We start from the raw sequence: 72,089 nt of genomic DNA, 5'->3' as shown, positions 1-72,089 counted from the left end.
TATTATACCAGTCATTGATAAGTTATATAAGTATGATACCAGTCACTTATTAGGTATATAACTATGATACCAGAAATTAGTTAGTTATGTTATGATACCAGACATTAGTAAGGTATGTTATGATACCAGACATTAGTTTGGTATGTTATGATACCAGACATTAGTTAGGTATGTTATGATACCAGACACTAATAAGGTATATTATGATACCAGACATTAGTTAGGTATGTTATGATACCAAACACTAAGTACATGTATAATAATATTAATTGACACAATGACTTAGATGACAATAAATAAGGATGTAGCTATAATACAATTTAGTACATGCATGGAATTGTTATACTTCACACTATCGAGTTTTTATTTTTGAAATTTGATCATTTAGTTCCTAGACACATTTCTATACCTCCTCAGTTCCAAGTGCTGGGACTAACTGGAGTAGGTGGGGGATGTTTTGAATTAGTATTTTGTCACTAGATTGGGATAACTTGGCGAATATTCTTCCATCAGCTGTCCAGAAGGAATCGATTTCTTTTTTCCATTTCGCTTTACCCAGTAGCTGTACAATCGACTGACGTTTTTTGGTTAGATCCTCTGTTAAGTAAACTTTATCTCTATCGTTTTTCAGTCTGCGCTTATTTTTGAAGACTTCATTTTTCACATTCCAGCTTCTGAAGCGACATATGATCTGGTACTTTCCATTTCTATTTTCCCTTCCAATAATATGGGAGCGATATATATCATCTCTTCCAATGTTAACACCAAGTTTTGACGTACATATTTCAATAATTTTGGGATCTGAGAATTTCTTTTCTTCGGCGGTAAGTGCGACATTATGGAACCGTAAACTGTTTCGGCGGCCATATTGTTCGAGTTCCTCGATCTTGTCATCCAAGAGGGTTGTGGCCTTGGTTAAATCATTGCTGAGTTTCTTTACGTCATTCTCAAGGACTACACATTTTTTTGTGAGTGATTCATTGCATGATGTAAGTTTTAAGATGACCTTGTCTTGGGATTCTAACTTATCTTTCAAGGGCTTGACCCAGGTATTATTAAAAAATATACAACAAATTTTTTCTTGCATGTAGGTACAACTTGGGCCCAAAGTCAATGCTTTTTTTCAATTTATAGCAATCGAGTTCCACTATTTTCCGCCATGCTGAAAACACAAATTACATGCAATGTAAACACATTTTTTGATAGTACTAATTTCATATGGGAAATACCATGCATGGCAGGTTCTACAGAAATGTCGGGTATCAAGGGCATTCTTAGATAAAAAAATCACATGTATGGTAAAAATCGGCAGTATTATCAATGGACTAATCTTTATCAGGGCACTTAAAGTGTCAGATCTTTCTATCTTTCGATGGCGGTCCAGTGGAGCGTTGCGCGGCAAATTTTTTTCTTAAAGTGTCAGTTGGGAAACATGGCTTACATAATTCACAAACTATTCACAATACTGTTCCTTCGAGGGCTAACATGTCTCACTTCACAGTTTTTACCTATATACAGAATAAATTATCACAAATTTTCTCTGAAGTGATTTACAATCGCCATGATAACCGTTCATGATTATTCTCCATTTACCGCATGCAATAACGTTTCCTGGTATATAACTACCCAGACAATAACACTTAATCGTCAACAATGTACTTTAGCAACATAAATACATACGTACATGCCTATGTATTAATGTAAAGGGTTAGTTCATTTAGTCATAAAAAATAAGAATATTTTATTAAATCAATTGGAAAATTTCTTTGATCACATAAATATATCTAATAAATGATCCCTTAACAGTTGTATTTGATCATTAAATGCTGTAAGGATACGTATGAAAAATGTATAAAGTAAAAACAATCATCCATCTCCCCAATGGCTATTTCATCGGAACCGAATGTACACAAAATGGTATATTATTCATACCCATGTCATTCCCCACATTTGCTTAAGCTCGTAAAAGGATTCCATGCATGTCAGTAAATAAGAGTGAAACCCTATTGTAATCATTTCCATTATAAGAAAATTATATATTATACTCTCACATTTGAAAAGTAATGATAATAACGTTAGATTTGAAAAATTGAATAATAAAAATATGTTAGACAAGATCTTCATTATTTAATATAGGAGGAAATTTCGACATAGTGTTCATGGACATTTAATGATTAGAATTATTTTAAAGCACCCCGTTTGTTGGAGATAACATGAAATCGTTTCTAAGCATAATTAGGAAATATTTTTATGTCTACTCAGATTGTGTTATCAAAAATTGTAAACTTTTAGGGATGAAAATTTAATAGACACTAAAATTGTCCCATGTCTTTTGTCACTGTTTAAATATTTGTATTGACCCCCCGATATACTTACAAAAGCTTTTTTCTGATTGTGAAGTATATGTTTAACAACCGAAATTCAAAAATTATTTTCAATTGATAGCGAAATTATTTATCATTATAAAATTGGTTTAAGGCCCAAAATACTGTTAGAATTGTGTTTTCAATTATTCGATCCATTAATCACTTGTACATTTCAAAAGTAAAACGGATCCATGTACTGGTAAAATTTGTAAATACAGTTGGCTTAATATGAAAATAAATGCGGTACTAAACAGTTTCACTAGTATAAAGGCGAAAGATAAGATGCAAATACAACTCTTTTTAATGAGTTTTACCACTTATGTAAATTTATCAACATGTGCATTGGAACATACAGTAATCGTTTGACTTTCAACATTTCAAAATTTTCTGCTAAGCTAAGTACAATTGTGACCATAGCAAGGCTGCCTATATAAAGTTTTTCATTAATCAATTCATTGAATCATTAATTTCCATTGCATTTTGCTTTGTATTTTTTATTTGACAGGAATTTATTAAAATTGGCACTCAGGAATTAAATGCTTAAATAGTTAAAAAAAACTCATTTTATTTATTCTTGGAATCAAATTATTTATCAATTATACTTTGACAATTTTATTATGTGTCCCAACTGAGTTCTAAAATATGTATAATGTGATTGTATACATGACTTCTTTCAATAGATTACAAGACTTATTTACTTGATTAATTTTATTTTATGTTTTTTTACTTTGCAAATAAAATTAATTATTAACATGTGATTTTTCTTACAATCAGGAATAATATGTTAATGATTTTTTTATGAATGTTTACAACATTTTATAAAAATTGTAGTTTTAATTATACAATTTTTTAATAAGAGCATTCGAAAACTACAATCTATCATTTGTGACTATTAATTATTATCCATGACTTTGTGAATTTTTTTTGTTAGTTAGAATGATTTTTTTCGAATGAATATCATTTTATTTTTTCATTTAAGTAACAATATGTAATAATTCTGGATTTACTTTTCTTTCAAATTGTCTTTTGTAGTTAGGAAAAAAAAGTTTTTTTTATATGCATTGATTTTTTACTTATTGTTAATAACAGTATGAAAAATCAAATTGATATGTTTTTTACAAGTTGAGATGTGAGTTGCCGACTAAAAGTGCATAAAACGATTACCTCAATACAAACCTTAACAATTTCATGTTTAAAAAAGTCATTGCATCGTCAGCCATTATTTTTTTTATGAAAATAGTAAATTTTGGACATCAGAACTTTTTGAGCAATATGCGATATTTATTTACTAAAATGAAATTTATTTACAGGGTGAATTTTAATGGCATAAGTCATAACTTTAATATCCTAATTTACTACGTTTTTTTTTTTGCTGGTTGTTAAAATCATATGGACAAGATTTGTATTTTGAACAATAAACAATGTCCATTTGTTGCATTCAGTCTCGGTTGGATTCATCTAACATTTTCATTACCCTATCAGGCCCCCCATTTGCCACGTCAATTCCAAGACTTTGTCTACATATTCATTACACTGATACATGTATATCATTTAAACATAATAGGCCTTGATTAGTATAAGTGGTTTATTAAATAAAAATATACTTTGTGAAAATTGTTATCAATTGTATCAACAGTTTTTTTTTAAATCACTTTTCTAGTCGTTTAATGCGTGAAGACCATCGGATTTTGTCAAATACAGAATCCACATTACATTTATATAATTTTTTATTTTTCCTATACCAACAAATAGTCTTTCACTAAAAACATTACGTTTTTACAAGACCCAAAGTTACTGTCATGAATAACAGATAATTTAAAAAAATCTATGAAAATTGTTTTTGAAAAATCTCAATTATTAGCTCCTATTACTGGGATTGTTAAAAGTTTTAGATCTTTTTCTTGTTTTATCATTTCAGATCCGGTCCACCGGCAAGACAATATTTTTTCAATTTGTGAACTATTTTTTTAATATTTTTATACAAACTATGGTTTATTATAGTTTTACATGGACTATTCAAATATCTTCTTTTTTTCTTGATTTTTGTACATGTAAACCTCACAAATTGTAGACTCTATTTCTTTTAGGACAGGTTTTCAAAATAAAAATTGAATTTAGATCGGATACAATACATGGTCCAAGTGTTTTTCTATTTTTTTTGACATTGTACGAAACTTAGGCATTTTTTTGTGTCCTTAATATTTTGTTGGGGTAGTTTTATTTTGTGTGTTGACAAATAAAGACGATTGCGACTCCTAAAAACTCATCGAAAATTACAACAAATCATTATCCTCATTAGTTTTATTTTAGACGTCCTATGAATTTTGAAAATGTCCATAATACCGATAGGCCTATTGTCCTTAGACGTACTGGGGCCATTCAACTTAACTCCTAATAATCACTTGATCAGCTAATAAATATTTATTACATATTTCATCGAAAGTAACATTTTCTTCATCTAAGACCTATTTTACTTTCCTAACATACAGATATAATTATTTCTTAAGTTGTGGATCTTAATTCTACACATTAGGTTATTTGTGTCCCCATAAACATCTGTATTACTAATATAAACCCAATAAAAGTATTCTCCCTGGGGAATACATTGACTAATAAACAGTCCATATGGTACTAAGCCTTACTACCGCCTGAGCAAATATTACATTTAAACTAAAATTTAGTCAGCCATGGCAAAGTCTTCAAATAAAACTTACATAGGTAAGCCTGTAGATACAGTAGTTCAATATTTAAGTACCAATCGGTATTTCCATTTGAATGCCCGGGCAAACGTATGCATTCAAACACAACAAAATATAAAATTAGTTATACCAGTATAGTTAACTAATGTGTAATTAACAGTTTAATTTGGGTCAAGACACAAAATAGTTAAAAGAAATGAATAAACGAATAAAAGTACGGGTTCAAAATTCGCGATTCTCGCAACTCATGAAAAAATAGTCAGTGCGAAGAGCCGTAATCTTGTTATTTGCAAATGTAAGATATTTTATATATTTACCGCCCGGGCATTTTAATTGCCTCAACATACCAACTGGTTTTTAAATCATAAGTTTACATATACTTTACCATTTAACACATTAACAATGTAATTTGGCCTAAAAACTTGTAGTATGTGAAAATATTGAACTCATGGAAAGCGGTATACGGCTGCTAATTTACGATTTTCGCACCAAGGCAATCCGTTGATTGGCACAATTTGTAGATATAACTTTCCCGGGTATTTATTTGCACCCCACGAAATACATCCAAACTTCGTGGTGAAAGTTATACAGGTAAATACAGATAGAACATATTTATTTGTTCAAATAAATAATGAAAATATAGTATGGACAATTAAAAAACAAAAGAGTAGTGGCTTACAAAATTGTGGATCTCGCAACACGAGTCGCCGAATCTTATTTGTAAATATAAGACCCCCGGGGAATAATATATTTACCGCCCGGGCATTTACTTGGCACTCAGAAAATACCATTAAAAGTATTAGTTTACAAATAGATACCATGCATATAAAGATAATTTTTACCAAAAATAGGTGTGAAATTTAGAAAAAAAACCCCCTAAGAAAGGTAGTTAACGGCTTTGCAAAATTTAGTGGGGCGATCTCGCTACCGATTCGTAATTATATTTTATGTTAAATATATAAACCGACATGGGCATTATTACTTGCATTCAAATACCGATTAAAAGTATAGTTAACCGCTAAATAGATTTAACGATATAACATTTTCTAAGAAATAATTTTTAATCATGATAAAATTTGAAAAAATTTAGGAGTCACGGCTTTACAAAATTCACGATCTCGCAAAACCTTGTCCAATCTTGTTATTTGCAAATTTATAAGACCGCCCGGGGAACATATATTTAACAGCCCAGCATTTACTTGCACTCAAATACCATTAAACTGATTGTAGTTAATTGGCTAAATCTTAACATATAATACATTTTGACAAAAAATAGTGTGAAAATATATTGAAAAATGAAAGAGTTACGGCTTTACAAAATTTCACGATTCGCTACCCATTCGAAATCTTGTTATTTGCAGAATATAATTACCGCCCGGGGAACATATATTACCGCCCTGGCATTTTACTTGCACTCAAATACCATTAAAAAAATGTAGTTAACATGGTAAACAATTTAACATATAAACATTTTGAAAAAATAGTGTAAAAAATTGAAAAATGAAAGAGTTACGGCTTTTTTACAAAATTCACGATCTCGCTTCAACTCTAAGTCCATTCGTAATCTTGTTATTTGCAAATAAGACCGCCCGGGGAACATATATTACCGCCCGGGCATTTTACTTGCACTCAAATACCATTAAAATGTACTCTGTAGTTAACAGGTAAATACTTAACATTATTTCAACATTTTGACAAAAAATAGTGTGAAAAATATTGAAAAATGAAAGAGTTAACATTTTACAAAATTCACGATCTCGCAACACGTTCGTAATCTTGTTTATTTGCAATGTCAAAGACCGCCCGGGGATAATATATAATCTACCGCCCGGGCATTTACTTGCACTCAAATACCATGGAAAAAGTGTAGTAAACTATCTTTAAATACTTAACATATAAACATTTTGACTAAAATAGTGTTGAAAATGTTAGTATTTCAAAAAATATATGAAGAGTTACGGCTTTACAAAATTCACGATTCGACTATCACCCATTCGTTCGTAATCTTGTTATTTGCAAATATAAGACCGCCCGGGGATCATATAGTTATACCACCCAGGGCATTTACTTGCACTCAAAATACAATTTTAAAATGTAGTTAACCAAAATACTTAACATATAAACATTTTGACAAAAAATGCTTGTGAAATTTATTGAAAAAAATAAAGAGTTACGGCTTTTGCAAATTTCACGATCTCGCAACGGATTGTAATCTTGTTATTTGCAAATATAAGACCGCCCGGGGAACATATATTCTAGCCGCCCGGGGCATTTACTTGCACTCAAATACACATTTAAAATGTAAGTTAACCGGTAAATACTATACATATGTAACATTTTGACAAAAATAGTGTAGGAAATTTTGCTTGTGGAAATGAAAATATCTTGGAAAATTTACCAATTCACTCTCGGACCCATAGCGTGTTTATTTGTAATGTAAAGGAATGTTCGCGGGAAATATATTTAAGAGGAATTACTTGCATTCAATACCAATAACCTTTAGCATAGGACTTGTTTATTACATGGACATATAAACGTTTTGACAAAAATTGAAGCAAATTAAAATTGAAATATAATTGTTATTCGGCCTCATTGCCCAATTCAGATCATGAATGGTTTATAATTCCGTGCAACAGATATAGCATGAGATAGTAAATGTTCAATTCATTTCGGACAGAGATTGTATTTACTCTAATGTAAAGGAAAGCCGATGTTCTAAAACCGATTTAAATTGTGTCTAGATATGACTTGTTAATCAAAGTTATGAAAGTATGAAAATGCTGCGGTAAAAACTTCTGGATGGATAGGAGTAGATTCGATGTTAAAAGATTGATAAGTCAAGTGGGTTAAATTCATCATAGTATAACTGCAAATTGGAAAACGATCCAAAGAAACAGGACTCAAACTAAGGCTGAAAAACAACTAATACAAATAATTGTTTTTTTATTTGGTCGTAATAATTTATCACATTGATTTTTTTCTCTACACATTTTGTACAGGTCAAGTTATTCTAAATACACATAATGCATTTCAGTGCAGAACCTTCAACCAAAGAGGAAGTATTTTAGAGTTGTCCAAGTTTATATAAAGAAAAGTACTTCAGCATTATGGTGACTTGTAAATGTCAAATTAAATTGATTTTTTTTTGTTAAAAACTAAACAGGCATTCTTCAGATATCAAGAAAAAACTTACTGGTTATATTATATAAAATCTCATATAATGTTTAAGCAATACCATACACGTATGTGAACCATTAATGACTAATATATGAATGACATCAAAGGAATTTTCCTGTTTAACAAAAAAATGATATCTAGCAAGTTTAAGAACACCATACTATCTATCTATACCTACAACAAAAATTAAATGGTTGACATGACGCGTGTAACATATAAACTAACGTATAATGTCATAAAGGATTACTTTCATGCTTCCATAACTTCACAATACTACTATAGGCAACATATCAGGGAGCTTTAAAGAGGGGAAAGATGAGGGAAAGAGAGAGAAAAAAAATCTCCTGTCAGCTATCAGCTGTTTACCGGTATAATAATAATGCTTTATCAAGTTTCAAGTACATGAATGTATATATATTAACTATAAAACTAAATAACCTGAGTTAATTAACTAAACGACATGTAAATGGCACGAAGGATGTTTTTTGTCAAAACATGTTAATATTTTTTCTCTATGTCTATCAAGTTTGTAGTACATTACAACATATATTCTAACAAACGGTAACGGCACGAGTTACCTAAATGACAGATATTGTCATCAGTGTCCTTTTCTAACTACAATTTGTAAATATCTTCTTATTAAACATTATGGAAAGTTGTTCAGCAAAATTTGGAGCAAGGATAGGTCCAAAATTCGGATCGCAAATTCACTCAGAAATTTTACTTTGACATGATAATTTACTTTGAAATTTGACTATTGGTTCCAAAACTGTTTTCATAAGGCTTGAACATGATAATTTACTTTGAAATATGAATATTGGTAAAAAAACTGTTCTTATAAGGCTTGGTTCAAGAAAAACATAATTGTAGTATATGATTTAATGAAGGATAGTGACACGCTTACTTTTTACTGTTTTGATGAATTGATACAAATCTATCAGATTAGTACTAATTTTGTGGAATATCACGGTTTTATTATCTGCTATCAGAGAATACCTGAATTCGCTGACTCTGAAATATGTCAAATTTGTTTCCTACTTACAATAAATATTTCATATTGATCTGTACAATGTAATGAAAAAATAAATAACATACTCCTACCGGGAGGAGAAGATGGGAAGACTTAATTAGTTCAGTCGAATCATTTGAAATGGGTTGATATTTCTAAAATTTCCTTTACAGTAACGAAAATTATAAGCTTCAGTGGTTTCAATATATATTATAGCAGATTCACTCAGCAATTTTACTTTGACATGATAATCTACTCTGAAAAAAAAAACATTGTGTAACAAATGTATATATTAGTACATTTGCCTAGTACAGAATAGTAACGTACATGTATTACACATTTCATTTATATTTTAAACGCCTCCGAATTTTATTCATTTAATATGCAATAAACAACCACACTGATAAGGATTTCGATATAAAATGACACTTAACCTTGTGATGTGTATATCCAGAGTAGATGTTAGATGTAGATTTTAGTATTGAGGAAATAGCTGAAGTAATTAAGGCTCTGCCTAAGGGCAAAGCAGCTGGCATCGATATGGTTCTTAACGAATACTTCATTGAATATAAAAATATGTTTTTATACCAGTTTTGTTAAAATTATTTAATACCATGTTACAAATTGGTTATTTTCCAGAGTCCATGGGCCCAAGGTGTCATAATTCCTCTGCATAAAAAGGGGGATATTAATAATGTTAACAATTATAGAGGGTATAACGTTTAATAAGTCATTTAGCTAAATTATTTACGTTCCCTTGTTAAATAAGCGCTTGTTAAAGTGGAAAGTGCTCGTGAAGATATTGTCACCGATGCACAATTTGGTTTTAATAGCCTGGGTTTTGGTACTAGTGATGCTATCTTTTGCGTTTGAGCAAAAGTTTAATTATTAATTCTAAAGAGCAAAAACAAACGACTATATTGTGCTTTTATTGATTACAGTAAGGCTATTTGATAGTATTAATCATCGATATTTATGGCATAAACTTTGGAAAAAGTGGTAGTAGAGGGCGATTAACTTAATGTAATTTCATCAATTTATGATAATGTACGTTCATAGCGTGAAACTAAATGGTAAACTATCCGCCATGTTCGATTTGCATGTCGGAGTTATTACAAGGGGAATCTTTGTCTCCCATGCTATATTCTTTATTTGTAAATGATATGGAAAGTGAATTTATAAACTCGGTGATTGTCAAAGTTACCCCTTACAGTTACTTAACCTTTTTATGCTGATGTATGCAGATGATACAGTCTTATTTTCCGAAGACGCTACTGACCTCTAGCATATGCTCAACTGTCTACAGACTTACACGGTTAAATGGAATTTAAAAGTAAACACAGATAAAACAAAAATTGTTATATTTAGGAAAAGGAGAAGAATATTACCTGGTGAAAAATGTGACTTTCAATGATAAATCTATAGAAATTGTTGATAAGTTTTGTTACCTGGGTTTGGTTTTTAATTTTAATGGAAGATTTGCTGTAGCACAAGATACTTATTAAGCGTCTCAAGGCAGGAAAGCATACTTTCAATTTAAAAGAAAAAAATGAAAAAACTTTAGCCTTAACACAGAAACAAAATTATCCTTACATTTGATACATATGTTACATGCATATTAAATTATGGTTGTGAAGTGTGGGGGCAAGATGTTTCGCCCCAAGTTGAAAAAAATTCACCTCCTTTTCCTTAAAGACATACTTAATGTTAGAAAAACAGTCAATACATCTATGGTGTTTTTCGAAAACGGGTAGATATTCATTGTATGTTCAACGTAAGACAGCTGTTATGAAATATTGGTTAAAACTATTGAAAACAAACAATTGCATTCTGAAATCTTGTTATGATGCACTAGTCGAATTGAATAGCAGAAAACCTAATTGTAAAACGAATTGGGTCTATCATATTAAGCACGAACTTTGTAGTTTGGGATTTGGATATGTTTGGAAAAATCAATGTGTTTTAAATGAAAATCATTTTTTGCAAATATACCACCAACGTATTAATGATGTTCTTGTTCAAGAATTATATAGTGCGTTTTGATGTATCTCCTAAATGTTATTTGTATAAACATATTGTTCATAATTTTTGTACACAGTTCTATTTAATTAAGCCTGTAAATCATAAATTCAAGAAGTTTTTAAGCCAATTCCGTATGCAATGTCATAGTCTTAATATCGAATCCGGACGTTATAATAATATTCCTAGAAATCAAAGGACTTGTTTCATTATGTGATAAAAATGACGTCGAAGATGAAGTACATTTTGTTCTTCTCTGTCCGGCATATTCTGAATTAAGAGAAAAAAATACATTAACAGATATTTTTATCATAGACCAAGCGTGCATAAGTTTATAGAATTATTCTCTAGTAAAGATGTTAAAATTTTGAATATGTTGGGTAACTTTTTGTTTCGTGCAACAGAGAAAAGAAAAACTCTGCTCACAATTAATTAAATGATAAAATTGCTTTGTATTTTGCCGTCAGCATCAACGTAGGTTCTGTTGTGATCACGTCTTTTATACATATGTAGCTTATTAGTATATTGAAATACTGAAAATATTGTCCTCCGCCATCTTATACTTGTATACATTGTATGTCATATTATAATGATAATAATTGTACTGTTCCCCTATATGCTTGTTATGCATTTGGATGAAATAAAAACTACTTGAAAACACTTGAATCCTCTAAACAATAAAACAGCCATCTTAGATCACTGCTTATTCGTTTTTTGAAGTGGTCATGATCAATGTATCACAATTTTTCAATCAGCTTGGCTGCGCACTGCTACAGATACGAAGAGATGTATATATGGGGTGGTTATCTATCCTTTTAATCTTTGAAATATTTTTTCTCGAAAACCCAGACTTTCCCTACCGCTCCGAACCGCTGTAAATGAAAATTAATGTGTATGAGCAAGGGACGTCAGAAACATTATATAAACATGTGTTGAGAATATGTATAACAGTATTTACATTAAAACCTATCTTTTAAAACCACATTCACCAAAGTGGTCTGAGTAAAAGTGGTCTTAATGCGAGGTGGTCTTAATTCTGAGGTGGACCAGGTTTCTTCTATGATCATGACGATCAAGAACAGAAAAACTCTGTATCCTAGCTGACCGGTACATAATATATGTACTGTATTTTTGTTTCAAAATTGAAATTTTATGAAAAATGCAATATACATGTATATATAAATGTATATATTTATACTGATCATATATATATATATTTTTATTTTTTTTTTTTTGTTCGAATTTTTTGCATTTTAACACATTTACAAATACATGGGACATCAACGTAAACTTGACATGACATGATACATTACATTTATATCGCATTAAGAAACATAACATAGCATGCTGAGTATGTACATGTACGTGTGTGGGGAAAAAAAAAACAGTTTGATATAAAACAATGGTTAAGATAAATTTGCAAATTTACTATATTTGACAATTAGTTTTGTCGGCCATTAGAATCTTAATCATATCATATTTTAAAATGCGTATCTAATCAAAAAAATTTGAACAATAATTTACAAATATTTTTTAAAAGTTTGATGAATTATGGAATTTTATAATGACTTAATTTTATTTGGTAAAGAATATTGTTTTTTCATTAAATAAAGTTCGGACCGTTGCTTATTGTAAATGTTCTTTGCAAACAAAACGAAGAATTCAAGTGGAATTTGCTTTTTTCTTGTATTGTAAACTTTTTCTTTTCATATATCAAAACATATGTGGCACATTACATAGAAATTAATTAAAGTTCACTCGTATTTAAGTAATCCAATTGTAGATATCTAATTAGTTTCCGTAGATGGCGATCCAAAATAAAAGTTAGAATTTGCGGAATGAATAATGTTCACACACACAGTTCACTATCTGGTAATCCAAGAAATATCCGTTAGTGACGGGTAACCCTTGAAGGTTGAAATCCAACTGATGTTAATGATAAATAATTTCATCAGGCATGGGTTTTTATAATAAAATGACCATTGTCCGATAGGTAAACCCGGATGTAATCAAGATTGAAGTCATATGATAATAAAGTTAATTACATCAATAATTAAACGGATTGACAAGAATATATTATGGACAGTTTGATATGAAAATATATCTACTTAAGCTTATCAATGCAACAACCATTGCCTCAAGGAATTTATTATAAAACTTTGACATGTGAAATACTATATGTTATTGTCGGTCACTCCACAAAAATAAGACCACAATCTGCCTTAGGGTAGATTTTAATAGTTATCATACACATCTAATTAGGTAAAAATATACAATTCAGTTATAAACGTCAAAGAACATAAATCTTAATTTCTCTATGACAACTTCCTTCTTTCAGGAACCAAACTCTGTCCCGAGAGTCTAAATGTTTTATTTTGTTAAATAATGTGTCTAGTGTTGATAATTGTAAGTACACCAAAATTCTAGGGATTATGCAAAACTGTAACGTATTCATTCAATAATTGTCGTTCATAAAAATTAACAGTACACATGTAATAAACATGTGGATGAACTGTTAGTTTTTTCAATAACTTTCATTATTGAATTTTCATTTAAACTGTGTTCAAATAGAAGTAAATTTTGCATTAAAATACTGATTCAAATTCCAAAAAACTAAAAAATTTAATAAATATTAATTGAAAAAAATTTCCTCGTCTTCAAATTTGGCTACGAAATAAAGGACTATGGTTATGTTAAGGAAATTTTCCGTATATTTTGACATAATTTTTCGAAAGCATTGAATTGTTTTTTGAAAATTTAAAAAAGCAAATTTTCAGAAAATAGAATTGAGAAATTTTGAATTTGCTTTAAAATTTGCATTCCCATAGTTTTTCCTTTGTATTTTATGTTATATACTTTTTCGAACGATCTATTTTGACCAGATTTATGGTCGCTTTTTAAAGAAAAAATGCATTCTTCAAAATGCTCATGTTCACTCTGGTTTATACAAATTAAAAAGACAATGCAAAGCTGACTCTTAGCTCATTGGTATTAAGTTTGATTCTCGTTTAGTTCTGATTTTCAAGCGTTCATTTTCAGTGCATAAATTGTCATTCATGATTTTTTGAGCTTTTTTTTCCAAATCGTTTTCATGTTGTGCCATTGTTGCTTTTGATCGGTGTTACAATTTGCATTGTTTTTGATTTTCTTTTTGTTTTTTTGTGGTGAATTCTGTTAAAGTAAATTCCGAAAATGGAAATTACACATACGATTGAATTTTTGTAAGATGAACTCTGAATGCGTTTTTTGTTTTGCATTTTGTAAAAAAACTTTTTTGATTTATGATTACAATTTGATTTCCGAAATTGGGCGCTTTACAAAACAAGTACGTGAAAAATAATGTCCGAATTTGCCATTTTGAATTGAAAAGATGAAAATAACCTCACATTGAAATTTTCATTTTGCCTGAAATGTTCACTCAATTAATAACGTGCTTTGAAAACAATTGAATACCCACTTACCACATCTAAAAACAATGATTTCCGAGGCGACGAATTTGTTGGGCTGTTAGATGACATAATACTAATGAAGATTGCCTTGTAAGCCGTTGTTTGACAGGCTTCGTCAACATGAACGTTGTCCATCTTCGGTTTGATTTGGTATTTTAAACTAGAAAACGTTGTTCGTGTCGTTGATTTAAATTGTCTCTATTTTTACTGAGTACACATTTCGGTTTTGTATGTGGTATCCATTGTTGAAATGCGTAAGCAGATTTTCAAAAGTATCTTGGTGCTCCAAGGTTGGGGTCTCGCTATTGGTTCCCGGGGACTCTTGTGCGTAAATACTTGGCTTACCTGTGGAAGTTTACTCCGAATTTTCACAATTTTTTACATGAAAATGTTGTTAATTTTTTCCTTGAATGGTGTTTTTTTCTTTCGAAACCGTTTACGGGTTAATTGTTATAAATTATCACAGGACACAAAACGAAGAAATTCAAGTGGAATTTGCTTTTCAATACTATTGTATAACTGTTCTCATATATCAAAACATTGTGCACATTACATGAAAATAAAATGAAAGTTCACTCGTCAAATGGTAATTGTAATAGTAGTGATAATTATTTGTCTGTAATGTAAAAGGTTTCTTATAAAAGTTCAGAAATTTGAAATAATGTTCATACACACCAAGTTCACCTATCTGGTAATCCAAAAATATCCGTAGTAGTGACCGCCTTGAAGGTTTGAATCCAACTGAATTTTCATAAATCAGGCATATTGTATTTTATAAAATGACCATTGTCCGATAGGTAAATTATTACAATTTAATCTAATTAATTTTTAGCATTTAAAATAAATTATCACAATTAAACGACTTGACATATATACAGTTTTTTAAAAATGTTAACCCAAAAATGAAAATTTATGCTGTGCGTATCAATTTACAATGCAGTCATTGTCATAGGAAGGTTTAAACACATTTGACATAAATTTTATATATGTAAATTGTCGGTCACTCCAAAATACTATTTTGACCACATTAAGGGGTTTTGTCGGCCATTAGGGTAATTTTAATCTTATCAAATTTCTAATGCATGCGTAAAATAAACAATTATATAACAACAAAGAACATTTTAAAAATTTCTTATGACTTGAAATGACTGTTACCATTTTATTTCTAGAGCATAGACATATTTTTTTCATTAAATGGATAAATAAAGTTTAATGGTGTGTGTCTTATTTAAATCTTAAAACTGAAAATAATTTCACTGAAGTAATTGTTGGACAATCTAAATGAAAATACTTTTTCTAGACATTACTTTCTATTATGTTTTAATTATTATTCAAATACATCATCGTTCTTTTAAATCAGAAGATTTATTATAGTAATTAAATTATCTATGTCTTGGTTTAATTATACACATAGTATCAATGAGGTTAATAAAGAAATTGTGGTACATTTTAAAATTGGTATTGATCTGTGTAAATTATTAAAGATATTTACGTAAATCGATTTTAATTATCCCGCCATGTGCAATGATTGGTCAGTTAATAATAACACTTACGATCACAATGTTAAAGTGTTTGAAAGACTACTGTGCAATAGTTCAAGCGTACTTTTTAACTAATCGGGGATTGATTAACCGCAACAAAATAGTTCCATGACACATCTATTGAAAATAAGATGATTGACGTTGTACGGTACTTCATAAATATCTGAAAAATAAGATCAATATATTCTCATACATTAAGAAAAATTTTTAATTCCATTGGCGTTACACGTCCAACTTAAAAAATGAAAAATTCTAAATCGTTCGATTTAAAACCAGGGCTATCGAAAGAACGTTGCATTACTTGTGGTTTCGATCAAATGACATCAACTCCAGATGTCACTCCAAGTATGCAAATGATGGCGATTAACACTCTCCTAGTACAGGTAGATTAATCTGATAATTAGGTCGACGGAAACAAAAGACTGACTGATGTACCTGCGGGTTAGTTGGTCACGGGTTGCTGCGTGCGGAAAGGTGAGGCACAGCGAGGTGTGAAGTCACATGTGCCTGTGGTCATAATCAAAGGGTATAGTGTCAATTATTTAGTGGTCGTGTGGGATTATGGTAAAATTGGTCGTTAAAACGGAATAGCGTGTGATTGTATTTTCTGAAGAGATTATAAAAAAACTGTTCTCGGAACTGAAAAATAAGTGGCCGTAATAGTGGGATGTTCGTATAATTTAGTGTATATGCTATATACAGTACATGTCTATGTTTGGAATAAACTTTTGGAAAATAAAAATAAAATAAAACAAAAATAAATATAAAGACAAAATAAAAAGAATATTTTCATCAAGCATGGTGAATTAACAACAAATAAAAATATGAAATAAAAAAAAAATAAAAGTAGAAACTGATGACACAAGGGTATAACCCCGGACGTCTCCATAGAAAGCTCAGGACTTACCACGACACCACTTTGTTGTATTTTGTGAATAATGTCACGGTTATATATTGAAATGAAATGCAGTGATCACTAAATTTTCTTATTTTCTTCGCAATCCACTTAAAATTTGATATTGATGCTGCTGAATAAGTTTACAGAATGATTTCTAAACTAGTTTATATTGTATCTGGTTGCAAATTACAACTACATATAGCCACAAATGTGTGGTTATTCAGTTTTATTCTTCACGACACCATCCAGAATTTGGGTAAAAAGCTAAAAAACATAGTTCCGGAATTTGCGATCCCAATACTGGTAAAAACCAAGTTTTACAACTTTTGTTGAAAAACTATTGACATTGAAGTCTGTCATCATATTTATCGCATTGGAATCGCTATAATTATATTTAAATGCATTCAATTTAGAAATAGTCCTTGATACAATTAGCGATAAATTAATATCCTCATGTTATATTGAAATTTTGTTTAGGTTTCGAGGAGTCAGTAAATAAGTGTTTACGGACAGAATTTGTATTTAAATTGTAAAAAGATCTAAACTGGTCAAAACACTTTACAATGCAAAACATGAATTTTAATTAATTGAAAAATATGTTATTTGGCTAAAAAACGGTCAGTGTTGTTTTTGATGCACTTTCTGATTTAAATAGCCTGACAAATTTGACAAAGTAAATGTTATTTTTTGGACTACAGAGAGTGTACTATCTTATGTGAAAGGACCTGTTGTAAAATCAACAAATGTTCAAAATATATTTAATAAAACTATTAATATTGAAAGATTCTAAATAAAACTATCATTAATTATATATTTTGTTATTTGGACTGGTAACAAACTTACGGTAGTCATTACGATAAAACATGTTGATAATAAACGGTAACAAATTTCCCGTTTGATACTAATCAGGAGTTATGTAAATCAGTTTAGTGAGGATAAATTTAACGTTTGTTAACACTCAATTTCATGAAAAGTCAAACTAAAGCTGAAAAAAAAACCTGTTCTAAATTGGAACTAAGAAAATTAATTGATTTATAATTGTTATTTTACCTACCGCCCGGTAACATAATGTTACTTTTAAGTTGTAAACTACGATATGATATGAGCTAGAAAATGAAATTACATCTAAAAGATCATTTAGTACCTAAAACAGGAAGTTAAAACCGAAAGAAAAATTATGATCAGATACAAAAAAAAAAAACTCTTTCTTAATTACAAATCAAGTTTCTGTCCGTAAACTACGATCAAAGTTTATATGATTCGAATGGGTACGATATATCTTATTGTTGTATAATTTATGCTTACATATGCAAATGGACGGTCTTAAAGCTGAAATAAATACTGAACATTAAAATAAGTTTATAATTATTAATCGATCAATAAAACATAATCAAGAACAATTTTCAATTATGTTTATTAATTTATTAATTCTAGTTAACTAAACATATTTGTAACTTGATTTTTTTTTATTACATATATTGAGATATTTATCAGCTATAATTCCGTAAGCCAAATACTAATAAAATTTGAATTAAATCCATATTAAAAGTGAATTCCATGGGTAAAATAACATTGTTTTTCAATTTAATATCGAACAATTCACGGAAATTACATAACACGATGCTATATTACTCGTCGTTTTACCTTTGGTTTCAGTTAAACATATTCAAGGTTGTGTAGCCCAGAATAGTTGAAATTTTTCTCTATTTTTTCAATATTTTCTATTTTTTTTGGCACTACAATTTAATTTAAGTTAAGTATTTAATGTTGCACATTTTAAAGGTTATATGCATATTGAGTGTAAAGTAAAATCTCCCGGGCGGGTAGATATTTTACGTCAGGGCGGTCCTAGAATTTTGAAAATAACAAGATTACGACTTTCAACACTTGCGAGATCGTAAATTTTGCAAAGCCTGGAACTTCAAACAACCTCTTAATTTTTCAGTTTGGAGTGAAACTATGTTTCATGACATGCTATGTTACAACCTATAAATGTTAAAAATGATAAAGTCTAATTTAGCTGTTAACTACATTTTAAATAAACTTGAATCATAATAAGTAAATGCAATATATAATTTGATCAATTTACTTATCCCATGGGCGATTCCCCATTTGTCTGATTTGCAAATAACAAATTAATAACCTTATACTCATGGTTTGAAATCTTGAATTTATGCAAAGCCGTGATTTAAACTCTATTCAAATTTTTAATTACATAATATTTGTCAAGAAATCCAGTTTTTTGGCAAATATCCTTTATTATGTTACATGTACTTTTATGTTAAAAGCACATTAAATACTTAATTTGAGTCATAAAGTAAACAATGAAATTTGCCCGTGGTAAAACAAATAATAACATATACAATTCACTGGTTTGGCAATACAGTCTTGTTTTTTGCCACAATAAACCTTGACCCCAGATTTACAGGATCAGCATCAACTTCCCAGATCGTAATGCAAAAAATAACTCAATGTTCCCAGCTTTTTAAAAAAAATAAGCTGTTTACAATTCATTGGCAAAATGAGCATTAATTACTAATATAACATGATAATAGAGTGTGTGACTTATTTAGAAATGTATTTGAGTGCAAATATAAAAAGTTTTAACGCTAATTCTCAGAAACAAATTAATCATCGGATCTTCGGAATATATTCATTCGTAGTGGATATGTGCTATTCGCAATGATAATATTATTGCATTTAATATTCATGTAATATTAAACTTGCCTGATCGGGCTAAATTTTCTATAATATGGCAACAAATTACTCTTTCAAATTTATTGCCAATGACTTCATAATGGATATTACTGATGTCTACTCTGATTAGTTTACCGATTAGTATATGATCGTAAAGTCAATCTATCTTGTAAATTGCCTACTGTACATACTATAACGAAGTTTAAAATGAAAATTATGGTCTATTATATATAAAATAACAACAATCAGAGTGGCTTGTAAATCGACTCTTTTTATCGAAATTAGGAAAATAATTTGAAACAATCCAATAAGATCATGATATTTATTCAGTATATCCATATTTTTTTATCACTATGCAGAGAAAACTCTAACTAGGCTATTGCTAAATGATCAGCATGCTGTCTGTGCATTGTCAATGTAAAAGGCCGGATATTTGGTCATTGGGAATCCATGGTCAATATACTTTATGCCAGTGACGCTTGAGAACATACCACAGTATATAACCAAATAAACACAGATTATGTGCGTCTTCACTTTGGGGTTTAATTAATCGCCTCGGAATTGCGTATTTTACTTTATGAGGAAATTTTTATTCTTTTTTTTTCAATTTTTTTCATTTTTTCAAAATTAAAAATCTTCGTTAGCTTGAACTATCTGTATTAATACTATTTAATCACTGTTTGAATGAAACTGGGAATTGCCCGGGCGGTCAAAAATTTATTACAAATAAATGTTTTGAATTATGCTCAGAACACAATCCGCCATGGTTAGATGGCAGAGAGTGATAAATGATATTGTTCATATGAACAATACAGTGGTGTTTTAATAGTGTATATATTATCAGCCGCTAATTGTAAACACCTCTTAATGAAATTAAATTTGGGCAAAGCCTCAATCAGAGCGCAAGCTACGGTTTCATTAATGAAAGGATATAGTGCTGAAAACGTACCTTAAATTTTTCGGGCATTTGAAAAATAATCGCGCCAATTCTTCATATTTTTGAAACTTGAAGTAAAATTAAGGAAAATGTTTTGAATTAGATTGGGTTTGTACGCCACGTAAAGGATATTTTTGTAATCAAAAATTTGAAAAATAATAATACATATCCATATTGATTTTTAAAATATATAATGAAATCAAATACCAAAGCGATGGAATCAAATTATACATCTATCTCTAGGTTTAATGCATAGTCCCAGTAAATCAATCTCATGGATTTTACAAAATACGGTACAACACTTGAAATGGGACACTTTTATTTTGCGTGATTCAAATTTTTTTAATTGATGGTAGAAACCATTTGTGGTTAGTATTTATGTAGAAGTGTTCCATGGTTTTGTATTGATGACGTTATTCCTTTAAAACTGTGGTGTCAAATTTGGAAACAAAAACATAAAAACAAAATGGACATATTTCATGTTAAAAATTCAAAATTTCACAAAAAACGTTGTAATGAACAATAATTTCACAAAAATTTACGATGATGACAAAAAATCTTGTTCAAATAAACTTGTTTTAGTTTAGAATAAAATGGGGGTAGGGTTCCTGAAACAAAAGGATTTTTCTTATCAGTGAGAAAAGATGTGTAAACTTCATTCTGTATGATTTCAGCTCCTCTAATTTCTGTTATTTGATATAACATGACATGATACTTTCTGGGGTATGATATTTATCCATTAAAGATCAAGCTGCATATATTTCGAAAATTGTGTTGTTCCCACTTCTTTGTTCCTTTTTGACCTATTCATTTGATTATTTTACGGGGCGAAATTATACATATTAAAATGGTTCATTATCGTATAACTCAATTTGGGAAGTGACAGGTATTAGTTACATGTTAAGGAACCTTTGATCGAGGTGTATTTATTGTAACAATTTATTGTATGGAAAAATCATAGTGGATCGGACCTAGTAAGACCATAGTATATTACAGAAAACATAATTTACATAATAATGCTTTAACGGACAAATCTTTCTAATATCGTTCACTGATGACTTGCATGAAGTGTTATTCAAGTTCAACTTTTCTTGAATCGTAGTTCGTGAAACTTGACACACCTGGTTATTTTCAACTTACATGAACAAAATCAGTAATTTACTTATATACAATGTTGTACCATATTTATGACATCGGGGTTACAAAAATAAAATAATGGTCAAGACCTTAATTAATAATCTCAGGAATGAATATCAAAAGTCATGTTTAACACCTATTGTGTCAGACACCAATCATTTTTGGATTTTGAATATAAATTTATTCCCTAGTAATTACCGTTGAATGGATGTTTGTCTACTGGCGTTCAAAAATCATTCAATAGTCTCAAATACAAACAACCTCAGGCAGCTGGAAAGAAATAGTTCCTGTAATCGTCATTTAATTGAAAAACTAACAGAATCTGCCCTGCTTTTAAAACCATTGCTGGGGAAATTGGCACATTGTAATAAATTTCACCAAGATATCTTTGATTTGTTCAAGGAATACGTCGCTTGAGACAAACTACGGGAAGGTATACTATAAAAACCTGTACTTTTATTTGATCGCTATTACAGTGTGTGAAAATCCGTGAGACAACTTTATAACAGTACTGTATTTGCCGCCTGAATGTGCTCACATCCAGGTGATACATTGATTCTAAAGGTATAATGATTGGTCAATCCTTTGGTTTTTGATTGGATGTGATAAAATTCTCAAATTATTCAACTTAATGCATTAATCACTTAATTAAAACATGGCGTAACTGCAAAATGGAGTAAAATTGACTTTTCAGTCATTGACACGATCCATTTCAAATATATTAGGAGTTGACAAACTGTTGGGACCAATTTTCGCATAAAAAACAATACTGAATTGACATTTCTACAATTCTTTAGATCAAAATACACTGCACTGATTATTACTATATATATATATCTCAGATCATGTAATATATGACTCACTCTGAAAAAAAGGAGATAGGGATATATTTCTGTAAGGGTGCTCATTGGATCAAATGTGGTACAGTACATTAATTTTTGTATATTTATCAATATCATTTTTTTGTGTATCATTGTCAGTGTATTGCATAAAATGAGAAAATATAGATTATCTTTCGTTTGTATTCCATGCACATACCATTATCATATATGAAAGTTAAGATTCATCTTTTATAGTATGTCAGATCTTCACTTGTTCACTTATTTTGTGACCATGACATGTCTCTGATGTGAATTCTTTAATGGTTTGAATAAGACATTTTGGTAAATGCTACACTTATGAAAATGTCATAAGTATTATAGATTTCTATTTTCATTTGCAAGTTTGATTATTAAGTATTAATTAAAAGCAGTGAAACTTTTATCTGCTATTTTCTCTAAATTTAGTTGATATGCAGCTTTACTCTATATGTACATTGTATTAATTAATAACTCATTCACCCATGAAATTGTATGATGGACTGGTCAAGTCTTTGATTAAGAAGAGTCTAAATATGTCTCCAGAGGTTAATGAGTTAAATTGATTGTCCATGATTTTGACAAATATACTGACATCTTATTTTTTTTATTTTCAAAATTATTTCTTAATCTTAACTCTTGACGTTTCTAATAATCATATTTGCTATATACTTTATACTACCAATACATGTGCAGATGAATGTAAAAGTTTTTATGTACAATTCCATTCTCAATATTTAAGTTCAAAGAGGCTGCTGGTCAGTCTATAGCAACATACATGTGACTATCGACTTTTAAAGGCTTGAGCTGTCTATCCTGAAATTTTCTTGACTTATTGTCGTAAATATTGCCAAGTGTATTGCATTGGCCAATTCTGAGATTTTTAATAAATTTCAAGTGCTGTATCCTTCAGGTGTAATTTGATGTTCTGTTTGAAATGTCTATGCTTCTTTGCAGTGCATATACATTTTAAACTTTATTTTCTGTACTTGCTCCAAAGCACTAGCGATACATTTAGCTCTGTTGTTAGACTATTGACTTCAGTTATGCTTGGCGTTTTGTGTATATTCATTATTGGAAAATATGTGTATTATTAAAATCATTATCCAAATGGAAATGCAAACACATCACATAGAAAATCCATACTTCTACTGCATGTAAACAGATTTAATTTGATGAAAAGATATATATTTGAAATTAAGTTCCTGCAAAACCGACCTATATACAATGTAACAAAAATAGTTTTTGCAAGAATGTGTTCAGTGCATTTTGTAATTGAAAATTATGATATTTACAAGAAAAAATGTGTACAATATACAAATGAGGTCGGGTTTGGTGATATTTTTTGTGGATTATTTCTAGTCAAAGGAATGCATGGACACGTTTTTTATCAAAATGTATACGTAATATAAATATCACATGATTTCCAATAATTTTGAATTAAAATTGATAGAAATACAAATGATATGCATATTTGTTGACTTATTATGCCCTTAGGCCCACACACGAAACAGCAAATTGAAGACACATGTAAATACTGAATCTATAACAATGGTGATAAAATACTATAGACGATATTTAGATGCGCTTGAGGAAGTACACAATGGAATCTATAACAATGCTACTCTCAGTTAAGGTCATCTTCAACCAGAAACATATCTAATATATAATATAATATATAATATATGGTAATATCTTATATCTATTTCTGCTTCATCTTATCACTATCTTAAGTAAAGTCTGACGTATATGTTCAAGTTACAGATGCATGAAATCAAATTAGAGCACATAAAAAGTACTTATTTATTAAGGAATTAACTGCTATTTCTGGTGTTCTGTAAGGATCAGTTCTTCATCAGCTGTGCTCTTATTTGTCACCTTCAGAAGATTACAGATGGTGACACCCAAATTCAAAACCAAACAGCCAACAGTGTACCTTTCTTCATTTCTTTTATGTATATCAAAAAACCAGACTACCTGTCTCATCAATTGTCATCTGCAAGCCAATGATTTATCGGTTTTTTTCTCTCTCTCGAACTGCCTTCAGTTTTGTTATCACATCGTCCAGGTGTAAGATATAATAACAGTGAGTAACCCCTAGAGTATTGAGGATGAATTTATCCCTGTGGACTTTAATTTGAATGAAGGTCAAGGCCTTAAATTTTATTTAAGAAACATGTTTTACCCTTTATCTCCTTTAAGTAGCATTCAAGAACTTGACAAGACATCGGGAAGATGTTAGATTTTTGGCCCCTATAACTTTGAATGAATTAAGGTCAAGGTCATTCATATTTACAAATTGGATTGCCCTTTAACCCAACCCCTGTAACCCATGCATTTGACATAATATCGGGTATTCATAGCCCATCAATAACTTCAGAAGGAGTCGTTTAAAGATTTTTAGCCTTTTTGACCCCTGTGACCTTTAATAAAGACCAATGTCATTCATATTAATACACATCCTTGAGTTTCAAAAGCATGCTACAGTTCCAGTATAGAGTCTCTCTATACCTATCAGAACCTGAGAAGAAGTTGTTTTAAAGATTGTATATATGTTCACGGTCCCTGTCACCATGGCATTTCCCAAATGGCAATCACAACTTGAAAAGAAGTTGTTTAAAATTTTTAGATTTGTTTATCCCTTTTTTTTATAACGGTACACTGTGGTTGACCGTGTGGCTTTAAAGTAGGGTGTCGCTCTCTCTCTCGTCTTCAAAGAAATTTTTGCAACCTGTGATTGGTTCAGATTTGTGCCCCAGAGCTGCCTTCAGTTTTACTATGAGATAGTCTAGGTTTGTAGAGATCGTACATGTAAGTGATCGAAACCCTGGAATATCGAGGATGGGTATTCATGCCTAACATCGGGCCTTGAGCAGCCAGTTATTACTTTTTTTTAGTTTTTTTTTTTAATCCCGGTAACCAAAAATTGAACGAAGGCCAAAGTAATTCGTATTTGTCAACTGGTCGCCCTTCATCTATGCTAGGACATGTCCAATATAACAATTCAATCCATTTATTTGCATTTTAACATCCACAAACCAGGATCGATAGCAAATTACAAAGATAACATTACATGTATCACAAAATAATAATAAAACAAGAACAACTAATGCATTCAGCAAGCCCGCTTTCCTCAGTTCAAACGACTTTTTAATGAAGAGGCCCGAATCCTGCAGAAGTTGTGGTTCATTAGATGACAATAACTTGAATTTTCATAGTCTGTGAACATAGAATTAATTTTGTATTTAGATAGGAAAGTTTTTCTTTCAGTAGAATTTACTGTACACTTGAGGTTGAAGTGAAGTGAGCTTCATCCTCTACAATATTGCAAAATTTGCATAACCGGTGCTGGCGAGGTATCTTTTTTGTCCTACCAGCTTCAATTTCTAGGTTGTGATTGCTGATCCGAAGTTTTGCCAAACAATTTCGATATTCAAAATTTTGCAAAGAAAGATAACATTCCTCTTTATAGTTTTGTTTAAGTTTAATATATAGAAATACCTTATTACTACAATCCTAGATCTTAACTTTTCCAGAACTTGAGAATACGATTTTAGTCACGTTTTTTTTTTTTTTTTTGTTAATGAAACATTACACTTATGATCATAAATGACCGGAAATTGACATTTTAGAGACATGTAACATATCCAAAGATGAAGTAATGGAGAAAAATCATCTAGCATACATGTACATGCCTCATTCAAACAGGGGATTGACTAAGGGACGCAACTCCTACAAAAGAGTTGTAGGGGTTGCGTCCCTTTGTTCATCTCTTCTCAGCGGAATTAAATTAATGGTGATTTTTTTCTGATATACACCGGTTACGGATGTACGTCACTCATAAATATAGTTATGACAGAGGTGGAGGTAAATAAATATACCAGGTAAGTGGGCGCTGTCTGTTCCAAAACGTTTTTGGTGTTAATGATAACAAAGTGTTGTAAAAATTAAATATGCGACCAGCACAATGATGCCACAATCAGTGACAGTTCTCATAAATGCAATTTACTTCTAATTTCATCTTAAAACGAAAGTACAACTTGAACTAGATAGGCCTAGCAAGTAGCTGTATCCTAACCTACTTTTACGCCACGGACATCTTCTAGGCCTAGTTTCCGTTAGTGGATCCCATTATTAAATATTCATGTACACTAATTGTACGTGTAGGTCCTATAGACTAATATATAGTTGCGCTCCAAGTACACACACATGTAGCTGTATTAATCAGCTAACTATATATTGGTGTCTAAGAACAGGTAACGGGTTATTATATATTATAGACACACATGTTCATGATTGCCATACGTTTCCTCTTATCTGCAGTAATGACTAAATTAATGTAAAACTGATTCACATAAATTATATGATAAAGAACTAAAATTGTAGCTAATTGTTGCTGTACATAACTTGATATACATGTAAAGTTTACATGCATATACATGAAAGCTGCGAAACCTGCCTATATCATTAGGCTTTAAAAAATAATTCCTATATATTTGGCAAATGAAAAAATAATGCCTAATATTATAGTAAGGTTTAGCAGACTATTTATTTGGCAAAAAAAAAAAATTAAAAATTAAAAAAAAAAAACCTAATAATTAATATAGTCAGGTAAAGCAGACTATTTACACGCAGATGTATCACATGTATTTTATATTTTATACTAAAACAATAGTCCCTACCACATCCTCTGCACCCCTAGTCTAGAGGGTATTTATGATTATGATCATACCTGTAGTAACCCCTGGTATACCGAGGATGTTTGACATCGATGTAATTACATGTACTAGGCTACTATAGCATGCTAATTAATTTCAAGTACATGTAAGCACCTATAGATCTATATACTTTTGGATTTATTAATTAATCACTGCTATAACTAATGCACTTGAACAGATACATTTGTAGAAGTAAAGTGACTTTTAAGTCCAGGACCATATTCAATATATTTTTTTTCAGCATCATTCAGGCTTGTTTTTATAATATATATATATATATGTACTCTACATGTGTATACATCTTGTTCCATAATTTTATCAGACGTATTGAATTATTTTTGCCTTCATTTCATGCAGAATAGCTTTATAAACTGTACATGTACACGTTAATTTTGTTTTGTAGATTTATGTACTTAAGAGAATTGTTGAGTTTTGGTCAGCAATATTTATTGCAGGAGATCCATTATATACATTTTGTACTGTATAATTTCAGAATTGTTTATTTTGAGAAAAACGAGGATGTCACAAGGCTATGTACAGATCTCCTTACACTCCCATTGTAAGACGTGTATCAGGGCGGATTGTAACCAACTCCCAGATGATGTCAACTGCTGCCAGATCATTGACTGTCCAGACAAATGTCCGTTAAAATTTCACCGGTGCAAACAAACTCACCATAAAAAGTTTTGCAAAAATGTTAAAGTTCCATGTGTGAATCGTGGGTATGGTTGCCAGCTTGAGTTTCCACGAGGAAAGCTACCAGAACATCTCCCCAATTGTAATGCCAGTGTCATTTCTATAAACAACCAAGACATCAGAAGAAGTGATTACTTCTGGTATTCAAAGAATGTTCTGGAAGAATTAGGTGGGAAATCTCTTGAAAACTATGGCGATTCTTGTCCTTATGCCTTTGCGGGTTGTGATTTTACGTATAAACATTTCAAACCAGAGGGAAACAGAAAGGTTGTGTACAGCGATTGGTTGGATGCTATAGGTTTACAAGCTGTAGACAATCAAAGCAAGCCATCAGATACAAATGCCAAAATTATTGACACAGAAGGTCAAGGGTCAAACTCTGAATTTTCAACTGATGCTAGGGTCAATGATGATCTTGAATCTAGACTGAAAAGTACGGAAATTAGAAACAAGGAAGGTGAGACATCTGGAAGTTTGAAGAATTTCTCCAGTCGGTCGAGTGCAGCACTCTGTCGATCGTTATCACAGGAGGAACAGAGTCACTACACCGGACTACTACGTCTTCCGTTGGAGCTACTGGAGAAAATAGCTGGCTATTTAGACGGATTCAGCCTTTGCAACCTCTCTGTCACTTGTCACTTTCTTCGTGATATCTGTAGCCTTGTTCTGGACGAGAAGGGCATGGTGACCCCTATCTGGACAAAACTGAAGAATGATGGCCAATCACCAGGCTCTGACGGTCCTGACACACAATGGACAATGCCAGATGGCAGGAAGAAGGATAAGAAATGGGTCGTGAAACACATGGTAAGTTATCACACATAAGTATGATTAATACATGTATGTGCACTTCTCTCTCACTTAAACTCATATCTGTTTTCAGGTAACTATCATATTTTACACAACAAGAGCCCCCATCCCTATTAAGCACTCCTCCTTAAAGAATACATCCAATGCAAACATCGAATATCATTTATCTCAAATTAAATGCATACTGAAATATGAAAACTGTGTAGGTTTCCTTATTTTTTCAATGAGGAAAAAAAAACTATTTGTCAGCAGTTGAGCATTTTTAAATTCATGCAAATGAAGTTTGATAACTTTAAGTGTTGCTATGGTAATGTTGAAATGGAGGTATATACTGTTGACTGTATTTGAAGTTAATAGATAAGAATAGTTTATCACTTTGAGTAATTGAGTGTACTAGTCGCCTCGCTAACTTTAGTCGGTCACATGTTTGTAGACAGTCCAAAGGGTCATAAGATCAAGTCCCACAGTGTTTTTAACTCACACCTTCTACCCTTGTCTGGTATAATTCAGTAACTTTGATATGTTTTTTTAACAGAGCTGGAGATTCAGTAAAACCTTTGAACCAGTTAGAAGGTGGAACTACCAAGGGGCCCAGCAGCTTCTCCTACACCTTGAAACCTGTCCCTACAAGACCAAGGAATGTCTCACCATCAACAAAGAGCCCTTTGCATATGCTAAACATGATGACATACCCTTGGTAACTAAACCTATCCTTGGTAACTAAACCTATCCTTGGTAACTAAACCTTCCCTTGGTAACTAAACCTTCCCTTGGTAACTAAACATATCCTTGGTAAATAAACCTACCCTTGGTAACTAAAGTTATCCTTTGTAAATAAACCTATCCTTGGTGACTAAACTTTCCCTTGGTAACTAAACCTATCCTTGATAACTAAACCTACCCTTTGTAACAAAAACTTCCCCTTCCCTTGGTACATGTAACTAAACCTATCCTTGGTAACTAAACCTACCATTGGTAACTAAACCTATCCTTGGTAACTAAACATAACCATGATTGATAAATTTACCCTTGGTGTTTAAACCTACCCTTTTTAACTAAACCTTCCCTTGGTTACTAAACTAGCCCTTGTAACCTTCCCTTGGTAACAAAACCTACCCTCGGTAAATACACATATCCTTGGTAACTAAACCTATCCTTGGTAAATAAAGCTACCCTTGGTAACTAAACCTTCCCTAGGTAACTAAACCTTGGTAACTAAACCTTCCCTAGGTAACTAAACCTTCCCTTGGTAAATAAACATATCCTTGGTAACTAAACCTTCCCTCGATAAATAAACATATCCTTGGTAACTAAAACTATCCTTGGTAAATAAACCTACCCTTGGTAACTAAACCTTCCCTTGGTAAATAAACATATCCTTGGTAACTAAAACTATTATTGGTAAATAAACCTAACCTTGGTAACTAAACCTTCCCTATGTAACTAAACCTTCCCTTGGTAAATAAACCTACCCTTGGTAAATAAACATATCCTTTGTAACTAAACCAATCCTTGTTAAATAAACCTACCCTTGGTAACTAAACCTTCCCATGGAAAATATACCTATCCTTGATAACTAAACCTTCCCTTGGTAAATAAACCTATCCTTGGTAAATGAACCTAACCTTGGTAACTATACCTTCCCTTGATAGATAAACCTATCCTACGTAAATAAACCTAACCTTGGTAACTAAACCTTCCCTTGATGAATAAACCTATCCTTGGTAACTAAACCTACCCTTGGTAACTAAACCTTCCCTTGGTAACTAAACATATCCTTGGTAACTGAACCTTTCCTTGGTAACTAAACATATCCTTGGTAACTAAACCTATCCTTGGTAACTAAACCTACCCTTGGTAATTAAACCTATCCTTTGTAAATACACCTATCCTTGGTAACTAAACCTTCCCTTGGTAACTAAACATATCCTTGGTGACTAAACCTACCCTTGGTAATTAAACATATCCTTGGTAACTGAACCTTTCCTTGGTAACTAAACATATCCTTGGTAACTAAACCTATCCTTGGTAACTAAACCTACCCTTGGTAATTAAACCTATCCTTTGTAAATATACCTATCCTTGATAACTAAACCTTCCCTTGGTAAATAAACCTATCCTTGGTAAATGAACCTAACCTTGGTAACTATACCTTCCCTTGATAGATAAACCTATCCTACGTAAATAAACCTAACCTTGGTAACTAAACCTTCCCTTGATGAATAAACCTATCCTTGGTAACTAAACCTACCCTTGGTAACTAAACCTTCCCTTGGTAACTAAACATATCCTTGGTAACTGAACCTTTCCTTGGTAACTAAACATATCCTTGGTAACTAAACCTATCCTTGGTAACTAAACCTACCCTTGGTAATTAAACCTATCCTTTGTAAATACACCTATCCTTGGTAACTAAACCTTCCCTTGGTAACTAAACATATCCTTGGTGACTAAACCTACCCTTGGTAATTAAACCTATCCTTTGTAAATACACCTATCCTTGGTGACTAAACATTCCCTTGGTAACTAAACCTATCCTTGGTAACTAAACCTTCCCTTTGTAACTAAAACTTCTCCTTCCATTGGTACATGTAACTAAACTTATTCTTGGTAACTAAACCTACCCCTTGTAACTTAACCTACCATTGGTAACTAAACCTATCCTTGGTAACTAAACCTAATATTGATAACTAAAACTATCCTTGGTAACTACACATAACCTTGATAAATGAATTTACCCTTGGTGTTTAAACCTAACATTTGTAACTAAACCTTCCCTTGGTTACTAAACTAGCCCATGTAACCTTCCCTTGGTAACAAAACCTACCCTTGGTTACTAAACCTACCCTTGGTACTAAATCTGTCCTTGGTTACAAAATTAACCCTTAGTAACTAAACCTACTCTTGGTGACTAAACCTATCCTCGTTAACTAAACCTACCCTTGGTAACTAAACTATTTTTGGTAACTAAACTATCTTTGGAGACTAAACCTACCCTTTGTAACTAATTAAAATCTACTCTTGGTAACTAAACTATCCTTGGTAACTAAATCTACTCTTGGTAATGTTATATTGTACTTCTCTGGTCTTTTTAAGTCATCCGACCCGAACAGTCAGGTTGACCTATAGTGATCATGTTTCGTACGCCATGCATAAACTTTTAATATTTTGAACTTCTTACCAAATTCTACTGGCCCGATTTGACTGAATCTTGCAGGAACTGATCCTGACATGGTCCCGACAAAGTGTTGTTGTTGGTCGGATTGATCCGAAATCCAAGATGGCTGTCATAGCCGCCATCTTGAAAACATATTTTGAACTTCATCTCAAGTTCTACTGGTGCTATTTGGCTGAAACTTGCATGAAATGATCATGACATGGTCCCAACAAAGTGTTGTTACATCTCTGTTTGATCCTAAATCGAAGATGGCTATCATTACACTATATCTAATTAATTTCCTGTACGATTATTGCAAAGGCAGTCCGATGACCATTAGGACCGTTTGGCCTCTTGTTTGTTATAAAGTCTGTCTTAATATGAGAACCTTAGAATTGTATGTGTAAAATAAACACCATGTAGTTGTAGTATGGCCTTTTTATGTAAAAGATTACCGTGGACATTATCATATACTGTACTATTTATTACTTGCCAAATACTCTTAACTGTGATACATGTTTAAAGTTGTAAAAAAAATCTATGATTGGTTGAGGACAAATGAGTTCCCCTAAATATAATGAAACTTAAATAATATATTGATTATTTATATATACAAACATCAGGTACATATATCTTGATTAGTGAGACAATATACAAATATCATTGACTACTGAGTATTTATAGCTCTGATCAATGTATTTTGTTCAACAATGAATATGCAAAGCAATTTTTGATTTTGTTCAAGTATAATATTTATCAATAAGCAAAATTACTAATTACTTTTATGCTATAGTTTCTATATACTGGAATGCATTATCTTTGTTTAAATGTTGTATGATCTTAAATTGGTTAATCTTTACAAGTACATGTATTACATATAAACTTCTTTTTTAAGCTTATATCTTTTAATATATTTATGATATTATTTTGGACCATGAGACTGTTCTGTTATTATTTGTTTTGACAGTGTTAATCTTTATACTTCTCCTTTATAAACCAATATCATACAAATTGTAGATTTAATATCTTGTCATAGTTTTGCCATAGTTATCACTGTAAATACAATTCCCATTACATTCATACAGATCTTATATTGATCATGATTTTCTATGCAATATTTATACTTTTGTGTTTTCTATGCATCTGCTCTCAAATCCTGTAAACATTTGTTTTTTAATTTTGGTAATAAACTTTTGTAGATAACTTAATGAATATTATATTTCATTTTCATGAACTTTTATTAGTTTTTTGCCTTTTTGGCTCATAGCAGCTAATAATAGTTTATCTTTCTGATCTGTCAGAGTGACTTCCCTTAGTTTCACTAGATACATAAGAATTCTTGGACGCAAAAGTTTATATACATGCATGAAGATATGACTAATACAGTGTGCAAGATAATAGAATCTTACATGGTTCCGTCAAGTGGACAGGGATATCTCAACCCGAGTGAAGATTTGGCTGGTCAACCCAAGGCTTGCACGAGAGTTGACATATCCCTACGTGAGCTGTCTTTTCCCTACCTCGGTAAAAGACAGAATTATCTTTTCCCTAGCAACAACGGGATTAGGGAGAAATGGAGGTATGGGAGAAATGATTTTCCGTTAGATAAAAGACACTTACATGTACCTAATTAAACTAGATAAGTAGATGGTGAATAATCTTACTACGATATTTGGTAAACCTATAGTAAGCAGTTCACAGAGACGGTCTTAGCGTTATTATAATATAGTCTACTTATTTTTGTGTTAGATTCTCTGAAGAAGGAGAAGAAATTTATAATAATAAACCAAATTTTCGCTTTAATAAGGAAATAGCTCGAAGATGAATACGGTTTATTTCGAATATGGAGTGATTTATTTTTAAGTCTTCCATTTAAGAGTTTATCATGGATTACAAAATGTTCTGATCTTTGAGATTTGATACAAACCGTTCATAATAATAAGGTCACTATTTATGGCATGAACTCCAGCTTGAATTGGTTAAATGAGTCACTGTTTATAAATTATAAGAAATGCTTTATTTAGTAAGTTTGACAATCGTTAAAAACCTTCCACAATAAGCTAACCAAATACATATATACATTGTAGCTATGTCTTGTTCATTTGACAGTCGTTATTATGAAAATATAAACTCGCCACAATAAGCCAACCATATTCATAATTTGGTCTTTTTTGTTAGTTTAACACTCAAATGTAAGACAAATAAACATTTAATAGTATCAAGAATAATGAGCAATGGTATTCATCAACATCCAAATGCCGGTTTGAAAAGTTTCTTACAGCTGCGTCGAAACTTTGGATCGAAGAAGCCGTAAATTAATGGGTTAGCGACATTGTTCATGAAAATGGAGCGCGTCACAATTGGCAATATTGCAGATGCGATTGGTCCTGGTTCTGCTACAAAACCCCTCTTCAGAGATGTAACAAGGGAGAGCAATAGATAGGGGAGATAACTCAAGACAAATACCAGACTGATCATAAAAGTTATCTTCGTGACTTTAGTGGTACCTTTGTTTTGTGGTTGGTTGGCGGCTTGTCCAGAAGGTCTTATCGATGTTATGGATTCCTGCTCGGAAGGTCCTGTTGTCATGGATCCGGAGGGTTCATGTCCGGTCGGCTTTGAAGGCGTTGCTAAAATGGCGGGCTCTTGTCTGACTTTATCAAGCACATCAGGCATGGCGATGTTCCCGCATATCGTCTGGGCATTTGTTGAGTGTCCAGAATTTGAGGTTCTGTCGATTGCATTGTTTTTCAAACTGCTGTTACACGGATGCATGCATTCTTGATTGATAGTTACATGCTCAAGTTTTATATCGTTTTCACTTTGCCTTTTGGCTTCACCTGTGATTAGATATGGCACAGAGCCTGTTGATACGGGCACAGCAAACTTGCGGCGAAATTTGGTCTGTTTGTATATTTGTTTTGCAATTAGCGAGTAGACGACTAATAACCCCATAAAGACACCTATCGCTAAAAGAAAGAGACCTGCGTCCAACACAAGCGGAAAATCGCTGTCAACGAAGGAATCGTCAAGGGAACAATCGGATCCAGTCAGATTGTGTCCCAAATCCACGTGTCGTATGCCACTTGCGACGAAATTAACCGAAGACAACGCAAGGGAAAAGAGCATGATGCACAAACAGGAGATCCTGCACATTCGCGTGGTCATTTGTGATCGTAAAGGGTGACATATTCGCCTGTGTCTTTCGAAGGACATGGAGAGGATTGTAAGCATTGATCCTATTGTCAGAAATATATTGTTGGCTCTGAATAACTTGCACGCAACAACAGCGTAAAACATGTACTGAAATCTCATCTCCGTAATCTCAAAAGGAAGCGAGATACTACAAACTGACAGGTCTAGGGTTGCCAGGACGAGGATGAATGTTCTATTTGTGGATCTCGTGAAGTCTCGGAAATACACAACGAGAACAATGAGATTTCCAGGGATACCAATCACCATGAGAACGGCGAGATAGACGACCGGTGCCAGTCGTCTGTAAAATTCTTCGTCATTCAGTTGTACTAATGTATACCTGGACAAAAGTGTAGAATTAGTCGAGTTTGTTTCCATATCCTTGGTATCCTTTATTATTAATTCCTTGGTAACCCTAGTTGCTAACTTTGCAGCAACGTCTGCTGTTAAACTAGTAAGACATCTGTTCCTTAAATCGTGGTAGCGTTTGATTCTAAACGCATCTTAATACTTTGTGGTAAACATATGGTAACTTCCGTTGTTGAAATCGTGGTATTATCTGCTGCCAAACTAGTAGTAACTTAAGGTGCTATGCTCTTACCAATCTCTACTAAAAATCCGCCTGTTTCTACACTCCTGCTCTGCCCTCTACTGTAGTTATTTCGCTTTTAAACTTCTGTTGTAACTGCTGCTACTAATCAAGTCGTTATAGAAAATCTCTCCTGCATTTCTTTGAAGCATATGTTACGAACACTCGTCGTTATTTCCGTTCGTATGTAACCAGTCATAACGTGAATACTCCTATGATAGCTTCAAGTTCATGCATCTCTCATTGTTGTGTTATACTAGTTATCGTCCAGGAAATTTGGTAGACAAGAGCGAAGTACTTCCTCTAAATTATCTTTACGTCGAGAAAATAACGAATCCTTATGTAATTTCACAATAAGCGTTGTATGCATCTAATAGGCAAGTCTTTCAACTTAGGTTGAGATTCCATAGTCCTGCTTCAAATATTTATCACCGATGAATTGATTATCCACAAATTTGTGTAGTGCCGTTGACAGACAGACACACTGAAATACCATCCTAGTAGGCTTCTACCAATGTATTTATATGGACAAAACATTAGTGTGGTGTCTAAGAGGGAGTAAAAAACCCAGGGTTTTTCCATCCAGCCCCAACAGAACAGACAATACATGTTAATGTTTACAAGTCACGCTATCTATCCCATTATCCTCTTTACAATTTATATTGTCATAGCCATTAAGTTCACAGAAAACTGTTTCGTGAGACAACAATGTGTAAGACACTTCCGATATAGTCGCGCTATAAGACGATATTGTGTCAATATTTGGTATTTTGGTCTAATAAATAACAAAACATTTGAGCAAGTCATCAGATGTTCAATTGCACATCCCACATATAACGAGAATGTGATGCTAGTGCCTGGAAATCCAATTACGAATAGGAAGTTCCCAATCCCTGTGGAATCGCCGCTTGTTTTACGTTTGTTTGGGTAGGTTTGCGTGAGTTATGCCTTTAAAAGATATCTGGGATTTTACGAAACTTGTTGTTGACAGAGTTTCTTTTTAATGTATATCGGCTCACTAATGGCTTTTATTTTTTTAAAAACACTTCTGGAATTTCCACTGTTTATGTGGCCTTCACAGGTTCAAGTGACTTACATGTCCTAGTTTTAAAGTTCGTGTTGCCATCCTAGTTGTTAGGTTTTGGTTGCCACGGGTCCTAATTGTCGGGTAACGGTCGGCTGTCAACAAGTCCTAATTGTCATTTTTTGGTTGTCAACAAGTCCTAGTAGTCAGCTTTGGTCGCCAACAAGTCCCTATTGGCACGTTTTGGTTGGCATCAAATCCTGATTTTGTCAATGGTGATTGGCAAAAAGTCCTAATTGTTGGGTTTTGGTTGGCAAAAAGTCCTAATTGTCGGGTTTTGGTTGGCAACAAGTCCTAATTGTCAGTTTTTGGTTGGCAACAAGTCCTAATTGTCGGGTTTTGGTTGGCAACAAGTCCTAATTGTCAGTTTTTGGTTGGCAACGAGTCTTAGTTGTCGGGTTTTGGTTGGCAACAAGTCCTTATTAGCAGTTTTCGGTTGACAACAAATTCTGATTTTGTCAGTGGTGATTGGCAACAAGTCCTAATTGTCGGGATTTGGCTGGCAACAAGTCCAAATTGTCGGGTTTTGGTTGGCAACAAGTCCTAATTCTCGGGTTTTGGTTGGCAACAAGTCCTAATTCTCGGGTTTTGGTTGGCATCAACTCGTAATTGTCGGGTTTTGGATGGCAACAAGTCCTTATTGGCAGTTTTTGTTGCCAGCAAGTCCTAATTTTGTCAGTTTTGGTTGTCAAAAAGTCCTAATTTTGTCAGATTTGGTTGGCAATAAGTCCTAATTGACAATTTTTGGTTGGTAACAAGTCGTAATTGTCGGGTTCTGGTTGGCAACAAGTCCTAATGGTCGGGTTCTGGTGAACTACATATCTGATTCACTACGAGGTCCACGCATGAATAAGGTTAAACGGTTATTTCAAATATCTGCTATATCCATATCCATAGAGGTAAGTTCCGCTATTATGATGAATGATGGTATCTGATAAAAAGGGATATATAGTTAGATAGACGACGTCTTCGCTTATTTCCGAGCACAAAAAAGGAAATAAACCATGGTGGTTGCTTTCGACCATGTTGCAATCTCATATAGGCGACCGCGATATTGCGCCAAGCTAAGAGCGACATCTAGCGAAGGGTGCCAATGCACTATGTCACAGAGCGACAATGCTTCAAGCTACAAACACACTGTCGCTCTTCGCATGGCGCATAGTCGTACTGTCGCATGGCAGCTCGTCTCGGCCACTATATATATACTCATACCCCGAGGCCTTCATGTCCTGAACCGTAGTTCTCTGAAAAATGATAATTAGCTAACTTAGATAATCTTGCACGTGTACATGAAAATAAGCTCGACAGTGTAGGCGTCACGTGACTCACGTCCATCCCCCCTCCCCCCCCCAAAAAAAAAAAAAAAAACAAAAAAACAAAAAAACAAAAACAAAACAAAAAGAAACGTACACCCCCATTAACAACCTATATCCCGTTAATGGGCCACTCTCCTGTGTCTATTTATATAGCACTTATTGACATCTCCTAATGGTGTCATTTTAGAATCATGGCACACAGATTCAAGCAACAAAGAATTAAGAGGAGCCATCATCGGTGTATTTGTGTCGAGGATGATCATGTAACATTTGACGAAAACCAATATGGAATCATGTTTTTTTATATAGCAATTATTGACATCTCCTAACGGTATCATTTATATAATTACATACTAGATTTTCAGCATCATGGTATAGATTCAAACAACAAAGGAATAAGAGGATTCAACGTCGGTGCATTTGTGTCGAGGACGAGCATGCGATATTTGAAGATCATGTTTTGAGTAATTTGAGAATAAATGTACAACATTATGCGATTCTTTGGTCATTATATGTTGTCTTTCCGTTTGATATTCAACGTTTGGTAACGACAATCACACGTTATATCATCATCGATACTCCAGGGGTTACTATCATTGATTTTATATTCACTCAATGCTCGATACTCCAGGGGTTTCTATCATTGATTTTATATATCTACTCTTGGACTATCTCATAGTAAAACGGAAGGCAACAGAAAATACAGGTAATTTGTTCCTTTGAGTACATCAAAAGAATCGAATAATTAACGGCACACTGTCCTCTATTTTGTAACTGTATAGTTGTTAAATCGCGGATGTGAAATTTCACGATTTACTGTAGAACTTATCCGCGGGGGATTTTTTTTCCGCGAATTATCTTTGTAGTCTTTGAAAACGCTATTTAGACGACAGGCTGTAATATATTTTCAATTCAATTCAATTTCTTTATTCCTTTAGCAAACGCTAATCAGATTATACAAATCATATAAATACATAACATAACAATTAAGAGAGTGAAAACCTTGAGAGCGTGACAAACAAACACATGATGAAATAAAGATAGATCAATAACATAGAAATAATAATATAGATAAAGATAGGGCATTAATGGCATGGATGGCAATTTACGGCTGTACATTTTGTAACACAAGACATTCAGCTCGGCGTTTGTTCGCGCGGAAAATGTATTTCCCCAAATTATTTAATTCTGTTACATTATCAGAAGATAACAGTTGGATTAACTTAAACACACTTGGGTTTCTTCTATAGAACAGTTTGATTAATTGTTGGCGTAAATCATTGTATAAAGGACAAATAAGTATAAAATGGAATTCATCTTCAATATCATTTTTATCGCAGACATGGCATTTTCGTTCAGTTCTTTGAAATAAACCATGATTTTGATTTTCGCGAGGTATTTTCATTTTTTAAACGGATAGATATAACATCAGTGATATTATTCCCTGGGGTATCGAGGGTGAGTGACATTATATTAAAAGCCACCTTCGCTAACCAATGCTTATGATAACGTTACATTGTACCTTACGCTACACTCTTCATTCCACGTCGTTCGATCAGAAGCCTTGACTAGCGAGGATGATTACCCTAAAAAAAACCCAGACAACTTCGCTCTCTTCCTACTACAGTAAGAGAATCGAACTAAATACCCTTGGCTAGCGAAGTTGATAAACATCAGTAATACGAGACATTGATTGGAAAGACACCCACAGAGATAGGAAGTTCATATTGGGTCAGTGTTTATTAATATTAACACTGTACAACAGCTCATTTTAGCGTGTGAATTTTTTGTATAGAGCGATAAGATGGGTGATTAGAATAATCGAAAAACATTTGCCCAATTGTTTTCGATCACAATTACAACAACAAACAGTTTATGCCTGTAACACGCGACATAAAATTGGCGTGAGTACGGCATTACACATGGAACCGCGATATTAAAGGTAGGTTTCGCCCAATGAAATATAAAGACTACGAAATTGAAATTTATCCTATACATAGATATAATCTTCAGATCATTTTCAATGCATACGGCGAACAATATGGGTGGTCAGTTGCCTAGCTTGACCAGGAAAATACTCCTCTAAAAATAGAGCGAAGTCAAGCTTTACATAGAACATGACGTATTTTTTCCAAAACGAGGCCACAGCAACAAACGGAAGCGTGCAACAAAATGTCAGATAGAAGTGACAGTCTTGCCACGGCATGTTTAGTTAAAAAACAACAACAACAAATCGAAGTGCGAGGGACTGTTTATACATATCATATCATACGCTAGCAAACTTTGTACACCAAATATACACGTAGTTAGTCTGCGGCTGTTTGTGCGCTGGCATATGTGTTGAAATTTAACTCACCACGTGCAATGCCGTTACACGAGTCCCAACAGATCCCGGCAAGTTCCGCTTGAGATGTGGCTTCTGTTTCTTCTATTGCTACATGCCATCCCTATAGATATCCTAGGGTGCTACCTAATCCATTATAATTTCCTCCACTTTGTTGCCGATTCAGATTTTATTTTTTCATCGGACACACTTCCGTTCAGCCATTTTGTTTACTTTTAGTGCGTGACAATGCGCATGCGCCAAACTTCGACAACACAATCCATCGCAGCTTCATTTGCATATTATTTTGTCTGACGGACACCGTAATAAATCAAGGATTTCCTTCAATTTTGTATTCAAGACACATTTGTTCAATCTCGAACACATAAAGAAATTAAATTGAGATATTTTAATATGTAATTTTCATCTTTTCTTCTGCTTATCGCATTTCACAAAAAAATATTTATTTGGTTGGGCGAAACCTAGCTTTAAGTCGCTACGAAAACAGGTTGCTTTGCAGTAACCGATCAGTAGGACCCCAAACAGCCAGGAAGATCAGACATCAACGTGTAGCATTACAAAAATTATTATTGTAAAAGGACAATATGTGACAGACATATCTAAGTGTGTGTAGTAGAGCTATTGTGTTGACAGTCGATAGTGTCACTATCAAGATTGTTTATGGATAATGACCCCACTTAAAGACAATCCTACTAAAACCTAACGACCGACCTGGATCCTATATCATAAGTGGCGCGCCGGAACATCATTTTACGTATCTGCGGTTACATTAGAGTGGACTTCAGTCCAGTGTCATTGTAAATACTTCAGAGTGTCGGGTCTCGCAACTCTCTGTATAAACATCCTCGATATTCTAGAGGTTACTATCATTGACGATAGTGATACCATTGTAGTAACTCCTGGAGAATGGAGGATGTCGGTTGAAATGTTGGAGACAATTTATTTCAAATTTTTACGAAAATATGTTTTTAAGCATGGCACGATAGAAACATCTGAAAAAGGGCTTTATTCTGTCAAATAATCTAAAAAAAAATCAAATAACTATTAAAATTTCTTTATTTACAATAACATTTGTGTTTAGTGTCACAGCATACTCTAAAGCAACAGATTTTCCCGTAAAGTTAAATTCGCGGATATCGCGCAAATTCTGCGATAATAAATCACTTCGAAATGTTTCATTTATAAGCCATATTTGTTTTTTTACTGTCGATAGTGGAATTAGTTCGTCGTGATATTGGTAGACAGGAATGATAACATAAGAAGCAGTTTATGTCTGTATAACGTGACATATTGTCGTGAGTACAGTGGTACACATATTGTATTGACAAAAAAGAAACCATATGTATATTTCACCGCATGTGTTACTCTAATAACACTGTTGATGGAAGATTTATTATTACAATGCAATTCTTCCTATCTCCGGGGTTATATAACACACGTATTTAAATGATCGAGTATTGTTTGCACAAAAATGTACAAATTAATGATTGAGTGAAGGCAAATATGAATAAACCCGACTAATTATTGAAGTTACATCCGAGGGCATTTTTCATTTACCATTACTCATATTCGATACATATATGTAAGGGGCATACAGATGTTATTCATGGAGGCATCCGTCAGCTACTACAAAAAATCCATAAAAATGGCCGTAACATCAAAGCTCCTCTTATACATGTACATGAAAATACGATAATTAATCCAGAATTCTAGGTTTTTCAAATCAGAAATGCATTTCATGTTTTGGTTTCTTGCACCAGTGAGATCCCTATTGGTTGACCTATTGGTTGACCACCAACAGGGATCTCCGAGAATATAATAAGATTTTTCTCCGGTGTAAACGTATATGCATTATGTATGTATACAGTGATTAAACTAAATACATACATACTGATTACCAAACTCTCCCAGAGTTCATTGGGGTCTCCTGTGAATGTGGGGACAGCAATGAATCTTGGGATAATTGGTCGATTACTTTAAAAGTTAAGATTTACTCTTACATGTATTTACGATGTCCTGAGCTACAAATGTAGCAGTGTAAGAGCCTCTGTGCTAACATGTTTTCTAACTTCAGTTTTTGTATTCAAATGGTGGTCACTGATTGTTATTCATCAACAATACTAAAAGGTGCAAAGAGTTGAAATTCGAGCCCGTGAAAATGTCAGTTTAAAGTAATACAGATGAAATCCATTATTCTTTCTTAAAGTAAAGCCTTGAATTGGAGCCTCAGCATCAATTATAAGATGCAATGTTTTACACTTTCCATGACACTGATAAATTACAATCATTTTAAGCATAGCAGCGTTTTGAAGCATTTCTTACAACTGTTTCTGAATTTGGGATCGAGGAAGCCGTAGATGAGTGGGTTCGCGACATTGTTGATGAAGATGGAGCGCGTGACGATGGGAAGCACGGCTGACACAATTGGTCCTGGTTTGGCGACAAAACCGCCCTTCACTGCCGTCATCAGGGAGAGTACCAGGTGGGGGAGATAACTCAGTATAAAAACCAGACTGATCGTAAATGTTATCCTCGTTATCTTTGCCGTTCGCTTCCTGTCGGCTATTGTTACTGTTGTCTTTGTTTTAAATGAACGACCCTTACTTATTCCAGAAGTCTTGCTTAAAGGTTTTGCAACTTCCGGTTGAGAGAGTGGCAACTTTTCTTCAGTTTGTACTACTTCCGGTTTAGAGACTTCATTGGAAGTGTTTCTTTGTGCACCAGAATGTATGTTCGCCTCTGTTTCCGGTAAAACCGTCATTGCTAGATTAACTTGTTCCAGACCGATGTCGTTTCCGTTGTTTTGGCTTCGCTTGCTCCCAGACTTTGAAATGGACGATGTCTGCGTTAAGGTACTGCTATTGGTAGACGTTTGGAATCCTTCACGGAATTTGCTGTGCTTATAAATCTTTCTGGCGATGAGCGAGTAAACGACAACAAGGAAAACGATGACGATGAGAAATATGATGAACAGCACACCTCCATAAACAATAGGATAGATAGTTTTGGCGTACTGGTCTGACAGAGAGCAGTCTGATCCAGTAATGTTCTGTTTTAACGTTACAAGTCTGATCCCACTGATTACAAAATTTGGCCACGCAAATAAAAGAGATCCGAGCAGAGCTCCTAAACAATAGAATAGACTCACGCGCGTGGTCATTTGCGGCCGTAAAGGTCGACACACTCGTCGATATCGATCTATGGACATGGAAAATATCGTAAAAATCGAGCCAAGGGACAAAAAGTTGTTGTTGGCTCTGAAGAACTTACAAGCGATCGCATTGTAGAAAGTATATTGAAATCGCATTTCTATAATTTCAAATGGAAGAGAAATGAGACAGACTGCAAGGTCAACGACAGCCAAACATATGATATAGGTCCTGTGGGTAGATTTTGGAAAGTACCGAGAATACACAACGAGGACGAGAAAGTTACCTGGGGCACCAATCACCATCAAAACGATGAGGTAGATGACAGGTGCCAAACGGCGATGAAACTCCTCGTCGTTCAGCTGCTGTAACGTCAAGCTGTGAACAAATGACGTATTTCTGGAAATGTTCATTATTTCTGTCTGAACATCCGGAGTTCCAGTTGTGAATTCCGAGGTAATTCCCGTTGTAATATTAGCTGCCATTCCCGTAGTAATGACCGCTAACACTCCCGTGGTAACAATCCCTGTCATTTTTGTCGAAATGTTTAATTACGACGATGGATTATCCGGTTGAATTATATCATATTTTCTATATATCTTTTTATAACATTGGATATTCGTTTGATATGATCTCTGAGTCTGACGTTTAAAAAATTCACTTCCAACTTAAATCCTGATTTAAATCAAACTTGAATTCGACGTCGGGTTCTGACGTCTAGTTGGCGTCAATATAACGTCTTTGTGCCTGCTGGGCTGTTAAAATTACTAAAATGTCCGTTTTGCTAAAAGCTATTTAACTTGATCTTCCCCCGATCGAAAATTCTCTATAGCTACATATGTATTTCCGTGATTACACTCTCTAGATCCTTATAATGTTCTGAGAAAACAGTTACATGTACCTTCTACAGAATCATATATAAAACTATCACGTATAAAGTGTTTCGATCCGTTTTGTAAGTTAATTTACATACAAATGGTTAACAGTGAAGTACCAAGCCCTACCCATTGGCCCTTCCGATTTGGTGTGTAATTTATTCCGCAACACATGTACATTCAACAACAGCATCCGGCTTGTCAGACAAGGGTCGATCTTCGTGGCTTGTCAGACAAGGGTCGATCTTCGTGGTGAAATCTACTACGCAAAAGGAAATTTATACATTGTGTATGTAATTGGTCTTATGCTGGACACGATGTTGACAACATGCAAGTTTTAGAGAGTATCCTTTTGAACTATACATATTCATTTTGTCCCTTTCGTTATTTGATTTTCTGTTCTTGTTTTACGTGCTCATAATATCCCGGGTCTTTCAAGGATTTGGCAGGTTTAGAAAGCAAGGGAAACCAGAGTACCCATAGAAAAACGCTTACAGTCAGTACCTGGCAACTCCACGGAAATTCTAGCACAAACTTTAAGACGGAGGGCTAGTAATAATATGTCGGAACACCTTAATCCCACTAGATTTTAGCATACAACCTTATTTCTAAAAAAAAATCACACATACATAGATATATATATATATATATCAATATATTTGGAACGTAGCATACACCCTTAATTCATGCAAAAACATTTCACGTTTGTATATATAATGTGGATGGTCACAAAACTCTTATTCTAAAACAAAGCACGATATACATACTTACTTATATGACAAGTCATTTGAATAATGTGGAAGGAAGTAACAGATACACTTTTAGTTCTAAAATAAAACACTAACTCATAAGTTTTTCAAACACAAATCGCATTCTTTTATTTTTGTACGGTAGCATAATAATTAATTTTAAAACAAAACACATGTTAACACAGACCATTGGTGCATGGTATATGCAACAACTAAAACACTTGTATAATGTGTTCGGTATAGCATACCTCCTTAACTATAAGACATAATGATCTCTATAGGGTTATATATACATACAATAATAATAGACTTTATACAAACTGAAAGGTATGTACTGTGTGTTTGATGTACTACCTTACACGTTACAATGTAGCACAAATCCAGGTAAACACAAAATTGTCAGCCATTGACAGGCGAGACTAAAGCTACATCTGGAATGTTGCAGGTCGTAAAACTATTAATACTCCAACAGATTTAAGTGAAATAAAGTTCGTCAATGTGTATGTCTCCAAAGTCGCTATCTCATAACTCCTATACCGTAATTACATGTAAGAGTCTTGAGTAGTCCCCACCCCACAGCATCCCATATCCCGATCAACCAACTAACCTTAGCCATCACCAGTCCCCACCCCACAGCATCCCATATATCGATCAACCCACACCCCCTAGCTATCACCAGTCTCCACCCCACAGTATGCCATATCCCTATCAACCCCACCCACTATCCCTAGTCCCCACCCACAACATCCCATATCCCGATCAACCACACCCTCTGCCACAAGTCCCCACTCCAAAGCATCCCATATCCCGATCAACCACACCCCCTATCACTACTCCCCACCCCACAACATCCCATATCCCGATCAACCACACCCCTGCCACAAGTCCCCACTCCAAAGCATCCCATATCCCGATCAACCCCACCCCCTATCACTACTCCCCACCCCACAACATCCCATATCCCGATCAACCACACCCCTGCCACAAGTCCCCACTCCAATGCATCCCATATCCCGATCAACCACACCCCCTATCACTACTCCCCACCCCACAACATCCCATATCCCGATCAACCACACCCCTGCCACAAGTCCCCACTCCAAAGCATCCCATATCCCGATCAACCCCACCCACTATCACTATTCCCCACCCTACAACATCCCATATCTCTATCAACCCATACCCCCTAGCTATCACCAGTCCCCACCTCACAGTATACCATATCCCTATCAACCCCACCCACTATCCCTAGTCCCCACCCACAACATCCCATATCCCGATCAACCACACCCTCTGCCACAAGTCCCCACTCCAAAGCATCCCATATCCCGATCAACCGATTTAAGGGAAATAAAGTTCGTCAATGTATATGTCTTCAAAGTCGCTATACCCCCTAGCTATCACCAGTCCCCACCCCACAGTATGCCATATCTCTATCAACCACACCCCCTGCCACAAGTCCCCACTCCAAAGCATCCCATATCCCAATCAACCACACCCCCTATCACTATTCCCCAGCCCACAACATCCCATATCCCGATTAACCACACCCCTGCCACAAGTCCCCACTCCAAAGCATCCCATATCCCGATCAACCCACACCCCCTAGCTATCACCAGTCCCCACCCCACAGTATGCCATATCTCTATCAACCCCACCCACTATCCCTAGTCCCCGCCAACAGTATGTCATATCCCGATCAACAACACCCCCTGCCACAAGTCCCCACTCCAAAGCATCCCATATCCCGATCAACAACACCCCCTGCCACAAGTCCCCACCCCACAACATCCCATATCCCGATCAACCACACCCCTGCCACAAGTCCCCACTCCAAAGCATCCCATATCCCGATCAACCCCACCCACTATCACTATTCCCCACCCTACAACATCCCATATCTCTATCAACCCATACCCCCTAGCTATCACCAGTCCCCACCTCACAGTATACCATATCCCTATCAACCCCACCCACTATCCCTAGTCCCCACCCACAACATCCCATATCCCGATCAACCACACCCTCTGCCACAAATCCCCAGTCCAAAGCATCCCATATCCCGATCAACCGATTTAAGGGAAATAAAGTTCGTCAATGTATATGTCTTCAAAGTCGCTATACCCCCTAGCTATCACCAGTCCCCACCCCACAGTATCCCATATCTCTATCAACCCCACCCACTATCCCTAGTCCCCACCCACCGTATGTCATATCCCGATCAACCACACCCCCTGCCACAAGTCCCCACTCCAAAGCATCCCATATCCCAATCAACCACACCCCCTATCACTATTCCCCAGCCCACAACATCCCATATCCCGATCAACCACACCCCTGCCACAAGTCCCCACTCCAAAGCATCCCATATCCCGATCAACCCACACCCCCTAGCTATCACCAGTCCCCACCCCACAGTATGCCATATCTCTATCAACCCCACCCACTATCCCTAGTCCCCGCCCACAGTATGTCATATCCCGATCAACAACACCCCCTGCCACAAGTCCCCACTCCAAAGCATCCCATATCCCGATCAACCACACCCCCGATCACTATTCCCCACCCCACAACATCCCATATCCCGATCAACCACACTGCCACAAGTCCCCACTCCAAAGCATCCCATATCCCGATCAACCCCACCCACTATCACTATTCCCCACCCTACAACATCCCATATCTCTATCAACCCATACCCCCTAGCTATCACCAGTCCCCACCTCACAGTATACCATATCCCTATCAACCCCACCCACTATCCCTAGTCCCCACCCACAACATCCCATATCCCGATCAACCACACCCTCTGCCACAAGTCCCCACTCCAAAGCATTAAATCGGATTAAGTCAATGCTTTTGTATTTACTGTGTTAAAAATAGTAAAATAAAGTAGGACAGGTGCCTATTAGTGTAAAAATTCGAAATGAGAGCAATGTATATGTTATGACTTAAAACCAAAAGTACTTATATCCAATCATCTTTAACAACATTTAACCTTATGTATGCGTCACGATTTCAGTGGATTAACAGTTAAGTACATTACTTCCTACTGATTCCGTCATGTCCTTCACTAAATTAGACTACGTAAATTCAGTATCAATTTGTCATGTATTAAAGATGCTCCACCGCCGACAGAGCATAAATGATATTCATTATTTGAACAATAATTGGTGTTTTATCATGTATAGATATGTCTAATTAACACAAAAAAATAATATAAAATAATCTATTTTGCCTTTGGTGCATGCGCAATCAGTACTTCATTCCATATAGGATATAGTGCCACGGAATTTTTTCGGTATGCAATTAGTTATTTTTCATATTTTTAACTTGAAGTAAAATTAGAAGCTCAAACTTTTCGATGTTGGTAATGGTGTAAAGTAAGTAACTTTTGTAACTGAAGAAAAATACTAAATCGTCTGGTCCTGTTTTGATAGTGAAAAAAATACCATTTGTCGGCGGTGGAGCATCTTTAAGTTTTGTTTGGGTTTTATATACTCAGACAAACCACGGGCATATGTTGACTAAAAAATAATCTGACAGCATGTCTTGGAACATCCTCGATATTCCAGGGGTTCCGATCACTTACGATCTCTACACCCCTGGACTATCTCATAGTAAAACTGGAGGCAACTGGAAAGAACAGGTAATTTAGTCCTTTGATGTACATCAAAAGAACCGTATAACGGTACACTGTGGTTGACTGTGTGACTCTGATGTTAGGCGTCGCTCTCTCTGTAGTCTTCAAAGGAAATCTTTGCTGGCCTGTGATTGGTCAAATGTTTTCAGCTGAGCTGCCTTCAATTTCACTAAGAGATAGTCCAGGGGTGTAGAGATCGTAAGTGATCGGAACCCCTGGAGTATCGAGGATGGTCTTGGAAATATATATGCACAAGTAACAAAAAAAAAAAAAAAAAAAAAAAAAAACTGAATGTACATGGAATTTTGTGTAAACATTAAATATTGTATTAATCATAAATACTGTTTATATATGCTCCGGCTAAATAACAATGCCAATCTCAGTTGGTACATGTTATGAAATACTCTGACCAATACTGATTGTGCACATACAATACAATGATTGGGCTATTTATCAGTGGAATATGTTAATCTGGAATATTGTAAATTAATACATTATAGATGTGATTGTCACCTGAGCTGGAAAAGACCCATTACTCTAGTATTATAATCATTATCTTCTATAATACGTTAAAAATAACTGGAACGGGCTTAATATTGGAACGGGCTTTTTTTTTAAACTTTTGCCCAATCCTTTTTGTACTGTAAAATTGCAAATAAAATATATTTAAATAAAAAAATGTTTTTCCGAATCTACCAAATTATCAATATCGTTTATAATCCATTATTAAAAAATTGGAAGCCGTTTCGGAATGGTAATGTAATTTTTATCAAACAGAAAATTCTGCGTTTCCTATTTAGTCTTTTTCCAGCACTACATAAGGATTGTAGAGTTGTCTCCCTTATTATTTTTACTTTCAATTAATTTTAGAATATAAATCAAGGGTCTATATGACGTTTTATAAAGTATTTTGTTAAATAGCTTTAAAGACATCTTTTATTGTGAAGTATTGCGATGGAGTAAATCAACTTAAGTTATATACAATGTATCAGAGGTATCAAAATGTATATTTTGATCACATTTCGTTTCGTTTGAATCAGCATTATTCCGCCATTCCTATAAATATCGATGTCTATTTAGAGGTTGCACGCGAGGAAAATAACAAGAGAGCACGTTACTCGTCGTTAGCCAAGTTGTCCTGTCTGTAACTGTTTTAGCAGGATTAGACTGTCACTGGAGAACATATCAACCCCATCGTGTAGAATATATGGACGTCAGGACAAGAAAGAGAGTTCGTGAAGCAAAGTCAAGAGCAAGGCCGGGTAAACATAATCCATCTTGATCGCCATACTAAGGAACACTGGTTGCACGTAACGATAATTATCGGTTTCACTTTGTAAATCGAAGCTACAGAAAATCGACAGATGTATTAACACATCTAATAGTGTTGTCAAGCCTATTTATTTCACGAATTTTAACAATTTTCTGTTGATTTAGGCGCTTTATTCCTCAAAATTTCGCCAGACTTTTACAAAATTATCACCATACTGTTATGCCATCTTGAAGATAAAAAAAAAAAAAAAAAAAGATAGCTATTTAATATGGACACTGTTTAACTATCATATACCAGTTTTGAATATCACCAATATCTGAATAGGTGATTATATCACTTATTGTATATTCAAATAAGTGATATCACTTTAAAAAATGTCTGAAGTGATATCACTTTAAAGTATTAGAATGATACAACCAAGTCAGAATAGACGGGAATCTGGGTTAGACAAGGACTGTTTTTGACAGGTCATAATCTGTATATATGAGTTATCTCCCATTTTATCATATTGCTATAATACATCCTGAGGTACATGTACAGTTTTGTACACACATGCATGGGAAGTTAGGGGATGGCGTAAATGCAAACCATAATAAATAGTTTTTAAGTATACCATATACTAAAAATTGAAATAAAACACCCCTTTTTTTCCCAGCCACAGAAGGGCCTGGGTCTTTATTTTATCTGAAAACTTCAAAGGGACCCCATACATGCCATTAATGATTGATCATGTATTGAATATCCAGCGCAAACCATGATTTATAATGTCATGAACTCATGATCAACAGCTGCAACTATGTATTCTCTCTCTATATGTTTTGTAAGATTGGTTGGGAGTTCAGATGTTCAACAGCATCAATTTCATATATTACAGAGCTGGGCTCGGACAAGAATGGCTGGTGCCGTTACAATTTCGCACAGACCTTTGACCCCAGTCTGCAGACGGTGAAGGATAATGTACCACGCCTTGATGTTACCAAGGCATCCAAAGAGGAGTTCATACGAGACTATGAAGCCCCATACAAACCTGTTGTGCTTGTTAATGCAACGAAAGATTGGCAAGCGTCTAGGAAGTGGACTAAGCAGGTACAATAGAGTGTGTTGATAGGTAAAGCATATATGCGAGCTAGATACCAAGTGGAACTTCAAATATAATTATATGGGTACACAATTTATGTGTTGTGCTTCTTCAGTCTGCATGGCATTGATATTGATCAGTTCCCAGTTTCACAAACATTTTGTTAGAGTTAAGGAATTCCTTAACTTAAAATTGCCCAATGGGAAAACATTACAAAAGTTTTAAATAAAAAATCTTAAGTTAAGAAACATTTTAATTTCTTAAAAACAGTAATGGTTTCCAATGGATAAATAATATAAAGGGATAGGAATGTTTAAGCTGCAGAACTCTAATTGTGATTATGGAATTTATATAATTTTCTGATTTGCTGACATGATGGGCTAGATGTGAGGCCTTGAAATTTTTAAACATTTTTGAAAGTTGAAGGTAATGAATAGAATAGATCCTTTAAAAATCCAAGTTAAGTGAGAAATAGTTTCCTATATATTAACTTCCCGAAGAGAGTTACAGAATTAAACAAGTTAAAATGAATATTGAGCTTGATTATCATCAATTTTAAAACGCTGTCAGTTTCATTCAAAATAATTAACTGATCCGAAACTAATGTATTAATATAAACCTATCATACTTTATTAAACATTGTTGATGGGCAAAATATTCTTCTGTTTGTATCATAAATATTTAGCATTAAATGATTTTTTAACAGCAGTTTAATCTTTACATTTCAGAGACTTGCAAAAAAGTATCGTAATCAGAAATTCAAATGCGGCGAGGATGACGAAGGATACTCGGTGAAGTTGAAGATGAAATACTTTGTTGATTACATGGATAATAATGACGACGATAGCCCACTTTATATCTTTGACAGTAGTTACGGAGAGGTGAGGGTTCTGTTGAGTAGCTTTTCAATCATTTCATTTTAAATCAATTATTGTATGTCATCTTAGATATTCAAATGCCCCTACCAAAAAATGAAGGTGGAGCAATACAAATTTATAGTGGTTAGGCATATCAGTGCTATCAGCTCCAACCTGATACATTGTTGTGCCATTTAATTTGTTTGATGCATAGGAAGGCTCAAAAAGCTTTTTTATCATACAAACTTTCTAGATACTGTAACCGTCAAAATTTGTGTGAGTGGGAAAATAACCTAAGTATAGTATAATCCGAAGGACGTTTTAGTGCAGAGATTTCCCCAGGCGTAATGTTTCATATACCATGAAAAAGGTTAAAAGATGTATTTTTAGCAAAATCAATAACACGGATCAGCTGCCAGACTTTAAAAACCTCTCAAGGTGATCTGCTTCATTCCGTTTACACAGAACAATCTGGTGATGATTAATAATTGTCTGATTATCTATCTTCAGCACACAAAAAGACGCAGACTCCTTGAAGATTATTCCGTCCCAAGATTTTTCCGTGATGATCTGTTCCAGTATGCTGGTGAGGAGAGGCGACCCCCATACAGGTACTGTACTTGTTGCATATACAGACAAGCCTGTCTATAAAGACCTCCCAGGGTACAGAGGGAAATTGTCTTTATAACCAGGTGGTCTTTATACACAGGTACAATACTAAGTTGAAATTCATTATTTGGGACCAAAGAAAAATGATCTTATGAAACAGGTGGTCTTTATACAGAGGTGGTCGCTTATGCAAGTTTTACTGTATATTATTAGGATCTGGCTTTCTCAAGTGGACTTTATAGACAGGTGGTCTTTATAGCTTTATAGCAGTTGGTCTTTATATAGAGGTGGTGTCTAACACAGGTTTTACTCTTTATTACAAGGATCATGCTTTCTCCTGAATTTTTAAAGTTCTGTTTTACCAATCAAACACAGTTTTATGCATGGTATTAATTAATGTATAAAAGCTTATTTATCTTATTTTCTGCATGTACAGATGGTTTGTGATGGGACCAGGCCGATCAGGAACAGGGATCCACATAGACCCCTTAGGTACCAGTGCCTGGAATGCTCTGATAGAAGGACATAAGAGGTGAGTACTTGGGTGTCGGTACAGTATGGGTAATTATGTACAGGGATCCACCTAGACTCTTTAGGTAATAGTGCCTGGAATGATTTCATGCACTGCATTGCTAATTTTGAAAACATTTATTAATTTAAAGAAATGTGTATCCTACCAGCATTATCTTATTAGATAAGAAATGATAACCACAAGTTATTTTAATTATGAGAAAATAATATCTCCCTTCAGGTGGTGTCTATTCCCTACAAATACTCCCAAGGAAATGCTAAAGGTGCATGCAGATGAAGGTGGTAAACAACGAGATGAGGCGATCGCTTGGTTCCAGTACCTCTACCCTAAAACACAACTACCTTCCTGGCCCCAGGAGTATAAACCGGTGTGTCTGCTCCACTCCTTTTTCATTGCTTAAAAAAATATTGACACATATTATATAATTATGACTCATACAAAACCCCTTATTCTGTCTTTACATATGCATACATGCCATACATCCCGGTGTGAGACAAAACCTCCCGTATTTTAAAGCCTTTTATTGTCTCCCGGCAGGAGAGTCTAAATTCCCGTATTTTGTAAACCCCTCCATTTTCATCACCACATTTGTGTACATGCTAGGTTAATTTTAGCAAGAGAGTAACCACTCCCTGACCAACACCCCAGTGGCCCTAATTAGCAGCCTTGGGCTATTTCCACCTTGGCTTGTGGTGTCACTTTCACTCACGTCTGTGTATTATGTAAACTGAAGTCAAGCAGCCGATCGGCTGCCTAGAAAACAATCAGCTGGCCTTTCAATAAATCTTATGACTACAGCTAGTGAGCATTACAACAAAACAAATACTGCTTACAACTGTGAATGATTTACTCACGTTTTTAATGTTAAATAGGCCTATCTGTATGTGATGGATGACAGAAACTTGCAATTGTAATGGCCACCATTTTGGGTAATTGTAATAGATGATCCAGATTTTTATAGAATTTCTGGACTTCCTAATAACTTCGTTTTTAAAAAAGGAAAAGGTATTTTTTTTTTAGAATTTCTGTATGAATTTATTTTTAGAAAAAAATGTATTAATAATAAAAAATTATCAGTAGTAACTGAATTTAAATTATAAATCAAATTGAAAAGAAATTTACTTTTTCTCTCTCTCAGATTAAATTAGATTTTGAATACTACTGTAACAATTCTCTGGGTTTTTTTAATCTAGTGCTTGTAAATTTAAGAACTTTATCTAAGTTAATTATCCGTTATTGTGAAAGATTATTAAAAAGCCCAGTCTAATATTTTGAATGATAAAACTGCTCCAGAACTGGGTGTATAAATAGGGATGTGACTACTTTTGCAAAACCACACATTCTTTTATTTCAGTAAAATTCAATATGAATGCAGACTGTTTCAGCTACACTCTTGACTAATGCTGTATTCCAAAAAGCAAAGAAAGCAAATGCAATGTGAAAAATGATACCTAAATGAAGCAAAATTGTTACAGAACATGAAATTACGTGTTTGTGTTTATTTTGCAAAGAATTTCATCATAAAAAAGCAGATATTAAATCTATTCATATATGTCGCGCGCATACCTCCCTTTTTTGAGACCAAAATCTCTTAAAATGGTTATCAATCTCCCTCACCACCCCTAGAAAATATGGCATGTATGCATATGACAGAGTTAGCTCCCTTGTGGGCAGGTATCCATTGTGATGTCATTTTGTTGTTTTCTCTGAAAAGTATGACGTTAGGATCGTAAACACATGGTGTCAGAGTCAATACCTTCTTACAAGGGCAGATAACTCTTTAATGTACAGGTCCTGAAATTACCCTGTTGGTAGGATGTCAATCAAAATACTTATTGACTAACCAAAACATAGCAGGAAAAACCTCCGGAACTCTCACTGGGCATCTTAAGCTAAATATGAAGCTTAAAGCCACACTATACGTAACTATCAACAAAAATTCAAGTTAAATTCAACTCCGATATTGTTAGTATTTTTAGATGTAGTTGAAATTAAGATATATCAAAGAATATTTATAATGTTTTTTTAATAACTTTGGTATAGCAGTTGTTGAAAGTCGATACATGTAAACACGCCTTCATTTTAAACTGGTCGCCATAGAAGTTACGATTATTGCCGAAGGGAAGTCGGAACGTTCATGACCCGTTTCCGGAAGAGTTCGGACAGACGTTACGTAGTTACGGTAGTCACATAACATTCTCAGCAACGACGATACAATGTCAGCTAACTTCGGCTTGTTTGACTAAGTGGGACCCACCCAGAGATGTTTAATATTTGTTCGATTTTTTTCAAAATATTCTGTATCATAATCGCTCATATTGACTTCGATTTAGTCCTGTCTCTGCATGATTTACAACAGGATTTTTGTTCCCAACATTCTTCTAAATCATGAAAAAAAATAGAAAGATACAGATATTGGGCCTTTAAGCATTGCATTATTTATAGAACCAAATCGTGCTTACCTGTGATAAAAAAGGAACCTCCCTTACGTTAAGTCTGTGATATTCCGCTATATACTTTAAAACAGGAGTTTTTAGTTGCTATGGAAACAGTGAACCTTGTTTTAGTGTTATTGTTCCATAGTCTAACTTTTCATGAAAAAATTGAAATTACCATACAATGACAGAATGTACTCATGAATAAACAATATACTAGGTTTCAGGAGTTTCTAAAAATGAAATACATCCTGAATAATGTTTTTGCTGGTATTGAAATTGTAGTTGGAGATTCTGCAGTGTCCTGGTGAGACTGTGTTCGTGCCTGGAGGATGGTGGCACGTGGTGGTCAATCTAGACGATACTATAGCTGTTACCCAGAACTTCTGTAGTGTAACAAACTTTCCTGTCGTCTGGCACAAAACAGTGAGAGGTCGACCTAAGTTGTCAAAGAAATGGTACCGCACACTTCAGGTGAGTTATAGAGTGAGAGGTTGACCTAAGCTGTCAAAGAAATGGTACCGCACACTTCAGGTGAGTTATAGAGTGAGAGGTTGACCTAAGCTGTCAAAGAAATGGTACCGCACACTTCAGGTGAGTTATAGAGTGAAAGGTTGACCTAAGCTGTCAAAGAAACGGTACCGCACACTTCAGGTTAGTTATAGAGTGAAAGGTTGACCTAAGCAGTCAAAGAAATGGTACCGCACACTACTGGCGAGTTACAGAGTGAGAGGTTAACCTAAGCCGTCAAAGAAATGATACCGCACACTTCAGGTGAGTTATAGAGTGAGAGGTCGACCTAAGCTGTCAAAGAAATGGTACCGCACACTTCAGGTTAGTTATAGAGTGAAAGGTTGACCAAAGCTGTCAAAGAAACGGTACCGCACACTTCAGGTGAGTTATAGAGTGAAAGGTTGACCTAAGCTGTCAAAGAAATGGTACCGCACACTTCAGGTGAGTTATAGAGTGAAAGGTTGACCAAAGCTGTCAAAGAAACGGTACCGCACTCTTTAGGTGAGTGTTCCTGCTACAGACACCAATAAATCAGTTTATCCGGTAAGATTCTTGATAAATAAACAGGATTTTACCAAATTTACTTAATTCTGCTGCTTCATGGTTTATTCCTGGCTATACATGTTCCATCTATCTGTTAACAGAGAGAGAAGCCAGCAGTAGCTGCCATGGCTGATAGAGTTGATCTGAGTAAGCCTACAGGATTTAACTCAGACAGTTCCAGCTCCGGGTCATCGAGTTCAAGCTCTAGCTCCGAGTCCTCAGATGACAGCTCAGACTCGGAGAGGACAAAGAAGAAGAGGTATGACACAACTAACATCTTGTTTACAGACTTATAACTAAGGACAAAATCCTAGCTCATTGCGATAGTTATCCTTCATTATTTGATTGTTTATATATGAGACATGCAAAAGGATGTTGTCTCCCTTGAATTGGTTTGTAAGCTCATGGAAGTCAAAACTAAAACTTATCATATATAATTAGAGTAGCTGGTTTGTAGATGACCCTGTTGTAAACAGATAAATTCTATATATGTATATAATTATGAAGGCCTTTTAGATTTATTCAAAACAGTTGAATTTGACTTTTCGTGAATTTCTTCCTATAGCATAGTATAAAGGTTACATATACTTACCAGAACATATATAGATAAATATATTGACGCTGAATATTTTCTTTTAGACGAAGGACAGCCAAGTCCAGATCACGTTCCATCACCCCAAATGGCAGTAAGCGGCACTCAAGGTCACAGGAGACAAGGAGTCAAAGGTCAAGGTCATATTCTTCATCGAGCAGTGAGAGGACCAGTCACCGAAGTATATCAAGTACACCTAAAAACTCGAGATGACCTCACCAGATGTTGCCTAGGAAACCATATATTGCTTATTCTGTCTTTGTATAATACATAGTTACCTCCATTGTGGTTAGGTATCTATTGTGACATTATTTTGTGAGCAAAATTCACGTCGTTTTCTCTGTAAAAAATGATGTTACACTTCTAAACACAAGACATCTCAATCAATACCTACCCGTAAAGGCAGATAACTCTGTAATATGCGAATACAGAATAATATCTCATCTCACAATGTGACCTTCCAGCTGTTCTGTTACAGGAATTGGCATTTATATTGATGTGGGGGGGGGGGGGGACAGGAATTGGCATTTATATTGATCAGAGTTATTTTTGTGCTACCCAGGACAATAATATCAACTACGTTACTTTATGGAATTTTGTTATTTATTCCTGGGTATTTTGTTTTTGCACATTCTCAGGACTAGATGTTCTAGACTAAGGATTTCAAATAAGGGCAACAGAGGCCAAGCAAATCCAAAAATTGGTCACAGGAAATGGGTAACTTGTTTTGTAATGAATTCACAGTTGTTGATTTTAAACCACATTTAGTGCTATTTGACAAGCTGTTTTCACATCTTAATGTCAGTAAGATTACAAACACAAACACTCGATGGATTGACAGTAAATTAAGATGGAAAAATAAGGCCTGGAAAGAAAATGCCATGATGTCAAGACGATTGTAACAAATCAATGCAGTCATGTTGTCATTCTTGTATTGTTGAAATGTCAGCATCATCAGCAGAGGTTTTTTATGTGGTGAACTCAAATTCTGATAACTCATTCACCCCTGGAATTCCATAATGGAATGGTCTAGACTTTGATTTAGAAGAGTCTAAATATGTCTTCAGGAGTGAATGAGTTAATTAATAATAAGCTGATAAATTATTAACCAACACCGTCCTTACCAAAAGTACTTGCTATTAATTACTTTTCAGGCCTGGGGGTCACAGCTCATTGTTACTAAAAATAACCACAAACATGTTCATGTGTTAATTCCCTCAGTGTGATTAAGTGAAAATTTCATATAGACTAACCCCTGAAGACACAACTGAACTCTTCTGAAGTTCTGATGAAAGGCCGGAACATTTCGTTATGAGGAGTGAATGAGTAAATAAAGGTGCATCTTGATTGGGATTGTCTTTTAGGTCTGAAGGTCAAATGTCAAGGTCACTATCACTAAAAATAGGGAAAAAAAATTCTATATGATAATTGTAGTCATTATAGTTGCAGACAACAACGCCATGAACATATAATGTATATCACACTTGAAATGCTTTTCTTTGTATCTAAGGGTATATAATATTATTTAATTGATCTTAGATTTTGTTTATATTATCTTTGATCAAAATGGTAATTAGGGAAGATATGGGAATATTAGATTTGTATCATTACTGCACACAAACTATTTACAATATACTGCTAATGGATTAATGGCATGACCAAATTTTGAGGGCATTATGAAAAGCATAACCAATATTATGAGATGCAGCTGAACCCAAATAGTGCAAAATTTACAGCATATGCAATATTGGTCACAACACTGAAGACATATGATTGAAAATATGTAGATACATTTGCAGAACAAGGGATCATGTACCGTTGCTGTGCATAAGAATTTGTGTATTAGTCTAAATAATGGAGGGTAATACTATATCATATGTTCAATAATGTACATATATTTATAAAAAAGATTGTTTACAGTTTTAACAAAGAAAGAAATTAAGTGCTACGAGAAATATTTGACACTTTTTCATTTGATTTGAAAATATTGACGGATTTTTCTTATGAATTTAACCAAAGTTTCTATTCTAAATGAGTGTCTCCCATGTTGATACTGTTGTATTCCCTAACTCATTAACACCTGAAATACCATAAAAGACTGGTCTAGTCTTTGATTAAGAAGAGTCTAAATGTTGCTTCAGGGTTAAGGAATTTATTTGCACCACTTTCCATTCATAAAGATCTGATTTGTATTGGAAGGCATTAGTTCATCATGAGATTTGACTAATTAAGATCCAAAGAGAGCAATATCATTGGAATATCAATAGATATTTTTTTTAGTATTCCAAAGTGAAATATGTTGACAAAGCATACATAACCAGTTCTTATTTAAATTTATGTAATAGTTATTCAAAGTTATGTGGAAGAGCAAGTTTGATTTCAGAGAGTGGCAATTTTTTTATTACATTAATATGTAGCCACCGAGAAAATGTTTTATGCAATAAATTGTCTGTTGTTTCACCATGGAAATTAGTATTGTGAGGTGCTGTAAATGTAAGTGGTCACACACGACACAAAATTGTATATTTTGATAATGTTTATCATTGTCGGAAACTCAAGAATCTCCGCTTTATCACAAATAATACAGCGATCAGTCGTGCGTTTCAGACGATGAGTGTTATAAAGTTGTTCAGAAAGTGTTCAGTGTACACGGATGTTTTACAAAAAGTGGTTAAGACCAAAAAAAATAATATGTCTGTTTAGGGTTACATTGGCAAAAATGATAGGGTCGGTAGGTCAGGAGGATTTTTTTTAGTGTCTTTCACGCTAAAATAATGGCTGAAACCGAAGTCTGAGATCAAAATCCCGACTTTTAATAAAAAGATTTCACAGAAAAGTGGAGGAAAAATTAGGGTCGGGGGTAAAAAAATTAGGGTCAGTCGGCTAACCCTAAACAGATATTTTAATTTTTTAATTTTTTTGGCCTAATGTGTTTGAAATTCTGTGATCACTGTTTTAAAAAACCAAGGAAATATTAAAACATTTAGTTCATTACTCTGGTGTTTTAACCTGATTGTGTGTAGAACTACTTATTTTTCATACTATAATGATTAATGTATGCAGCTTTATAAGAAACGTTTGTGGACCCAGATGAAAATTGCACTACAATAAATCTGTGTGAATCGCTGTGTACATAGGCTTCATTGCTTATAATAATAATTCTTCAGACAGTTCCACCAGGAGTTGATGGGAAATCATGACCAAATGATCATGATATTAATATTTTACAAACACACTTTGTCTTCAATGGTTAAAATATTTTCATGTAATTGTGGTTTGGCATTATTAGTTTATTTTCTTATTAACAGCCAAGGTCATTTAAGGACATGCAAGGTTTATTGGTGGAGCAAAACCACTGACCAGCGGTCAGTAGCTGGCAACTGCTCCACATGGGATTCAAACTTGTATTCCAGATGTGGATGACATGTGGTAATTTGTCGAGACATCCAAACCACTCGGCCACTTCATGTGACAGCCTGTAGTAATAAGTCTGGGTTGTACTCAAGCTACAATGATATTTGGGAAATTATTTCAATTACATTCTCCATGATTTCAAGACTTGCTACTGAAATATTAAATCTAGGTTAATGTATAGATAAAATAGCCCAACAGTATCTCTTTAATTTCATGAGTTTATGATATAGTATATTATATATTACAATAAAAAATCATTTTTACTTTTGTTCACAAAAGAGTTCGTGGTCAGTTAGCTTTTGCATTTTACAAGGGATGTTTACAAGAATCAGGTGGTGTAGCCTATGTATCCAGTGGTAAATAAAAGCTATTGTGATTTTAACTGTGTTCACAATGACCGAAGCAAAGGGAAGTAAATCTTTTTGATTTGATTTGTTCTATAAAAAAAAAACATTTTGTAAACTGTTCCGGGTTGTTCGCAGTAGTTAGGCCTCTCTAGATCTATAGGCATTCCTCCTTCATCTGGCCACTGTACCCTGATAAAGGAAGTCCAGTGAAGAGGATTGATAACTTCTAAGCTAATGATGTATATACTTTTATACAAATATCATTAAAGTTGATTGTTAACTTATTCGATTTTGTTAAATTGTTAAAATTCCAACATTATCCGATACTGTTTTTTTGCAATTCGTCTGCAAATAGTTGTTGCCGCTGTTCTTTAAAATTCTTCTAGTCTTCCATGCACATTGACCATTGTCATATTGTGCATACATAAGGAAAAATCAATCTATGAGTGGATTGAAATGAATCTGAAAACAGCATTTTCAACATGTGCCTATCTTTGAAACTGATTATGAAGACTTCACAGGGTGTTCTATATATGTGTGGATTCTCCTGGTACGATACCTGTACATGTACGGATGATATCATATGACAAACAGAAGGATCAACAGGTCAAAAAGCGGAAAGCAGAAGTCTGATCTTTATTGGATAGTTACTAGCGATTTAATGAAGGGTGCCAATAATGGAATAGATTTGCACCATCATTGGTATAATTAACGTACACGATTAATGTAGAATATTTTCGGAACTTCTGCAATGGTGGGGGATATTTGATCCGAAAGAAATACCAACTGATTCAAGACGATTTTTTTGTGAATGTGAGAGAAGATGGTCTTTGCCATACTTGACAGATTAATGGCACGATTCATATCGATAGAATGGAAGACTTCCAGGGTTGTATTGAATATATCACTGATTTCGCACGGCTCATCAGGGAAAGTGCTATCAAGAATGGGATGCCATTGACCTTCTCGTCTGTATACCTTACCAACTGATCTTAGACGAGTTACAACATTTCACTCATAACATTAAGGGGAAATCCGGTATAAAAAGTTGTCGGAATGAATTCTTGGTTCAATCTGTCTATGGAGTGGCCTGCTTTCTTTACGTACAACCTTCATTTATATACTAGTAGAAATGAGCAGATCCAAAAGTCCTGCCTACTGTTCATAAGCTGAGCTGGACGTTCTTCAATTACTATGCCACCTATTCTAAGGACGATGTAGATGAGGACCCGATAAGACAAAGTGGTGTACATATTTCAAGTCTTCTAGAGTGCAAACAACTTCAGCAACACCTCATTTGGATGATTTCACGAGGTTTCATGCACCTGGAGGACAATGATGATTTAAGATAGTAACTCAAAGCAGGCGAAGACTGATGGCTGAATTGTTCAAAGTGAGATATGCTACGCAGCAGGAGTCATCAAGGCTCAGTTTCTAGAACATTCCTTAACTTAAGGAAATTTCGTATCTTAAACTACAGGAAAGCATTACAAATCCGAAGTCAAGGAGAAAGTATCTTGAGGAACATTCCTTAATTTCTGCACACATTTTCAGCATTACAGAAGTTTAAGAAGGCAATTTTTTTGCCAAAAAAATCCTTTATTTCTATGAGAGATTTTCAGTGAAGAGATTGCCTTAATTGAAAAAAATGTTCGTAAAACTGGGTCCTGGGTTGTATGTCAGAGTGTTTAGTGCTTTCCAGTGGGAATAAGAAGGGGACGCTTTCCTGCACGTAATACTTACAAAATGAGACGTGAAAGGTAGAGAGAGGAAAACAAAACTTTGGATGAATTATAAATGCACTATCCAGGACAGGAGAAGTCACTCAGCAAGAAATATTGGAGAGGACAGTCTAAAAGTGCAAAGACATAGTAGTTAGCTGAGATACCACTTTGATAACATTTCCACTGTAAAAAGGATGAAGAGTATTTCCAGTCAGAACCTGCTAACTGATTGTTTTTTTCTCTGTTCATGTGAGAGGATGCATTATAGATGCAATAGATTTAAAAGTACGTTACCAGTCGTGGAACTGACACTTGGAATCAGTCCTTATTTTCAGCTTTTTGAGACGCACAATGCCACCGCTGAAGGAAAGATATGTATTCTTGTCGTTTCAGTAAATGATTGAGATGAGTACTTTATGTCCGCTCTATTATTTTGGAAGAAGCCAATGTTTAATGCTCAACATGATGAACGTGTGACGACTGGTTTGTCTGATTTCAGTAAAATGTAAACTAGCTTGGGCTTTCCATAAGCATGCTGTTATAAAAGGCTACCAAGTTTGTTAATAAATGTATGAATGACCTTGGCGTTAATTCAAGTTCACATGGGCCAAATAACCTTAAATATTTAAGTCTTGTCAAGTTCTAGAAGGCCTTTAGTATACATGATATTGGGCATCTAGTACGTTGATATAAAGGAGTATCAAATTTTTTAATATGAATGACCCCCTCGGGGTAAAAAATGTGGTAAAACACTCGGCAAGCATGGGGTTTTACCACATTTTCTGACCCCTCGGGTGGAATACCCCTATCCTCCATGTGTACAATGTACATATGAAAAAGTCTTATAATGTATAATAAGGTCTTACTTATCAAGCTTTAATATTGATATTTGGTTTTGTATTGATTTAAAATAAAATTGAATTAATAGGTGTCCAAAGTGACAAAATTTTCATTAATTAAGCCGTTCGTGCAAATTAATGAAAGTTATCATGTAAGCATCATTTGTGTAAGTAGCAGTGCTGGTGTGTAAGCGAACACAATGCCAATACATTCAATTCCCGGTGTATGTCTGAACAGAGTGTAGTACTGCATATACCATTGCTATAACAACAGTCAACTATAATAATACAGTCACAAAATCTATAATGTGGATATGGAAGAAAATGGATCGAGTGTTGAGTTACTTTACAGTTTTTTTTTTTATTTTTTAATTGTGACATACACGTATCGTATTTTTATATTTCACTACAAGATTCCTTACTCTAGTCTTTGTTCCAGAAATTTCCCTCTACATGTACCTGATTAATTTTCAGACCTACATTGTATCTCTTTTAAAGTTGTATGGTCTTTAACTTTCGCTCTTTTTGTCATAGTGAAAACTGTTTAAGTGTTATACATATTTTTCTCCGTCTGTCTGAGGTTTAAACTTTCTAATTTTACCACTTTTTATAAAGTTGCAGCACTGGAAGTATCTTTAATTATAAAAGTAAAAAATCTTTTTAACGTGTACACGTGAAAAATAGGCTCGAAAGATGCCGAATCATTCCGAACTCTTCCGAACATCGTCGCGACAATCTCGAAGTAAAACGAGAGTTGTGAAACCAAGAGAAAATATCAACAATTTTTCATAAACAAAATATGTGGTCGACCTCATCAGACTCTATCTACAAAGAAAATAATGCTCGCACATTACAATATTTGATACACACAACATTTTACGGTAATGTGTAAATTGGATGTTTCAAATACTCAATCTGTGGACATATACTAGCATGATTTGCTCATATAGGCCAGAAGGAAAACGTAAACAAACACATGTGTGCTTACGCTAGTTACCTGGCTCACCACGTGCAGGTCGTGTCGAACGTCAGTCACGTGATACGATTAGGAATCCGACAAAACCCGAAGTCACTGAACATGGCGGTGATTGAAGGCACTTTATTCAAAACCAGTAATATATGATTCCTAGATTTCGGCTCTCTTATAGGCCGACATATGGTTTTGGGGAGCTAAATCATCAAGTTACAAGTCAATGTTTAAATATCAAATGGTTTAGTCACATATCGTTACACTGAAATTAGCAGCAATATATTAAATTCATTGATGAAAACACCTAGCCATCGTGTTGGCCTTTCTCTTTTAAAACTAATGATTGATCTTTTGTTACGGTAAACATGTCTTTTAAGAAAGGTACAGACAGGTAGCGCTTCTGTAAACTTTAGTGTTGTTCCGTATGTATACATTAGCATGATAAGGATATTAATAGCACATCTATATGTCTGACGTCATCTGTCACTTTGAAAACGGCAGTCAGTATCCATTGTCGTTCGATCTCCCCAATGTATATAACATAACTATGGTAATTAGGTCTCGGAGCTAGTTGTAGCGTATTTGATGTGATATTTGACTTCAGTAATAACGGTATATAAATAGCGTGCTGTGAACTGTAGTTCAAACAACAGTTAGTCGACAAACAAGTCTACGGAATCGCACGAAAACAGTTAAATGTAGGGTATGTTTATGATGTAACTCCTGTAAACATTATCATTGATGTACTAAAATATTTTGGTGATCATTAAACAATTCATTGTCCTTATTTATACCACTAAGTATTCATTCTAATAAAAAAGCAATCAGTTAAACACCACTAAATAAATAATATTTATATATTTATATATATTTATAATTTATATATTAATAGAACAGATACATATAGGTGAATTGATGAGATTTGACAGAATTAGGTCACTGTGACACCGATAGTAGTTAATTACAAATAACCAAAGGGGAAAAAACGTTCTTAAAAATATATTTATACATGATCATGTAAACGAGTTTGCTCGCCCGGTCCAAATTCAAACCTTGTCTTTCTGTAAAATTTATTTCCTCTCAAAACAGTTATATGACATCCCAAATCTCAAGTTGTATAACGCCTCTTCAATACAATTTGAAATAAACAGAAACAATCGTAAGCACATTGTATATCCCCATTAACGATGTACATAATAATACTTTACATACATACCGAAATATCTCAAAGCGTAATTGAATTGGTCGCAGCATTTCGGACGGTTGCTGACAGACATCAGAAAGTCAAACGTGATTCCTACATATAACTCAACATTACTCTTATTCAATACAAACAATTTTATCCAACTGTATCAAGAGTAAACAGTATACATTGTAGCCTATTTATTATACTGTTTATTCTTGATACAGTTGGATAAAATTGTTTGTATTGAGTAAGAGTAATGATGAGTTATATGTTGGAATCACGTTTTATATAAATCTCTGGTTGACTTTCTGATGTCTGTCGGCAACCGTCCGAAATACTGCGACCAATGCACCCAATGTCGAAATTTAATATATATATATATATTATATATTTTATGAAATGTTGCTGTAATGCTGTATCAAATCGTTCCTGTTTCATTTTAAATAGTTTTGAATAACGAGAATTTATGTGATGTACTTTTGTGTATCTCCAGCTGAGAAATAAACTTTACCAAAAACTAGACATTTCCTTGTTATTATTCAATAGCGTTACACTCACATGGAGTCTTTTATATCTTAAGTATTACCTCGTTATTATAAGTTTCTCATTTTAGATATTATTTTTTTCACTTGAAATACTGAGGCTAAAGTCTAAATATAATAATGATTCCGTGATTTACACAAAATGATGTATTGGTTGTAGCATTAACAGTTTACAATATAAACAGTACTTCCCTGAGTACTTTATGCATTGATACGCACAGCAGTACTTGTTCTAGTAACTTTGAATATTTGGTAATCTTAAGGAGGCCTAACCATTATTCGGAACACTGCTGCTTGGCAACGGTATGGCCGGCCGACATGATTGGTTAATTGATCCTCTTAGTGCGTTTAATAGTTACATTTCCAGGTTATTTCTATCCATAGGAAGTTGCCCTCAGTTGTCCAGACTAACTCTCGGAGTAGAATCACTAATAATTCCTCTTCCGATCTGATCAGCAAGAGATGCACTTCCGATGTTTAAACTTAACTCAAAAAAGACAAATGTTAATAACACATCTATGGTGGCATATTTCTGCCATCGATTTGCCGACTTACGACTTAATAATGTCGACATCGTTAAGGCATTAAGTCGACATCATATCGGAATATGTCGACATAAACAGAAGAATATGTCGACTTACCACATGTACATGCCCACATAATGAATCCAAGATATTTATGTAGACAGTCGGTAACTCGGCGATTAATGTGTTTATGCTCGGGTGTGACACCGACTTGTCAGTTATTGATGTCGACATCTAAACTAAAAGATGTCGACATCTGGTCTTGAAAGTGGAAATCAAAGGCCACCCTTTCATAGAGCACTGTGTATATGCAGCAAAAGCCATACAGCAGAGATCGACGTTGATTTTGTTAATTCAAGTTTTTATTCATTTGATTTCAAAAAAAAATGTGATCCTGCACATCCCGGCCATGAAACTGTAGCCTGCGTGTACGTAGCTGTTAGCCCGAGCTAAAGAAGTGTACAACGAATTATTAATATATATAACCGTGGGTTGAAAATTCGTTTCAAAGCTGTGTGTGTGTTTTGTTGATTGGCATTCGTACCAAGTCCATGTATTACACATACCGTACTATACTATATTAAAAGAATGAATGAAAATAAAAATAAAAAAATAAAATAAAAAAAAAGATTTTTTATGTTGTATTTTCTTGTAAATCCCGAAAAAAACCAGTTACGTAATTTAAAAGCCATAAAGGTCACAGTACAGGTACACAATATACACGTTGGGAAACCAGCTTTACTTGTTAGCTTGGCCTACATAAATATTTACATCCCTCGATCAGAGAAATACTATTTAAATCTCTGCCTCGATACACTTATATAAAGGCACAACGAATTTTTGTTACAGTCTTAATGGTCAGATTCAAACTTTGGGCTAAAAATCCTCCATGGACGCGGTTTTAAACTCCCAACTCGCGATACATCTGCATCTATTTTTCGTAGTAAAAAGTAAAAATAGTCACGTGCTTATACCTCATTCATGCCATTGGCCGGAATATACAATTGTATTATGGGTAACTAGTGACCACGTGATTTTGTGTTTACTTCCAAATATGGTGATAGTTTGCTTGCCATTTCTTCGGAGAAATTGATTTATTTGAAAATATTTAGACTCCAAAATATTATTAATATTGCATGCTTATCATTTTGACTTGCACATATGCACTGTTTTACTATAAATAATGAACTGAAATGAGTTGTAAAACTGCCATTTTCCCGTTTTGTAAATAAATGATACAATACGAATTGACCAATTCAATAGGTCTAACCGTCTAATCTAAAATCAGCGAAGATCGGCTACTCCCGGCTAAATTCGTAGAATTCTAAATTTATATTTATATATATTATTACCTGCTTTAGGGCTCAGAACATATACATATAACACAGAGAAAATAAGGCCAAAGTATGTATAAATACCAGGTCAGAGAAATCACTCTATTTGGAAGTAAACACATACTCATGTGATCACTAGTTACCCACTAATACAATTCCATATTTATTTCGGCCAATGGCATGAATGAGGTATAATCACGTGACTTGTTTTACTACGTTTTACTACAAAGAACGCGTGTTTTGTACAATTATGGGGAAAATCCTCCGCGGATCGTGGTTTCATTTCCACCATTTGAAATTGTTAGCAATACTATCATATCATAGTTTACTTTCCATATTATTTCCAAACAAATAGTTATAACCTTCCGCATAGCCCACTTAGCTTTTTGGGAAACTAATACATATGTACACATATACTAAGAAACACGGGCTTATGTGCTTACATGGCAGGTCTCAAGGCCCTCTACCAATATTGTGAATTTCATGGCCCTGGGGTCTCGGAATTTTCCCCAGGGGATAGGGTCTTTACCATAGTTTATATAGGAGACATATTTTTATTTGTTTAAAAGCTAAACATTATTTATAACTGTGCATATCGGAATTCAGGTGACTGTTAGACATTCTCAACTCTCATCCATTTGTAAAAAATTCAAATTTTAACAAACTTCTTCTCCACAACACGGTTTTTCTCATTTTACAGCAAGTACAAAAACAACAACAATCAAATTACAATCATGAATATTTTGTATTGATATTATTTTTTTTTTTTGCAAATTTTCAGCAAAACAAACATGTTTAAAATTAAATTAATACACATATTTGATTAATATATTTGATCTGCATTCATTATTGAATTTAAAAAAAATGAAAAAAAAACCTTTATAACATAGCAAAGGTACATGGTTTGTCATTTTAATCAAGGGAGATAAATCCGATTTGAAGGATTTTCCACAAAGTGGAAAAGTTAAAGCCGCATAATCCGTATCTTTCAGGGTCCGTAAATCAACAAAAGAAAATTAGGGTACATATATTATAAAAAGTTATCAACTTTTTCCTAATTACACACCCAAAAAGTCCCGAGTTCAAAAGAAATTAATGATTAAAAATTCGATATCCAGAGTGTTTGAATAATTCACTTTCCATGCATTATTCAACCAAAATTTAGAGTGGTACATTTCCTGGTCAACATCAATTATAATTTCAACACAAATTTATTTAAGGATTAAAGTCTCTTTCTGGTGGTTCTATCGAAGGATAAAGTTGAGTAGGGTATCGATATTTGGAATGGACCGCGAAGCGGTCCATGAAACAAATATCGATACCCTACTCAACTTTATCCTTCGATAGAACCACCAGAAAGAGACTTTAATCCTTATATTTACAGTCTTAACTATTATTTTCATAGCTCAAAATTTACCCTTAATAGTGTTTATGGCATTTATAAGACTAAAATTGAATTATATCGTTTGGTTCCGACAGGCATTTCGAACAGCCACTTGAAGTGGCGGAAATTCCCGCCAATTTATCAATGAACATACCAATAAAATGAGTTCCGTCTGATGAAGCATATATCTGAGGTTTTCCCGGTATGGAACTATAAATCATTTTATTTATCTGTTGTTAAAAACACCATGGTGCAAAGCAGTTTGGTTTTAATATTTTGCTTCGTATGATTTCACACGCTTACACAATTCATAACGTGGCAGGATATTTAACGTAGTTGTGACGCGGCGTCCGATTCAAACCGCCTGTGTCAAGGAGGTGTGACAAACAGAGAGTTTCTTCAATTTTGTGATCACTTGAGTTCTACTTAATCAGTTCACGTTTGAAATTTCTTGAATACACGGATGTTTACATAGTTCCATGTCATTCTTTCCGGATTTTAGAGATTTTCAAATGTATCGGACGTCGTTTCGAGGAACATGTACAAACACAGGTAGGCCCACTACTGTAAACGTTTACTGTACCGCTCTCAAAATGTTAGCTATATTTATATTGTTGTTTTAAACACTTCAATAAATATTAGAGGTATCTATTACAAGTATTGTAAAGCTACAATTGAAGGATTCCGTTTCATTGATATTTCGAAACACCCAAACGTACATTGTGTATGTAAGTCCTACTCTCGCCGATTCACAGTAGATTCTAAGTTAGATAACGTACAGGACTTGTCTGTCCGCCGAGGTGAACAAAAATGCATTGTCGTGCTAGGTCGTTTTGGTTACACTTATCCAACTCAAATACTGACGTGTTCTGACATATCTTATCCATTCGCGTACAACCAAAGATGTTAAAAATACGAATATAATGTAGATCTAGGCTACATGTTGTAGAGAACAACACAGACTCACAGACACACAACATGTAAACATTGCGACGTCATCGGAATGTGCAAAACTGTACATTGTACAACATTGTTTATTTATCATACGCACGGAAGCATTGCTCAAAGAGGTACGGTAGTAACATAAACAATGTAACTTTTCTACATTTGTATTTACACACGTACATGTATATGTGTTCAAACCTATTTTGATACATGTACATGTTCATCGAACGTACGTTCGGTTACTGAAAACACCAAAAGTTTCTGATTTGGACCATCATAAATTCATCCGCGCGGCTCCAAATTGCGCGTGACATACTCAATCTATCGAGAAATAAAGTTGAGTAGCCTTTGGTTGAAATCTGGTTTATACTATCAATTCACCACTAACTGTAAATATTAGATGATGTTTCAAGTAATTGTCGAGTATATATACATGAACTTTGTCATCTGCCATGGCACAACATGTAATCTTCAATTTATCAATGTTTCACAATCAAAGTCTACTCTAAGCCTTCTGTTTCAAATGGTGGAAATGAAACCACGATCCGCGGGGGATTTTCCCAATAATGGCACAAAACACGCGTTCTTTGTAGTCAAACGTAGTAAAACAAGTCACGTGATTATACCTCATTCATGCCATTGGCCGAAATAAATATGGAATTGTATTAGTGGGTAACTAGTGATCACATGAGTGTGTGTTTACTTCCAAATAGAGTGATTTCTCTGACCTGGTATTAGATCTTATTTTCTCTGTGTTATATGTACATGTATTTGTTCTGAAACCTAAAGCAGGTAATAATATATATAAATATAAATTTAGAATTCTACGAATTTAGCCGGGAGTAGCCGATCTTCGCTGATCCTTGATTAGACGGTTAGACCTATTGAATTATTATATCATTTATTTACAAAACGTGAAAATGACAGTTTTATAACTCATTTCAGATCATTATTTATAGTAAAATAATACATATGTGCAAGTCAAAATGATATGCATGCAATAATAATAACATTTTGGAGTCTAAATATTTTCAAATAAATCAATTTCTCCGAAGAAATGGCAAGCAAACTATCACCATATTTGGAAGTAAACACAAAATCACGTGATCACTAGTTACCCATAATACAATTGTATATTCCGGCCAATGGCATGAATGAGGTATAAGCACGTGACTTTTTTTAACTACGTTTTTACTACAAAAATAGATGCAGATATATCCCGAGTTTGGAGCTAAAACCGCGTCCCGCGGGAGGATTTTTAGCCCAAAGGTTGAATCTGGCCATTAAGACCGTTGTGCCTTTATATAAGTGTATCGAGGGATGTAAATATTTATGTA

General features: G+C 34.1%; 4 protein-coding genes across 4 annotated transcripts; 2 read left to right on the top strand and 2 right to left on the bottom strand.

Annotated features, from left to right (window-relative positions):
- The first annotated feature begins 26,553 nt into the window (after positions 1 to 26,553).
- LOC138329679 (uncharacterized) lies at positions 26,554 to 34,101 on the top strand. The gene is made up of 3 exons (XM_069276928.1): positions 26,554 to 26,670; positions 27,998 to 29,007; positions 29,546 to 34,101. Exons 2-3 carry the CDS (start codon positions 28,024 to 28,026, stop codon positions 29,732 to 29,734), a joined length of 1,173 nt encoding a protein of 390 aa, XP_069133029.1. The 5' UTR covers positions 26,554 to 26,670; positions 27,998 to 28,023; the 3' UTR covers positions 29,735 to 34,101.
- Positions 34,069 to 41,594, bottom strand: LOC138329678 (alpha-2A adrenergic receptor-like). Its single transcript, XM_069276927.1, has one exon. It carries the CDS (start codon positions 35,738 to 35,740, stop codon positions 34,412 to 34,414), a length of 1,329 nt encoding a protein of 442 aa, XP_069133028.1. The 5' UTR covers positions 35,741 to 41,594; the 3' UTR covers positions 34,069 to 34,411.
- A 139-nt stretch (positions 41,595 to 41,733) lies between these two features.
- LOC138329677 (alpha-2Da adrenergic receptor-like) lies at positions 41,734 to 44,838 on the bottom strand. The gene has a single exon (XM_069276925.1). It carries the CDS (start codon positions 44,375 to 44,377, stop codon positions 42,980 to 42,982), a length of 1,398 nt encoding a protein of 465 aa, XP_069133026.1. The 5' UTR covers positions 44,378 to 44,838; the 3' UTR covers positions 41,734 to 42,979.
- A 5,327-nt stretch (positions 44,839 to 50,165) lies between these two features.
- Positions 50,166 to 58,132, top strand: LOC138329676 (bifunctional arginine demethylase and lysyl-hydroxylase JMJD6-A-like). The gene is made up of 9 exons (XM_069276924.1): positions 50,166 to 50,373; positions 51,259 to 51,470; positions 52,191 to 52,343; positions 52,830 to 52,930; positions 53,365 to 53,460; positions 53,680 to 53,827; positions 56,181 to 56,369; positions 57,053 to 57,210; positions 57,591 to 58,132. The coding sequence occupies exons 1-9, from the start codon at positions 50,319 to 50,321 to the stop codon at positions 57,754 to 57,756; spliced, it is 1,278 nt and encodes a 425-aa protein (XP_069133025.1). The 5' UTR covers positions 50,166 to 50,318; the 3' UTR covers positions 57,757 to 58,132.
- Positions 58,133 to 72,089: the final 13,957 nt, after the last annotated feature.

This window comes from Argopecten irradians, chromosome 8 (genome assembly GCF_041381155.1).
Source record: "Argopecten irradians isolate NY chromosome 8, Ai_NY, whole genome shotgun sequence".
NCBI lineage: Eukaryota > Metazoa > Mollusca > Bivalvia > Pectinida > Pectinidae > Argopecten > Argopecten irradians.
Note: the sequence above shows the minus strand (reverse complement) of the source record. Positions and strands in the feature narration are given on the sequence as shown.

Excerpts from the sequence above, each read along its gene's own strand:
- LOC138329679 (XM_069276928.1), top strand. The coding sequence starts at position 28,024 with ATGTCACAAGGCTATGTACAGATCTCCTTACACTCCCATTGTAAGACG. Across the intron at positions 29,008-29,545 it reads AATGGGTCGTGAAACACATG|AGCTGGAGATTCAGTAAAAC; the intron begins GTAAGTTATCAC and ends TTTTTTTAACAG.
- LOC138329678 (XM_069276927.1), bottom strand. The coding sequence starts at position 35,740 with ATGGAAACAAACTCGACTAATTCTACACTTTTGTCCAGGTATACATTA.
- LOC138329677 (XM_069276925.1), bottom strand. The coding sequence starts at position 44,377 with ATGACAGGGATTGTTACCACGGGAGTGTTAGCGGTCATTACTACGGGA.
- LOC138329676 (XM_069276924.1), top strand. The coding sequence starts at position 50,319 with ATGGACGTCAGGACAAGAAAGAGAGTTCGTGAAGCAAAGTCAAGAGCA. Across the intron at positions 52,344-52,829 it reads TTGACAGTAGTTACGGAGAG|CACACAAAAAGACGCAGACT; the intron begins GTGAGGGTTCTG and ends ATCTATCTTCAG. Across the intron at positions 52,931-53,364 it reads GAGAGGCGACCCCCATACAG|ATGGTTTGTGATGGGACCAG; the intron begins GTACTGTACTTG and ends CTGCATGTACAG.